Consider the following 68,743-nt stretch of genomic DNA (forward strand, 5'->3'; position numbering starts at 1 on the left):
GCTCCTTGCCCCGGCCTTCCCTCCCTCTTGTCCCTGCACAGGCCTGGTCCGCCGGGCTCGGGCCCCGGCCCCCATCGCGGGAGTCGCTCAGCTCAGGCTTCTGGCCCCGGCCCACCCCGCAGGGAGGCGCATGCGCAGTTCCTTGGCAGACGCGGAAGCGGCCGTGGAGGGGAAGGTGGCGGTTCCCCCTGAGGAGGGTGTTTGTCTTTAAAGCTGACGCTCCCCGTCCCCCTCCCCGCAGGGAAGGCTGAGGGCGCTGCCGGCGCTGAAGTCCTTGTTGGGGTCCCCGCCCCGGAGCCTTTCTCAGCGGTGAGTCCGCGTCCCGGGAGGCTGCGCGGTGCGGGCGCCACGTGCCTTTGGGAGGAAACGGAGGCCCCGGCCCGTGGTCTCTCCGCCTGTGGCTGTGGCCACCGCCTGCCGCGCCGTTTTCCTGCTGAAAACCGTTCCCGGGGCCGCCGGTCCTCCCCGCGGGGCTGAGAGTCTGGGTCAGGGGGTTCCCGCCCTTTGCGCCCCTCCCCCCGCCCGGCTCTTTCCGCCCAAAGAGCCCGGATGGCTTCCGGCCTGGGGGTCTGCACCCCCCTCCTAGGCCCACCCCCATTTAATAAGGGGTCTGCCTGCCCGGGGAGCACAGTGTCCATGGGGGAGCTCAGGGGGGAGGACGCGGTGTCCCCTGAAGAGGTGACCTGCCCGCAGGGAGGGGCTTTGTGGGCGCGGTGACTGCGGGGGGCGGGGGCCCAGGCTGGGGGGTCAGGAGAGGGAGAGAGAGACAGACACGTGGGCGGGAGGAAGGGCAGTGAGGGGTCCACAGAGGGGGCCCATAGGGGGTTTGGGGGGGACTGGACGGCGACGGCAGGAGTGAGGGGGTCACTCGGGAAAGTGGCCTGAGGAGGAAGGAAGTGGAGACACAGGGAGGAGGGGGAGCCCAGAGAGAGGAAGGGGGGCTGAGAGGAAGTGGGTCCTGGGGAGCAGAAGTGGGGGCCGCACAGGAGGAGGCACTTGAGACAGAGACATTGGTTCAGAGGAGAAGAGTTGGGGAGCTAGTGCAGGGACAGAAAGGGGGGCTCAGGGATGAGGGAGCAGAGGGAGCAGCCCTGAGTCAGCAGCTGTGGGAGCGGGACAGACGGGAACAGGCAGCAGAGGGGCCCCGGGTGTGGGGAGGGGAAGACGCAGACGTGTGTGGAGATGGAGCCTCAGAGACCAGGAGAAAGAGCCCTTGAAGGGAAGGAGGTTTCAGGAGTTTCATAGTCCAGGTGTAGGACAGACAGAGAGAAAAGGTGGGGGAAGCAGGGGAGAGGGGGACACAGGAAAGGACCGCAGTGGAGTGAAAGGGAGCAGGAGACAGAGACAGATCCATAGACAGAAATACATGTAGTGGGAGCAGGGGAACTCTGATCTCGGTGAGGGGTGAGCTGATGGGATGTGGATGGTTAAATTTGATATATTGGCTTGTGGCTCTATATGCTTAATTTAATAACTAAATTGTTTAAACAGATTTGAATGAGAATTACAAATCTCCCGTTCATAAGGCTTGCAAGTTGTATAAATCTTAGCTTCCATTTGCAACCTGTATTCACACAGAGGGAGAGACTGATATGTTCCTGATGGGCCCCTTGTTGTTTTCTGGGAAGGATGGTAAGAAGGAGGTGACCTGGGACAAGAACTGACTGAGTCTGCCCCCACATGATGCTTTATCAAGGAATATTAGACGCATCGATCTTTTTTTCTGATTCATTTGTTTGCTTTTTCTATCTCTGATATTTAATTCATGTAACTGGTCATTAACTTCTGAAATCACCATTGGTGACATCTCACACTCAGCTCTTATAATTTTTTTCGTAATATAAGTATTCTCCACCTTTTTCAAGCTTTAAACCTAGAAATAATTACAGTAAGCCCTAACTGTTTTGGCTCAGTTGATAGAGCATCGGCCTGCAGACTCAGGGGTCCCAGGTTCGATTCTGGTCAAGGGCATGTTTCTTGGTTGCAGGCACATACCCAGTGGGGAGTGTGCAGGAGGGAGCTGATCGATGTTTCTCTCTCATTGATGTTTCTTACTATCTCTCTCCCTTCCTCTCTGTAAAGAATCAATAACATATATTTTTTTTAAAAAAGAAATAATTACATTAAAAAGAAACAACCCTATTTGTTTTTGGTTTTCAATATATTGTGTGTAGTTAAGATTCTGAGCTCTGCATCCTTTCTACGTCTATCATACTTTGAGGCATCCATTGGCACTTAGTAACATGAGGCGATTTCAGTGTGCACTTGGTAAGGATGTCAGTGATCTTTTAAAAAAAATATGTATTTTTATTGATTTCAGAAAGAAGAAGGGATAGGGAGAGAGAGGTTGAAACCTCAATGATAAGAGAGAATCACTGATTACCTGCCTCCTGCACGCCCCCTACTAGGAATGGATCTGGAAACCCTTGCATGTGCCCTTGACCAGAATTGAACCTGAGACCCTTCACTCTGAAGGCCTACAATCTCGCCTTTGAGTGAAACCTGATAGAGCATAATATCAATGATCTCAACAGTCAGAAGCTAGTTCTGTGAGTTGGTTCAATGTTCAGCACCTCTTTCCTTCCCTTCATGTGATTTGTTGAATTAGTGTCTGTGAGCCACAAAGGAACTGTTCCCCTAAGTCCCTCTTGTCCATTCTCTGAAACTATTGAAGGATGGACTGGATTGAACTGGAACTTGGTTCCCACAGAGCCCATCTATTCATGGTGAAGTCATTTGCTGAGCATATTTCAATAGCTAACTTTCCCCAAAGGCTTTAGCATGAAGATCTATTCTCCATAATTTCCTGGGACAAGAGGAAGGAAATCTACCTGGGGAACCTGCAGGTGTACAACTTCCCGCTTCACCCCCTCCCACTACCCAGAGGTCTCAGGGGTGCTGGGTGTGATGTCTGGTACCCAGCGCTACTGAAAACAGCTCTGGGGGAGCCTTGCATGGGCCCCAGTGCAGGTTTTTACAGGGGAGGTAAGGGGTATTGTGTTGCGTTTGGGCGTGGAGCCGAGCAGTACATGCTCTCATTGCTGTAGGAGTTTGTGGAATTCTTTGGAAGGACAGATACATGAAGATGGAAAAAAAAAACACCTCACAGAGTGGTCTCCATGTAGGAGCTCATTGTTCCTCACTCTCTCCTGTGACAAAGGACAAGAGGGGTGGCCTTTTCCTCATTTTCAGGTCCTTCTGACTGTGAGTGTGAGCTGAGCTGATTAAGAGGCTGTGCTATCTCCTTTGAAGGCACATTCTGTGACTCCTCAACATACTGTCACCTGAGGAAACAACCCAGACTCCCGATCAGGACCAGGATCAAATGGCTGCTTCTCAGGTAAAAGAATGGTCCTGTCTCAGAGGCTATGTTTCCTTTTCCTTGAACATCTGTTGATATATTTCTCTTTCCCTTCCGACGCCTGTGTCCCATCTGCCCCTGTTACACTCTGTCCTGTTACCCACAGCTGGATGACTCAGTGCTGCTTCTCCTTCTGCTCCATCATCCCTAAACCCCCTTTCTGTGCCTGCACGCGCTCTTCCCACTTCTTCTCTGAACCAGTCTCCCCTTCTTTTGCCCCCACTTCTGTTCACCAGAACCCCTCTTCCACTCAGCTCCCCTTCATCTCTCTAGGGCTCTTTCCTCTCCTCCACATTTCTCTACTTCTGATGTTCTTGTTTTTCCAGGTCGTTTTTCTTATTTCTTTCCTTTTTTCTTATGATAGTCAGTGTCAGCAGTTTCTATATTTCCCTCTTTCTTTTTAAAAATATGTTTTATTGATTTCAGAATGGAAAGGAGAGGGAGAGACAGATAAAAACATCAGTGATCAGAGAGAATCATTGATCAGCTGCCTCCTGCACACCACCCACTGGGGATCCAGTATGAAACCTGGAGTGTGACATTATGAACTGTTCTTGTGACCTCTTGGTAAATATCTCTTTTCTTTCAGGGACCGCTGACCTTCAGGGATGTGGCCATAGATTTCTCTCAGGAGGAGTGGGAATGCCTGGACCCAGCTCAGCGGATATTGTACCTGGGTGTGATGTTGGAGAACTATAGCAACCTGGTCTCCGTGGGTGAGGATGACTTCCTTCCTGAGTTCCTACTTCATCCACAGGGTTTCGTTTCCTTTATTATTTAACATCTCTGATGGGGCTTCTGCTTTCTATGGTAGGTTCTTGCTTTCAAGGGACAAATTAGGCACTAGCTGATTTGGCTCATATGATAGATTACTAGCCTGCAGACTGAAAGGTCCCCGTTTAATTCTGGTCAAGGCCAATACCTTGGGTTGTTGGCTCACTCCATTTTTATTTTTTAAGATTTAGTTGATTTCTGGGAGGAAGGGAGAGTGAGAGAGACATAAAAACTTCAGCTGGGCATTGACTGATTTTTGTGTGTGTGCCCTGACCATATGGGTGGGTATAACTTCTTGAATTCGTGTTCTCTGTATAAATCGTCAGATATGGAATCATTGTGTTACCTGGTACTTGTTTGTAAATATTGGAAAACCGTCCATTGTGTTTTGTTAGTGGCTGCACCAGTGTTTTTATAATCTTGCTGACAGTGTATGAATGTTCTCATTTTTCCACTTCATTGGTAATACTTGTTGTTTTTTGATTTATGGATGATTGGCATCCTGTTAGGTATTTGGTGGTATTTCATGGTGGTGTCCATTTGCATTTCTCTGATGATGAATGAGCTGAACATAATTTAATAAGTCTATTGCGCATTTTTATGTCCTGTTTGGGAAATGTATATTGAGGTCCCCTGCCCATGTTTTTTAATACGTTTTATTGAGTTTTTACAGAGATGAAGGGAGTGGGATAGTTAGAAACATTTATGGGAGGGAAACATCAATCAGCTGTCTCCTGCACATCTCCTACTGGGGATGTGCCCACAACCAAAGTATATGCCCTTGACTAGAATCGAACCAGGGACCTTTCAGTCTGCAGGCCAGCGCTCCATCCTGTGAGCCAAACCAGTTAGGGCCCCCTGCCCATTTTTCTTTCTTTTTTTTTTTTTTAATGTATTTTATTGATTTTTTACAGAGAGAAAGGGAGGGAGATAGAGAGTCAGAAACATCGATGAGAGAGAAACATCGATCAGCCGCCTCCTGCACATCTCCTACTGGGGATGTGCCCGCAACCCAGGTACATGCCCTTGACCGGAATCGAACCTGGAACCTTTCAGTCCGCAGGCCGACGCTCTATCCACTGAGCCAAACCAGTTTCGGCCCATTTTTCAATCATACTGTCTTGTTGATGTTAAGTTGGTGTGAGTGCCTTATATATATGGGGTCTTTAGTTTTTGAGGGTGTAACATTGCTGGGCTTTTGTTGCTGTTGTTGTTACTTGGTGTTTTCTTTGGTATGCCAAACTTATTTTTCTGTAGTCTCATTTCCTTATTTTTTAGCTTCTTTGTTATGCCTAGGAAGATACATCCAAACCAGTATTTTTAAGAGTGATGTCAGGCAAGGTTCATTGACTCTGCTTTCTTCTGTGTTTTCATGGTGTCAGATCTTCTATTTTATTTTATTTTATTTTTTCAGATCTTCTATTTTTATTGTTAATTCATGCTGAGTTCATTTTGGTTCATGGCCTATGAACAGGGTCTAGTTTTAGTATTTTTCCATATATCTGTCCCAGTTTTCTCTCACTACTTGTTGAAGAGTCTGTCTTTACCTATTGTGTATTCTTGCCTTATGTCTTATAGATTAGTTAACCATATTGCTTTGGACATTTTGAAAATTGTGTTACTTCTTTTTCATGTTGACTTGCAGAAGGTCTCTATATATTATAGATATTAAGTACTTATTAGATCATATGCTTTGCAGACAGTTTTTCTCATTTCACAGCTTGTATTTTGAATGCATTGAAAATTTGCTTTATTGTGAAGTTATTTTCATATGGGATGTAATGCCTTTTTACTATTTTCTTTTGTTTTCCTTTCCATTTAGTGCTATAATAAAAAATTAAATATCATAAAAACTTTTCTCTATGACCTAGCCCTATTGGCTCAGTGGATAGAGCAGTGATTCCTATAGTGGGCAGTACTGCCCCTGGTGGGTGCTGCAGCCATCCAGGGGGGCAGTGATGGCCACAGGTGCATTTGTTTTAACTTTTTTGTATTACCTTTCTATTCTGAGTTCAATAAATAGTTTCATAATTTCAAACTTCAATGTTTCTAATTTATGCCTTTCTTTACTATATTTTATGAAAAAGCTGCCAAAACCGGTTTGGCTCAGTGGATAGAGCGTCGGCCTGCGGACTGAAAGGTCCCAGGTTCGATTCCGGTCAAGGGCATGTACCTGGGTTGCGGGCACATCCCCCGTGGGAGATGTGCAGGAGGCAGCTGGTCGATGTTTCTCTCCCATCGATGTTTCTGGCTATCTATCTCTCTCCCTTCCTCTCTGTAAAAAATCAATAAAATATATTTAAAAAAAAAAAAAAAAGAAAGAAAAAGGTAGAAACATTAATACATATATCTTTCTGTTTAATTGCTATTAAAATTTTTTAAAAATTAATTTCCAGGGGGTGCTGAGTAATATTTTTTCTGGAAAGGGAGCGGTAGGACAAATAAGTTTGGGAACCACTGGGATAGAGTGTCAACCTGTGGACTGAAGAGTCCTGGGTTCAATTCCAATCAAGGTTGCATGAGCAGGTTGCAGGCTCCTTCCCAGTAGGGGCCATGCAGGAGACAGCCAATCAATGAATCTCTTAATGTTTCTCTCTCTCTCTCTCTCTCTCTCTCCTCCCTTCCTCTCTGAAATCAATAAAAATGTATTTTAGCCATAACCGTTTTGGCTCAGTGGATAGAGCGTTGGCCTGTGGACTGAAGGGTCCCAGGTTCAATTCTGGTCAAGGGCATGTACTTTGGTTTGCGGGCACATCCCCAGTAGGGGGCGTGCAGGAGGCAGCTGATCGATGTTTCTGTCTCATTGATGTTTCTAACTCTCTATCCCTCTCCCTTCCTCTCTGAAAAAAATCAATAAAATAGATATTTTTAAAAATGTATTTTAAGCCCTGACTGGTTTGGCTCAGTGGATAGAGCGTCGGCCTGTGGACTGAAAGGTCCCAGGTTCGATTCTGGTCAAGGGCATGTACCTTGGTTGTGGGCACATCTCCAGTAGGGGGTGTGCTGGAGGCAGCTGATCGATGTTTCTCTCTCATCGATGATTCTAACTCTCTATTCCTCTCCCTTCCTCTCTGTAATAAATCAATAAAATATATTTTTCAAAAATGTATTTTAAAACAAAAACAAAAACTTTTCTATAACTCCTCTTTTAATAGATTGAACTTTATTAGCTTTATGTTTCAATTATTCATTTAGGTTTAATATTTGTGTATGGTGTTTAATAACAGTCCAGCTTCACTCATTCCTTTACATGTAGACATCTATGTATCTCAATACTGTTTGTATATGTGAGAATATCCTTTACTTCTTTGGTGGTATTGTTATATTGTAAATCAGCGATCTAGACAGAAGATGCCTTAATCAATTAGTGAGCCAAATTTTGGAGCCTTCATTACACTAGCGGTGTCAGAGGAGTAACCTCCCGAATATGAGCAAAAACGTGGAGGAAAGTTTCCCTTTTTATATCTTTCCAGCCCTTTGTTTCCCAAATATGGGTTTTTCCTGACCTTCTGTAGGCTTTACAAAGAGCTCTATGTAAGTTATTTTTTCAAGCAGCTTGTAACTTTGAGCACAGTACATTTCAGAAAACTAACACACACATGGCAGAAGCGGCAACAGAGCAGCTTGCAAGGTCATATAGTTGAACTTATTTTCCCTATTACTCAAGCAAGCAAGCGTTTACAGAAGCCAAAATAGTGCAGTTAAAATTTCAAATAGCAGTTTTTACAGAATAGAGATATGGTAGCAAGATGGAGTGCCTATGTGTTATTACCCACTGGTTTTATGTTCATGAGTACATCATTGACTCTTGTGGGTCATTGTTGGGGAGGGGGCTTGATAATATTAATTCTTTGTTGAATGAAGTTAGTAAACCAGTTTATAAGATAGGGGCCCAGAATGAGGGCAAGGAGTAATAACGTTAAAAGTTCTATAGCGCCGGAAAGGAGTTTAGTTGGCCAAGGGGACCAACTGATATGTCTGTGGTTAGGAGTATACCTCCCCAGTCGGGTTCAGTAAGGATTTCCCTAGTGATACTATTCCTGAGTTCCCAAATCCACCTTTGAGATGGCTTATGGGGATTGTTAACCCGTTTAGCTAGAAAATTATTTTTTCCTTTTGCTAGTCCTATAAAGAGAATTGTAAGCAGAACACACGTGAAAGTTTTATCTTTAGAGTGTCCAAAGAGGCCTGGACTCTCTATTTTGCCTGTGCTGCTTTAAGCCAGGTGTGATGAAGCCACGTTGGGATCACGTCGACCTTGACTGCCCTGAGGGTGGTCAGGATGGCAGTGGTAAGGCCCTTTCCCGATAGGAGTCAGTTCTTGGGTGGTAAATTTCTTTACCTAAACTGAGTCACCAGGTTGGAAGGGATGGACCGGATCAGAAGTTTGTACAGGCAGAGCATCTCGGACATGCTTCTGAACTGCTTTCTGGGTGGACTGTAAAGCCTGTAAGGACTTGAGTAAAGATTGGTTATGGATTTCAGCTTTTATTTCTTTCCGAAGTCTTAGGAGTATTGGAGGGGGTCTCCCAAACATAATTTCATATGGGGAGAACCCCACTTGGTATGGGGTGCACCTTGCCCTGAGTAGGGCAAAGAGAAGGTGGCTCAATTTTCACCGGTTTCTGAGGTAAATTTGGTGAGGACCTCTTTTAAGGTCCTATTCATGTGCACTACCTGCCAAGAGCTTTGGGGCCAGTAGGCGCAATGTAGTTTCCAATTAATATTTAATGTCTTTGCTATGTATTGTGAAATTTTGGCTATGAAAGCGGGTCCATGGTCCGATCCTAAAGTTACAGGTAAGCCAAGCCAAACCTGGGGACTATTTCCAAGAGTAACTTTTGAGGTATAATGGTGGTAGTTTCTGTCCTAGTCGGGTAAGCTTCAACCTATCCTGAGAAGGTGTTTATGAAAACTAGGAGATATTTATACCCTGCCAGAGTGGGCCTGACTTCTGTGCAGTCTATTTCCCAGTGTTCCCCCGGGGGCTTTCCCCGAGCTCGGATTCCCGTTGGGGGTTTCTTTTTTTTTTTTTTTTTTTTAATTAAATCTTTATTGTTCAGATTATTACATTAGTTACTCTTTTTTCCCACCATAACTCTCCTCCACCCAGTTCCAACCCCACCCTCTGCCCTCACTCCCCACCCACTGTCCTCATCCATAGGTGCACGATTGTTGTCTAATCTCTTCACTCACCCCCACACCTCTTTCTACCCCCCCCCCAAGAATAGTCAGTCCATTCCCTTTCTATGTCCCTGATTCTATTACAATCACCAGTTCATCAGATTATTTATTCACTTGATTTTTAGTTTCACTTGTTGATAGATGTGTATTTGTTGTTCATAATTTGTATCTTTACCTTTTTCTTCTTCTTCCTCTTCTTACAGGATACCTTTCAGCATTTCATATAATACTGGTTTGGTGGTGATGAACTCCTTTAGCTTTTTCTTATCTGTGAAGCTCTTTATCTGGCCTTCACTTCTGAATGATAGCTTTGCTGGATAAAGTAGTCTTGGTTGTAGGTTCTTGGTATTCATCACTTTCAATATTTCTTGCCATTCCCTTCTGGCCTGCAAAGTTTCTGTTGAGAAATCAGCTGACAGTCGTATGGGTACTCCCTTGTAGGTAACTGATTTTCTTTCTCTTGCTGCTTTTAGGATTCTCTCTTTGTCTTTTGCTCTTGGCATTTTAATTATGATGTGTCTTGGTGTGGTCCTCTTTGGATTCCTTTTGTTTGGGGTTCTCTGCGCTTCCTGGACTTGGAAGTCTAGGTAGGGGAAGTTTTCTGTCATTATTTCTTCAAATAGGTTTTCAATATCTTGCTCTCTCTCATCTTCTGGCACCCCTATAATTCGGATGTTGGTACGCTTGAAGCTGTCCCAGAGGCTCCTTACACTATCTTCATATTTTTGGATTCTTTTTTCATTTTGCTTTTCCGGTTGGGTGTTTTTTGCTTCTTCGTATTTCAAATCTTTGACTTGATCCTTGCGACCCTCTGGTCTGCTGTTGGGAGTCTGTATAATATTCTTTATTTCAGTCAGTGTATGCTTAATTTCTAGTTGGTCCTTTATCACAACATCGAGGGTCTCATTAGATTTCTTGAGGATCTCACTACATTTATCGGCGGTCTTACCAGTCTTTTCGAGGGCTTCTAAACAGTTCTTTAAAGACCTTAAAAGTGTGGTTTTGAACTCTATATCCAACAGTTTGCTTTCCTCCAATTCTGTCGTTTGTGTCCTGTTTCTTTGTCTCGGCATTTTTTTATGCTTCGCTGTGTCGATAGAGTGCCTTTCTGTGCTAAGTGTCCCAATTACCTAAGGTAGACACTCTTGGTGCACCCCCTTGTGGGCTTTGTGCACAGTCTTGTTGTGGTTAAGCCTTGATTGTTGTAGTTATCACTGTGAGGAATTGACCTCCAGGTCACTTGGCTGTGAGAATCAGCTGTGTCTGCGGTGGGAGAACTTCTGTGCTGGAGACACCCCTCTGGGGCTAGACTTGCTTCGATGGGGCTTTGGTGCTCACTGAGTCTGCCTCCTGAGTGTGTCTTTTATGGTTCCAAGGAGCTTAAAGCTGGATGGTCCCACTCTGACCTCTGGGCTTCCTGGCTCCTGGATCTCTAGGGAGGTGCTAATCTAGCCTTTGCCTGAGGCTATCCAGCAAAAGCCTCCCTGCAGGGCTTGGGCGGGGCGGGTCCCACGGGATCAACAGGGCGGGGTTAGCAATTATGGCTGCTCTCAGTCTTGCCCTCAGAGGCTCTGCTTCTTAGTGTCCCAGTAGTCGCTGCAAGCCCCAAGGAGAGAAAGCTGCCCTAGGGTTCTGAGCGATGCCAGACAGTCCCGCTTCTCCCGTATGAGTCTGGGTCCTTAGAGACTCGCCCGGAACTGGAGCTCAGAGCCTGAGACTCCCTCCCGACTGAAAACAACCGCGCCCTCAGCCTCCAGCCCGCTCCACATGCACTCCGAACCTTAGTATTTTACTTCAGCACTGCGCCTCCTCTGAGCCTCGGTATGCTTTTCTCTTTCCTCCTAGTTATAGAACATCCACTCAGCCAGCTTTCCTGTGGTTCTGGATGATGTCCGTTCCGTCTTTTAGTTGTATTTTTGAAGTGGTTGTTCGAGGCAGCAAACTCCCGTGTTTACCTATGCCGCCATCTTGGTTTCTCCCCGTTGGGGGTTTCTTACCTTGTTTGGCATTCACTTGAGCGCAAGTGATGCATCGGGACACAATGCTGTCTATTATACTATTGAGGCTGGGTATATAGTATCTATCCCTTAAAACTTCAGTAAGCTTCGTATGGCCTAGGTGGGTGGACTCGTGTAAATGATTAACTATTGTCTGTCCTAGAGCCTCAGGAACCAAAAGTCGGCTGTCCGGTAAAGTCTACTATCCTTCCAGGCTCCTGGAGGCCTGCCTCTGTATGGTTAGTTTCTCCTCCTTCTCCGTATAGGCTGGTGAGGTGGGTAGGTCAGGGTTTGGAAGAGTCACTAGAATCTGTAAAGTTCCCACTGGTTTTAGGCAGCCTCCCAGTCCGCTTCGTCCACAGCCTGGTTCCCTCTTGCTTCTCTGGGGTCCCCTTTCCGGTGCTCCTTACAGTGAACTAATGCTACCACCTTGGGTAGCCAGATGGCTTCTAGTAGAGCTAAAATCTCTTCCTTATATTTTATGTCCTTCCCGGCTGAAGTTCAAAGTCCCCTTTCCTTGTAAATAGCACTGTGTATATGAGCCATTGCAGATGGGTACCTGCTATCAATATAAATCGTTACTGAATTTTCTTTTGGCCACCAGAGAGCCTGAATAGGCCAATTAACTTGGCCTTCTGTGTCGCCGTCCCTCGAGTGAGTGCCTGATACCAGACGGTTTGGTCTAAAGCAGTGTTTCTCAACCTGTGTGTTCCGACCCCTTTGGGGGTCAAACGACCCTTTCACAGGGTCGCCTAAGACCATCGGAAAACACATATGTAATTACATATTGTTTTTGTGCTTAATCACTATGCTTTTAATTATGTTCAATTTGTAACAATGAAAACACTTCCTGCATATCAGATATTTACATGACGATTCATAACAGTAGCAAAATTACAGAGATGAAGTAGCAACGAAAATAATTTTATGGTTGGGGGTCACCACAACATGAGGAACTGTATTAAAGGGTCACGGCATTAGGAAGATTGAGAACCACTGGTCTAAAGTAACCACCACCGCCCCCGCATTCCTGATTCCTTCCTGGACAAAACTGTTCCTGTCCGTGAACAATACCTCGTCCGGCTATGCCAGTGGGGTGTCATTGAGGTCTGGGCAGGCTGCCTGTACCAAGTCGATGACCTCTAAACAGTCATGTAGAGGTTCTTCAGGGTCATCGTCCGGGAGTAGGCTGGTAAGGTTGATGGCAAGAATCTTGTGGAACCTGATGCAGGGTGGTCGAGTAGAAGAGCCTGAAACTGGGTGACTCGAGCATTTGCTATCCAGTGCTCCGGCGTGCTCCAGAATAAGCCGCAACCGCATGTGGAGTGGTTAGGATCAGTTCCTGCCCTAGGGTTAACTTGTCTGCTTCTTTAACAAGTATAGCTGTGGCTGCTACTGGTCTTTTCCAAGGCCCAAGACTTTGGGTGAGGACCCCTTTCGCTATGCCCCTTGTCTCACATACGTAGAGGTGGAAGGGCTTAGTTACATCTGGCAGTGCTAAAGCAGGAGCTGATGTTAGGGCAGTTTTTAATGTTTCAAAGGCTTGCTGCTCTGTCTTAGACTACTCCAATGGTTGAGTTGCCCCTGTGCTGGAGTATAAAGGCTTAGCGATCTCTGCAAACCCTGGGATCTATAGGCGGCAGTATCCAACTGTTCCTAGGAACTCGCGTCACTGTCTCTTAATCTTGGGGGTGGGGATTCGTAGGATTGCCTCAACCCGACTGAGAGAAAGAGTCCGCTTGCCTTGACAGATGTTGTACCCCTGCTATGTAACTTTGGGGGTGCGGAGTTGGGCCTTCTTGGCCGATACTCTGTGTCCCAGAGTTTGTAATGTGTTCAGGAGACTTTCAGTGGCCATTTTACACTCAACTTCAGTGTTTGTAGGAAGGAGGATGTCATCTACATATTGTAGTAAGGTACACTCGGGATTTGTATGCTGAAAGGTGAGCAGATCTGAGCTTAAGGCTTCATCAAATAAATTGGGGGAGTTCTTGAACCCTTGCGGTAGGTCTAGGTTAATTGTCCAGAAAATCCTGCCTCAGGGTCTGTCCATTCAAATGCAAAAATGGGTTGGCTTGCCAGGAGCTAGAGGGATGCTAAAGAAGGCGTCCTCTAGGTCTAAGACAGTTGTCCCAAATAGCTTCTATTTCTTATATATTTAAGGCCCGTCACCTATGTCAAGGTGCAGGGGGTTCCCATATAGGTGCTGCTCCTAAGCGGGACATGCACAGGTGCTCTGGACCATCCGCTTGAGGCTTGTGCCAATACCTTCTGGTCAGACACTTTCACAGAGACAGCACCGAGAGCTGAGCCGAGCCGGAGAAATTACACACAGACAAACAGGTTAGATGCAAGCACACAGGGGGTTTATTTACCAGTTTCTGATGGGTCCCAGACGCTGGGAAGGATCCAACCGGCAATACTTGCTGATACACACAAAGGGGTAGACGGCGCCGTTGGCTGCTGGCTCTTTCGTCGAACGACAGTTAATTGGGCAGAGTTTCGTGCTGGGAACCAAGACGTGAGCACACACAGGTCCTCACGCTCTGGCGACAAAAGAGCTGTGTGTTGCTGCGTCCATCAGACTGTCTGGTTATATAACCCTCTGTAGACGTGGTCTTCGTTGCAGCGGCTGCCATGTGTGGATTCACCCTGGGTCTGTTAATCTATGGGTGTGTACAGGCTTTGGGCATTCCCATCAGATAGGTTGTTTACCAGTACTAGTTGGGTTACAAGGGTGCATTCTTGGGTCTCACACAGTATTCCTATATCTAACATTAGGTACTATAATAACTACTATAACAGTCCACACAGGGTTACATGCTTTAAGTCTTACATTCTAAGGTCCTAACATTAAGTACCATAATGATTACTATAACAAAAGTGTAAAATTTACGCTCCAGCGGGAGGAGGCTCAGGAGAGTTTAAGGGTTAGGGACTGTCAGGTGTATGGTCTCAACTCACTTGTTTACTTCCCTTAGGTCCTACACATAGGCCGGTAGTCTTTTGTCCCTGCTTTTAGGACTGGGAGTAAGGGGGTGTTTGAACTACGACTGGGGTTTAGTGACTTGCCAGTCCTGGAGGGTTGCTCTCTGCCCATACGGTGGGGAAAAGCTGCTGAAGTCTTTTCAGGTATGCAGAGGGCTCACTGGTGGGTAAAGCTTCTGGAGGCAGTTCTTCCTGTAAAAGATACTCATCTGACAGAGGGCAGGTGAGTAGGATTCTGGTAGGAAAAGAACCTTGGGCTGGAGGGTCCACAGTAAGGTGGGCCTCGTCCTCTTCGAACGAGATGGTGGCTTGTAGCTTTTGTAGGAGATCTCTTCCTAATAAGGGGTAGGGACAGTCTGGCATGACTAGGAATGAATGGGTTACAATGCTTTTCCCAAGATCTACTGTCCTGTTTTTGAAGTCCATGGGCAGAGAGTTGACTTTCCTGTGGCCCACTGAATGCAAGTTTTCTTGGTCGTTACTGGTCCTAGTAAGGGTCCTCAAACTACGGCCCGCGGGCCACATGCAAATACAAATATTGTATTTGTTCCCGTTCCGTTTTTTTACTTCAAAATAAGATATGTGCAGTGGCATAGGAATTTGTTCATAGTTCTTTTTCAGGAGAATGTCTATGTAGGCCCTTTTTTTTTAAATTAATTAAATCGTTATTGTTCACATTATTACATTTGTTCCTCTTTTTTTCCGCCCATATCTCCCCTCCACCCAGTTCCCACCCCACCCTCCTCCCTTACTCCCCATCCACTGTCCTCTTCCATAGGTGCACAATTTTTGCCCCAGTCTCTTCCCGCATCTCCCTCACCCCTTTCCCCCCCAAGAATAGCCAGTCCATTCCCTTTCTATGCCCCTGATTCTATTATAATCACCAGTTCATTCTGTTAATCAGATTATTCACTTGATTTTCAGATTCACTTGTTGATAGATGTGTATTTGTTGTTCATAATTTGTATCTTTACCTTTTTCTTCTTCCTCTTCTTAAAGGATACCTTTCAGCATTTCATATAATACTGGTTTGGTGGTGATGAACTCCTTTAGCTTTTTCTTATCTGTGAAGCTCTTTATCTGACCTTCAGTTCTGAATGATAGCTTTGCTGGATAAAGTCATCTTGGTTGTAGGTTCTTGGTATTCATCACTTTGAATATTTCTTGCCACTCCCTTCTGGCCTGCAAAGTTTCTGTTGAGAAATCAGCTGACAGACGTATGGGTGCTCCCTTGTAGGTAACTGAGTTTCTTTCTCTTGCTGCTTTTAAGATTCTCTCTTTGTCTTTTGCTCTTGGCATTTTAATTATGATGTGTCTTGGTGTGGTCCTCTTTGGATTCCTTTTGTTTGGGGTTCTCTGCCCTTCCTGGACTTGTAAGTCTATTTCTTTCACCAGGTAGGGGAAGTTTTCTGTCATTATTTCTTCAAATAGGTTTTCAATATCTTGCTCTCTCATCTTCTGGCACTCCTATAATTCGGATGGTGGTACGCTTGAAGCTGTCCCAGAGGCTCCTTATACTATCTTTATATTTTTGTATTCTTTTTTCATTTTGCTTTTCTGGTTGGGTGTTTTTTGCTTCTTCGTATTTCAAATCGTTGACTTGATTCTTGCGATCCTCTGTTCTGCTGTTGGGAGTCTCTATAATATTCTTTATTTCAGTAAGTGTATGCTTAATTTCTAGTTGGTCCTTTATCACAACGCCTAGGGTCTTGCTAGGGTCTCATTAGATTTCTTGTAGATCTTAATTTATAACAATGTGCCGAAACCGGTTTGCTCAGTGGATAGAGCGTCCGCCTGCGGACTGAAAGGTCCCAGGTTCGATTCCAGTCAAGGGCATGTACCTTGGTTGCAGGCACATCCCCAGTAGGTGGTGTGCAGGAGGCAGCTGATCGATGTTTCTCTCTCATCGATGTTTCTAACTCTCTATCTCTCTCTCTTCCTCTCTGTAAAAAATCAATAAAATATATTTTTAAAAAAATTATAACAATGTACCTTAATCCATAGTCTCAATTTCATACAAAATCTCTGCTGGTTGCCATTTTTACCCATGAACCCACATAAGTTGATAGGACATTATCTTTAATGTTGTTTGTCTAAGAGAAGCGATTTAAGATTTTATCCCTTTTATTTTTTAAAAATGCTTTTTTAAAAAATATATCATTGATTGACCGCCTCCTGTACACCCCATGTGGGGAAGGAGCCCACAATATAGGCATGTGCCCTGACCAGAAATCAACCTGTGTCCTCCTGGTTCATAGATAAACGCTTAACTACCGAGCCACTCAGGTCGGACAGTTCCTTTTAATTTCTGAAGTTCCAGTAGAAATCAAAGTGATATGTGTTTCTTTAATAGAACACCACAAATTTTCATATTTCTGTACATTTTCACATACATGGTATCTTTATATGTTCATATGTTAGTGTTGTGTATCATTTTAAAATTACCTCCAGAAGTATATTTCTAAAAGACTTGTTATAGGGCAGGTCTAATAATGAGATGGTCTAATGAGAAAGTTTTGGAGCTGGAAACGTTTTTTCCTCTCCATTGTTTACCATCTGTTCTCTCAATATTCTTTTTTTGTTTGTTTAATATATTTTATTGATTTTTTACAGAGAAGAAGGGAGAGAGATACAGAGCTAGAAACATCGATCAGCCGCAACCCAAGTACATGCCCTTGACCGGAATCGAACCTGGGACCTTTCAGTCCGCAGGCCGACGCTCTATCCACTGAGCCAAACCGGTTTCGGCTCAATATTCTTTTTTAAAAAAATATATTTTTTATTGTTTTTTTACGGAGAGGAAGGGAGAGAGATAGAGATCCAGAAACATCGATGAGAGAGAAACATCGATCAGCTGCCTCCTGCACAGCTCCCACTGGGGATGTTCCTCAACCAAGGTACATGCCCTTGACCGGAATCGAAACTGGGACCCTTCAGTCCTCAGGCCGACGCTCTATCCACTAAGCCAAACTGCTTAGGGCTCAATATTCTTGTTGGATGGTTTATGTTCATTTATCAGTTCCAAGTTTTATATCATGCTCTATTTCCCCACAATATTTTTTGGCTTAGAAACCCCCTAATGATCTTAGAGAAGCTGTCTTTTCCATGAGGAATTATTTTTTATGTTTTTAGATATTATTCTGGGATCCTTAATATTTTCATTGTTTTTTATTTGTTCTCATGTTTATGTTCATTCCACATAGAATTCACTGAGCTGCTTGCATTTGTATGTCGCCTTCTCTAATTGTCAGGATCTTAATTAATTTTTTATATACGCTACCTTCTCCTTTTTACTATTCTGTCTCTATGGGGTCCCCTTGGTGGTCTATTTCTTAGTATCTTAGGAGTTCCTTAAATTCTCTTCACATTTCCACGTGTTTGTTTGCTTCTCTGAGTCAAAATGTTAGTGAATTAAAATTTTAATGATTTATGTACAAATTCTTTGATTATTTAATTACTATTTTTCAGATTTAATAAAATTATTTTATTGCATTATCAAAGACATTCTTTTTTCCCCTTTTTTTAAATTAGATCTTTATTGTTCAGATTATTACATTTGTTCCTCTTTTTCCTCCCATAACTCCCCTCCTCCCAGTTCCCACCCCACCCTCTGCCCTCACTCCCCTCCCAATGTCCTCATCCATAGGTGCTCGATTTTTGTCCAGTCTCTTCCCGCCTCTCCCACTCCCTTTTCCCCCCCAAGAATAGTCAGTCCATTCCCTTTCTATGTCCCTGATTCTATTATAATCATCAGTTCATTCTGTACATCAGATTATTTATTCACTTGATTCTTAGATTCACTTGTTGATAGATGCATGTTTGTTGTTCATAATTTGTATCTTTACCTTTTTCTTCTTCTTCCTCTTCTTAAAGGATACCTTTCAGCATTTCATATAATACTGGTTTGGTGGTGATGAACTCCTTTAGCTTTTCCTTATCTGTGAAGCTCTTTATCTGATCTTCAATTCTGAATGATAGCTTTGCTGGATAAAGTCATCTTGGTTGTAGGTTCTTGGTATTCATCACTTTGAATATTTCTTCCACTCCCTTCTGGCCTGCAAAGTTTCTGTTGAGAAATCAGCTGACAGACGTATGGGTGCTCCCTTGTAGGTAACTGAGTTTCTTTCTCTTGCTGCTTTTAAGATTCTCTCTTTGTCTTTTGCTCTTGGCATTTTAATTATGATGTGTCTTGGTGTGGTCCTCTTGGGATTCCTTTTATTTGGGGTTCTCTGCGCTTCTTGGACCTGTAAGTCTATTTCTTTCACCAGCTGGGGGAAGGTTTCTGTCATAATTTCTTCAAATAGGTTTTCAATATCTTGCTCTCTCATCTTCTGGCACCCCTATAATTCTGATGTTGGTATGTTTGAAGCTGTCCCAGAGGCTCCTTACACTATCTTAAAGCCTTGATTGCTGTCCGCAAATTCTTTGATTATTTAATTACTATTTTTAAAATGTATCTTTATTGATTTCAGAGAGGAAAGGAGAGGGGGAGAGGGAGAGAGAGAGAGAGAGAGAGAGAGAGAAACATCAGTGAAGAGAGAGAATCATCGATCGGCTGCTTCCTGTATGATGGGGGATCGAGCCTTCAACTCAGGCCTGTGCCCTGATGTGGAACCAGACCATGACCTCCTAGTTCATAGATTGAAGCTCAACGCTAAGCCACCACTGCCAGGGAAATTCTTTGATGTTCTGAGTTTATCACGTCTTTCATTCATGATTCTAGTATATTTTTTAATTCAGGTATTATGTATTTCAATTTCCCCTTTTGGTGTGGTATTTATAAACTATTTTCTCATTATATATATATTTTTTTATTACATACTATTTTGGTGATTTTTCCATTCTTTTTGAGGTAATTAATATATTTCCATTAATGTAGTACCAGTTTGATTACATTTATTTTGATTTTTGGATGGTACACTTTTTCTGTTTTTTTCTTTTCTTTTCATGACTGATATCTTTTGTTGAGATTCCTGAATTGTAAAGTAGCAGGCTTTTGAACATGCTTTCTATAAGAGAAAACTACCAGCCATCTGTGGAACATATTCTACTTTCAGTCAATACTGTTTTCAAGATCTCTGTTCTTGGTTCGGCTGTTTAATTTCCCAGTTGGAAATGTTGTCTGTTTCTTTCTCAGACCCACTGTATCTGTCATGCCTGATATACATCTTCAGTATCACAGTCTTTGTGGTGCTCGAACAATTTCTCATTTGTAGCTGCCACTATAGGGCACTCACCTTGTACCTCCATTCTATTCGCACTCTGTATCATGCACAACAGCCACTTGTTATTCAAGATGCTTCAGAACATGGAGATCATTGAACACACACTCCCCTCATCTCTCTCCAGCAAAGAAACTGTGAATTGGGAGTGTTTTTATAATATTGCCATTGTGTTTTATGGGGTTGGAGCAGGTATGATCAGCAAATGTAAGTAACACTTTGCCCCTCTTTGATGTTTGTTTTCCTCATTGTACCTATCTTGAGCTTTCCTTGAATCGTTCACTGGCTCTTGGAATATTCAAAAATGTCGTTTGGTCAATACTTGCTGGTAACTTCAAAGTGCACTCACCTAATTGTCAAACTGAAAATTTGTTTTCTTTCAGCTATGTCATCTGAAGATGACCAGGCCTTTATGCCAAATACCGGAATACAAGATTTATTCTCTGAAATCATATTGGTAAGATATGAAAGGTGTCACTTTGATGATCTACACTTAATGAAAGTCTTGGTATTTGAGGAAGAAAGTGACAAGAACAGAAGTTATTAATACAAACAGAACTAATCTGTAACAGTTATAATAAAATTGTTGTTACCTAAAGAGGTCAAGTATATTATGCATTTGGGAAACTTTCCATTTTAAAGTCAGTTCCATTGGCAGATCAGTGTGTTTCTGCACGTGAATATTCAAAACTCCTTTTAATGTGATGCAGTGTAGGAATTCACATAGTCTGCAGTGTAAATAATCATTTGAATTTTGTAAGATGTAGGGTGAGATTAAACTTTCATGAAATCATTTCTTAAATGTAGAGATTTCTAACGTACCTATAAAATTTAAATATGCTCAATTGGGCAATCATTCTTATTATTATTATCACTTTTAAATATATTTTCATTGAATCCAAAGAGGAAGGGAGAGGGAGAGAGATGGTAACATCAATGATGAGTATCATTGATTGCATGCCTCCTACATGCCCCTCAAGAAGGATGGCGTCCGTAACCTGAGCCTATGCCCTTGACTGGAATCAAACCCAGGTTCCTTCAGTCTACTTGCCAAAGCTCTATCCACTGAGCCAATTCAGCTAGTGCTTTCATTATTATTTTTATTCATTATATTTTTTTTAATTCAGCGAGGCAGGGAGATGAAGAGAGAGAGGCAAACATCAGTGATGAGAGAGAATCATTGACTGGCTGCCTCCTGCATTCCTCACACTGGAGACTGATTGTGAGCCTGGGGCTTGTGCCCTGATGGGGCATGGAACCGTCCTTCTGGTTCAAACTTTGAGACTCAGCCATTGAACCATGCTTGCTGGCCAATTTGACAATCTTTTTTGTTGTTGTTAATTTATTTTATTGATTTTTTTTTCAGAGAGAAAGGGAGAGGGATAGAGAGTTAGAAACATCGATGAGAGGGAAACATCAATCAGCTGCCTATTGCACACCCCCTACTGAGGTTGTGCCCACAATCAAGGTACATGCTCTTGACCGGAATTGAACCTGGGACCCGACAGTCCGCAGGCCGACACTCTATCCACTGTGCCAAACTGGTTAGGGCTGGCAATCTTTTAAAAAAGGATTCATTCTTCTTCATCTGATAATTATTATTTTGTATTTAATTTTGTGTATTATTTTAATAAATTAGGAGAGCTTTTGTTATACAACCATCTTGGTTTAGTGAGTATCATGAAATGATTCTTATGGAACAGTGTACATGTTTAATGAAATTAAAACTGTCAGTAAAAGCCTATCTATCTCTCATTACTACCAGAGTACACATAATGGAGACAGAAGTTATCAATGGAATGAACATTGGAAAAGTTTTAAGCGAGAGTCATATCTTAATCATTGGAGAAGTGAACTTGCAGAGGACCATTATGAAAGTGGAAGAGTCTGTGACCCAAAGTCCAATCACAAAATACATGAGGTTATTCCTATTGTGGAGAAGACACACAAAGGAAGTCAATTTGTCCTGTCTTTTTATCAGTCATCAAATTACACTGAAGAAGAGAATATTCATACTAGGAAGGAAGCTTACAAATGGAATCATTGCGGTATAATCTCCAGTCAAATAGTCAATACAAATAAAGTGGAAAAAATCCATAGTGGAAAAAAACCTTATAGATGTAAAGATTCTAGTAAAACATCTAATTGCCCTTCAGGTTGTATGGTACATCAGAAAATTCATACTGGACTGAAGCCTTACAAATGTAAAGCATGTGGCAAAGCGGTTAGATGTCATTCATCTCTTATTGTACATAAGGGAAGAATTCATACTATTGCAAAATTTTACAAACTCAGGGAAAATGGAAAAGCCGTTAGTCAGTCCTCAGGACATACTCAACATCATAGAAATCACATGGGAGAAAAGTTTTATAAATGTTCAGAATGTGACAAAACTTTTAGCTGGCCCTCAAAACTTAGTATTCATCAGAGAGTTCATAGTGGAGAGAAGCCGTATAAATGTAGAGAATGTGGCAAAGCCTTCACTGCTTTATCAACACTTACTAACCATCAGAGAGTTCACACAGGAGAGAAGCCGTATAAATGTGGAGAATGTGGCAAAGCCTTTAGCTATTCCTCCGCTTTTAATAGACATCGGAGAATTCATACAGGAGAGAAGCCTTATAAATGTAGAGAATGTGGCAAAGCCTTTAGACTGTTCTCACAGCTTACTACACATCAGAGCGTTCATAGTGAAGAGAAGCCTTATAATTGTGGAGAATGTAGCAAAGCCTTTAGCGATCCCTCTGCTCTGAATAGACATCAGAGAATTCATACAAGAGAGAAGCGTTATAAATGTAGAGAATGTGGCAAAGCCTTCACTGATTTATCAAACCTTACTAACCATCAGAGAGTTCACACAGGAGAGAAGCCGTATAAATGTAGAGAATGTGGCAAAGCCTTCAGCGAAACTTCATCCTGTACTAAGCATCAGAGAGTTCATACTGGAGAGAAGCCGTATAAATGTAGAGAATGTGGCAAAGCCTTCAGCGAAACTTCATCCCGTACTAAGCATCAGAGAGTTCATACTGGAGAGAAGCCTTACAAATGTAGAGAATGTGGCAAAGCCTTTAGACAGCGCTCACACCTTACTAGGCATCAGAGAGTTCATACTGGAGAGAAGCCTTATAAATGTAGAGAATGTGGCAAAGCCTTTAGACAGATCTCAAACCTTACTACGCATCAGAGAGTTCATAGTGAAGAGAAGCCTTAGAAATGTAGAGAATGTGGCATAGCCTTTGGACGGATCTCACACCTTACTACTCATCAGAGAGTTCATACTGGAGAAAAGCCTTATAATTGTGGAGAATCTGGCAAAGCCTTTAAGCGATTCCTCCGCTCTTAATAGACATCAGAGAGTTCATACTGGAGAGAACCCTTATAAATGTAGAGAATGTGGCAAAGCCTTTAGCGAGTCTGGATCCCTTAATCAACATCAGATAGTTCTTACTGGTGATAAGTCTTTCAAATGTAGAGAATGTGACAAAGGATTCAGTTTGGCTTTATCCCTTAGTCACCATCAGAGAATTCATACTGGAGAAAAGCCTTATAAATGTCATGAATGTGGCAAAGCCTTTACCCATTACTCATCCCTTAATCGTCATCACAGTATTCATACTGGAGAGAAGCCTTATAAGTGTACAGAATATGTCAAAGCCTTTAGACCAGCCGGGGGGTAACTACGGCCTGCGGGCCGAATCCGGCCCTTTGAAATGAATAAAACCAAAAAAAAAAAAAAAAAAGACCGTACCCTTTTATGTAATGATGTTTACTTTGAATTTATATTAGTTCACACAAACACTCCATCCATGCTTTTGTTCCGGCCCTCCGGTCCAGTTTAAGAACCCATTGGGGCCCTCGAGTCAAAAAATTTGCCCACCCCTGCTTTAGACGGTTCTCACACCTCACTACACATCAGAGAACTCATACTGGCGAGAAGCCTTATAAGTGTAATGAATGTGGCAAAGACGTTCGTGATATCTCATACTTTGCTAAGCATCAGAGAATTCATACTGGACAGAAGCCTTATAAATGTAATGAATGTGGCAAAGCTTTTACCTATTACTCATCTCTTAAGCGTCATCAGAGAATTCATACTGGTGAGAAGACTTACATATGCAGAGACTGGAAAATCCTTTGGCACCTCTTCTTCCCTTGCTTCTCATCAGAGAGTTCACACTGGAGAGAAGCCTCATAAATGTAAAGAATGTGGCAAATCCTTTGGAAGCTCCTCAGAACTTACTAAGCATCAGAGTTCACAGTGGAGAGAAGCCTTATACATGTAGACAATGTGGCAAATCCTTCACTACCTCATCAAAACTGACTTACCACCAGAGAGTTCATACTGGAGAGAAGCCTTATAAATGTAACGAATGTGGCAAAGCCTTTAGGCAGTCCTCATCCTTTAATTTTCATCAGAGTGTTCACCAAAGAGTGTAGCTTTATAAATGTTGAGAATGTAACAGCATTTTCTCAGGGTTCCTGCCTTATTGTACAGCAGAGATCATACATGATAGAAGTCTTACAGATGTGTGGAGTGTTATAAGTCCTTGACCAGCTGTGAGAACTTACTGAACATCACAGAATGGATACTGGGACAAAGCCTTATGAATGTAAAAAATGTAGACCAAAACTTTAAAAGGCATTCATCTCTTATTGTACCTGAGAGACTTTATACTAAAGAAAGTCATTGCAAATGTATACTTTGGGCTGCAGCCTTTACTCACTGCTAAAAATTTACTGAACATCAGAGATTTTACAATGGTGGAAAGCCTTATACTATTGAAAATGTGAGAAAGCCTTTAACCTGTGGTCTAACCTACTCAACATTTTATGAATCATTCTAAAGAAACACAGCAGTAATTTAAGTTTTCATTTAAGGATCTAGGCTTCAATGGTTGAAGCTACATTGAGAATGATAAAACAAGGTCTTACAAATTATCAGGCATATCTCAAAGTGTATATCCTCATTTATATCTCATACAACATATCATTATTACTGGATTGAAGTCCAGCAGATATAAAGAATGTGACAAAGCTTCCTCACTGTGCAAACCTTACCTGACATGAGAATTCATACTTGGGAGAAACAATACAAATTTAAACAGTGTCCTAAAGTCTTTCATCAGCATCTGTAGCTTATTCCTCACATTGGTATTTATTCTAGGGGGAAACTTTAAAACTAAAGAATGTGGGAAATCATATAGTTGGACCTACAGCCCCAGTCTTTTTTTTTTTTAAATATATTTTATTGATTTTTCACAGAGAGGAAGGGAGAGAGATAGAGAGTTAGAAACATCGACCAGCTGCCTCCTGCACATCCCCCACCGGGGATATGCCCGCAACCAAGGTACATGCCCTTGACCGGAATCGAACTTGGGACCTTTCAGTTCGCAGGCTGACGCTCTATCCACTGAGCCAAACCGGTTTTGGCGTACAGCCCCAGTCTTATCAGGGATTGCAATTGGGTAGAAATTCTACATTCATGATATAGGAGGAAGGACTTTTGTTTAAAATGTACAGTTTATAAAACTCCAAGTAACTTATGCCTTAACAGATTTTAAATATATAAAAACGTTACCCAAGTATGTAATTGATTATGAATTTTAAAGCATCAATGAATTCACACTGGATAGGTAGCCAAAATGCCTTTCAGGAATTGCTCTAAATTAGTACACCCAGTGTATTTTAAACTTTAAATGTAGTTAGTAAATATTGGTATACTTGAATATATCAAAGGAATTGATGTTTCCATATTACAGTTACTTAGAGTGTTATTTATATTGAAATCATTTGAAGTATTTTGAAAAGGAAATATTGTGATTCTGTTCCCATATCACTCGGTGCTGCTGTGTTTTATTCCTGGTGTATGTGTGAAATTATGGGGTTGATTGTTTCTGCCTTAAAGATCTGTGAGCTGTTGTATACTATATGGACTTTACTTGTGTACTTTCTCATGGAATATTGTGTACATGGTAAGGGACACTATTTTCTTCTATTAGAGAATAATCCTATTGAATAAATCTTTTAAAATAGTTCTCGAGTTTTGTAAATTATGTCTTCAAAGTTACTTCCTTTTCTGTGCCACTGTGTTGAGCTGAAAACTTTTTGAGAGCATGTCAATTTGTGGTTGTGACATTTAGGTGGCCAGACCTACCTTCAGGACAGTGCTGTCTGTGTAATAGATTTTCCATAATTAAGAGGTATATTGCAATACCAGTGACGTTGTTGTACCCAGGATGCAGAATCAGCATGAACTCTGAACCTGGAGAGAGGACACCTTTCTCAGGCTGCATTGCTAACTGAACTCAGAAAAATTAATTCTATTTCTTTCATTTCTCATTCCCAGTTCCTCTGGTTTTTCACTTTGTCTTCTAAGCTGCCATTCCTTTGGCAGTGGTGGAACTACAGCATGTAAAGCTTCCTGTCCCTCATCAGCCTTTCAAGTCTCTGTACCTTCCACTCAGTAGTTTGGAATTTACAATGCAGTGACTGACATCAGAATGTGGCGAATATTTTGCTTGATATTCATGAAGTAGATAGCCCATGTTTGGGGTTCTCATGCTGACACCTATAGTTTTTAATATGAATATGAAGTTTTGGAATACCACAAATTGGCATCTGTGTACTTTGTAATTGGAATGATTTTTCTTGTCCTGATTTTCATTGGAAACCTTAAGAATTTCTCATTGTTATCTCGTTAACTTTTTTTTAAATATATTTTATTGATTTTTTACAGAGAGGAAGGGAGAGAGATAGTTAGAAACATCTATGAGAGAGAAACATCGATCAGCTGCCTCCTGCACACCTCCTACAGGGGATGTGCCCACAACCCAGGTACATGCCTTGACCGGAATCGAACCTGGGACCTTTCAGGCCCCAGGCTGACGCTCTATCCACTGAGCCAAACCAGTTTCAGCCCATTAACTTCTTTATTGGGGTAATTAACCCATGTTATACTGGTTTTATTCTCACTTTTTTAAATATGTTTTTTAATTATTTTAGAGAGAAAGGGAGAGGGAGCGAGATAGAAACATAAATGATGAGAGAATCTATTCTCTCTTGAATGTAGCCTAATGTTTGTCATTTCTAGAGGAACCACAGATACCATGGATGCTTTGCAGTTCAAACCTTTTGTTATTTTGGATGCAAAGTTGTTTTTTTTAATATTCACAGCCTGACCAGAGGTATGTCCATTGGCTTTATCTGTCCCTAGAGTTTTTGAAGCCATCACTATACATTCCAGGGATAGCAGGTAAGCAGAGATTGAAATGAAAGCTGCACAGTTACTGTCCAGTGTCCAGGGCTGAATTTACAAGGTGGTAAACATCAGTTCCATTTGTGAGTATAAACAAGTCATCTTTTCAAAGAACAGTTTCGACAGCTGCCATTTTGTAAAGCGTGACTTGGCAGCTGCCAGCTGGCCACGTGGCTTGCAGCTCCCCTGGGCGCTGCCATCTTGAAACAGCAAAGGCCAACCTCTCCCTTTGAATTAGCCAGTCTCGAAAGACTGTGCCTGAGCTCCAATCAAGAGCAAAGGACAGGTCACCTGCGTCAGGGATTATACAGTTGAGCACACCACCTGTTTGGTTTGCATCTGCTTCCAGACGATGTGTGTGCACCTTCTATGTAGAAGTAAAGATGTTTGCCTTGCTGCCTGGCTCCCGAGTATGTTTTGTGTTCTTCCAGGACCCCTGAATTTGTGGGCTCACCTTATTTCTAACTCTATGCATGTGCCCACCTAAAGGACAAAGTCATTGCAGAAACAAGATGTTCAATATTCTTCTACTATACTTTCTGACATACCCATGGAGCATTCGTAAGGATATGTATGTGATGATATTTTATGACTAAGATTCATCTGAACCAGGGGCTTTATGAATTTGTTCCGTTACAGGACATACTAATTGTACCAGTTAATGTGGATTTTGTAATCAAAGAAAACACGACAATTTCAAGAGAAATAGCAGAAGTGCTTTACTCAAGGTAATGTCCATTGTGAGCTACTGATTTTCCCCATCTTTCAGGGAATTTGGGGATACCATACCAATAGAACTTTCCTTGTTTTGAGGCAAACCATTCAGAGACTCAATTTTCCACTTTGTACGTTTTGAAGTGCTGCTCAGAAAGTGCATGTGCCATCTATCAGAAAAGTGGTAATCTGAAAGAGCAAGGTCTAGTTCAGGGGTGGGCAACCCCTGGCACGTGTGCCAAATATGGCATGCCAGTAACTTTTGCTGGCTTGCGATACCCTCTCTTATAATCTTTCCTTTACAATTTTTTTGAACATTTGAATGACTTAAATGTTAAATTACAAGGAACTGACAAGACACTTGATATTATGTTTGGTTACATAAAGGCTTTTGAAAAGAAACTGGAAGTCTTTAAGAGGGATGGGGATGGTGAGCGATTTAGTTATTTCCCAAACCTCAAGAGGCACATCAAAGACCTCCCAAAAGATGACAGAACAGACTGTCAAAGCCTTCAAAAGCTGTTTTTAACCCTTTTCGGTCCAACATGGAGGCTGACTCGCCAGACCAGGTGCTAGGAGCAGGTCCAACCTCAAGCTGAGGTCAAGTGAGACAGTTAACTTCAACATTGAATCCCGTCAATTAATTTGGACCAGACTGTTTGAATTCCAAAACTAAAATTGGACCGCAAAGGGTTAAACATCATCGAGTCAACTATCGAGCAGCTCTCTAGATTTGCGTAATTCAGAGAACTGGAAGAGCCAGCAAAGCTCATGAGATTTCCGGACAGCATGAAACTGGAGGAACTAAACTTAGAAATGTTTTCATGGATAGACATGGCTGACTTTGAAATGCAGTTGATTGTGTTTCAGAGTAGCTCAATTTGGAAGCAGAAATTTATTGACCTTAGAGTTGACTTGGAAATCATTAAAAAAAAGCAATTAGAGACAGGAGTACCAGAGAGAAGTGTTTACGAACTATTCAGGACTTGGAATGCCATTCCAGAAAATTTTCTCTTTAAAAAACTTTGCAACAGCGTTACTCTCCATGTTTTCATCCACATACTCTTGTGAATCTTTGTTCTCAGTGATGAATTTTGTTAAGACTCGTAATAGGAGTAGCCTGACGGATGAAAGTAGTAGCTTTTACATACCTCTGAAGGTCCCACTAATTATATCAAACAGAGTCATAAAGTTTTCTCTCGGACTATCAGTGTACATGTATACATTAAAAAATAAATGTATTTTGCCCTAACCAGTTTGGCTCAGTGGATAGAGCGTCGGCCTGTGGACTGAAAGGTCCCAGGTTCGATTCCGGTCAAGGGCATGTACCTTGGTTGCGGGCACATCTCCAGTAGGAGGTGTGCAGGAGGCAGCTGATCGATGTTTCTAACTCTCTATCCCTCTCCCTTCCTCTCTGTAAAAAATCAATAAAATATATATTAAAAAAATGTATTTTTCATCATCATATACTGTGTTTTTGTCGCTCGAATAAATTTTATTATTTCCTCAAGGTTCTTCACATACATACACTTTAAGAGATATCAAATAGGCATAACATGTTCTCAAAAAATTAGGTTTGGCACACAAAAGAATTTTGAGTCAGAGATTTTGCTGGTTTTCACACACACTCACAAAAATTTTGCCCACCCCTGGTCTAGTGTATACAGCAGGTGGTTCAATATTTCCCAGGCAAGATCTTTTTTTTTTTTTAGGTTAGTGTTGTAGCAACTGTATTTCAAAGTTCACCAAACCTATATTCTGGTTTATTTCATATCCTGGTTAAAGGTTGACATCCCATGCTAGGCCACAGCTTCCTGACTGGCCCACTTTTATTTGCCTCCACTGATGTCACTGTCGCTGTCAATGCTGCTGTCACAGGCCGGCAAGTGTCCCAGGGCTTCCTTTTGCTCCTGGCTGAGTGCAAAGTCAGCCATCACTCTCTGTGTGAGGCCCTCACAAACAGGCAAGCTGAAGGCACTCGCCCGCTTCACTATCTCAATGGCCTGGGCAGGACTCTTGGATGCTTTTGCACTGTCCATAAACTCATTCAGCAGCTGGCTTCGAGGGATCTTATTCTTCCTGAACAGCCCCAGCATTTTCCTGACAAGTTTCACAGTTAGTCTGAATGTTGCTGGAGAGAACTGCTGCGGTGTGTCTCTAGGCAGCTAGAAGACAGGGTGCACTAGCGTGTGACCTCGTTCCTCTCTAGGCAAGATCTTTTAACTCATTGAGTACCCCATAGAAATCTCTAAGACAGACAGAAACCAAGACATCATCCAGAACCACAGGAAGGCTGGCTGAGTGGAAATTCTACAACTAGAAGGAGAGAAAAGCATACAGAGACTCAGAGGAGGTGCGGTGCTGAAATAAAATACAAAGGTGCGGAGGTGCATGTGGAGAGGGCTGGTGGCTGAGGACACGGTTGTCTTTTTCAATCAGGAGGGAGTCTCAAGCTCTGTGCTCCAGTTCCGGGTGAGTCTCTGGGGACCCAGATTCATACAGGAAAAACGGGACTCTCTGGCATTGGTTGGAACTCGAGGGCAGCTTTCTCTCGGAGTTGCTCCCAGCAATTGCCGGGACACTGAGAAGTGGGGCCTCTGAGAGCAGGACTGAGAGCAGCCATAACTGCTCGCTCCTTCCTGTTGATCCCCTGGGACCCCGCCCAAGCCATGCACTGAGGCTTTTGCATATGAAAGGCCTGGCCCTTTATAATCTGAAAATTACTTAACAAACTGCAGCTGGCCTAAGGCACCAGGGCAACTTGTATTGCTTCACAACTGGCTTCTGCTGAGTAGCCTCAGGCAGAGGCTAGATTAGCACCTCCTTAGAGATCCAGGAGCCAGTTCTCCCACTGCAGAAACAGCTGATTCTCACAGCCAATTGGCCTGGAGGTCAATTCCCCCCAGTTTTACCTACAACAATCAAGGCTTAACTACAAGAAGACTGTGCACAAAGCCCACAAGGGGTTGCACCAAGAGTGTCTACCTCAGGTAATTGGGGAGGCTGAGCCACTGGGCCCTATAGGACACTTAGCACAGAAAGCCACTCTATCGACACAGCGAAGCATAAAAAATGCCGAGACAAAGAAAAAGGATACAAATGACAGAAATGGAGGAAAGCAAACTACTGGATATAGAGTTCAAAACCACACTTTTAAGGTTTTTCAAGAATTTTCTAGAAAGTGCCAAACTTAATGAGACCCTCAAGAAATCTATTAAGACCCTCGGCGTTGTGATAAAGGACCAACTAGAAATTAAGCATACACTTACTGAAATAAAGAATATTATAGAGACTCCCAACAGCAGAACAGAGGATCGCAAGAATCAAGTCAAAGATTTGAAATACAAAGAAGCAAAAAAACACCCAACCGGAAAAGCAAGATGAAAAAGAATCCAAAAATACGAAGATAATGTAAGGAGCCTCTGGGTCAGCTTCAAGTGTACCAACATCCACCTATGAATGAGGACAGTGGGGGGGTGGGGGGGTGGTTTGAGGGCGGAGAGTGGAAGGGGAACCAGGTAGAGGGGAGCCATGGGGGAAAAAGAGGAACAACTGTAATAATCTGAACAGTAAAGATTTAATTTTTTAAAAAAAGAAAAGCAAAAAACAAAAAAGTAATCTCTAAGACATACGCCAGGGACCGCATTAATTAAACAATTAAAGTTCCTAGTACTTTTTTAACGAATGGTACTGCGTAAAACATTTTCCTCTATGAAGAGGGACCAAACAAAATTTACATAAGTGTCTAGATTCGCTCCTTTTTCCATGGGCAGCACAAACTCTGCATGCTCTCATAGGAAATTTTTTCTTTCCACTCACTAGAATACACGTAGGTTCATGCTGCTTCATATCACCTGACAACCTTTTGGGTGGATCTTTACGAGGTGCTCTCCTTGGACCCCCAGGGGAAGGGCTGGACAGATTTGTCTCTAGTTCTGGAGAGCCTTCATTATTGTCATCCGTTATCCAGTCTCTCGCCACCGATAGCAGAAACTGTTTATACTTCATTTTTGCTTGTGGATTGAGGACGTTGTACACTCTAAATGCATTGAAAAGTCCACAGTTTATAAGGTACAGCACTGTGGACTGTGCCATGCCAGCACGGCCAAGGGTGTCTCTGAGTGGGGGGCGGGGTGTGAAAGGATTAAGGAAAGACACACAAGAGAATGAAAGCTGGGTCTCGGGGGGACGCTGCTCCCTGAAGAGGAGACAAGGCCAGCTCCCACAAGCTGTGTCTTTATTTTATAGCAGATGGCACGAGGCAAAGTAGGGGCGTGATCACTTTGTTTACAGCATTCTCGTGAGTTTCAGCCTCACTCAACTACATGTACCCGAACTCTATCACCAGGCACGTGATAGAGTTCAAATAGTGATTTGATATGTATGATACCATACATATGTATGATACCATACATATCAAATCGCATATATATCAACATATGTGTAACTCCGTCTATTGAAAAAATTTGCATTATTAACCGGTACACCTAGTACTATGAAATCTAGATCATTCAAAGAATTCAATCCTGTCTAGACAGTAGTTTCATATTCTCATACTTTAGTGAGCAATGTTGAGGAGGTTTATTGATACAAAATACACATAAGATTTTTTTTTTCTTCAGATGGCCATTAGGAAAATAGATGAAGCAGACCCTGTCCCTTGGGTTAGATGGCATTCTGTCTTCATTTTGTTCAGAATGCATATTCTGCTTTGGAGTGGAAAGTTCTAAATCTGAGATTTCAATCTTTTTATCTCAGGGCACACATGAACTAGTTACTGAAATTCAGTGGTCCATCAAAGTATGTATTTTACCAATCTACAGAAAAAAGTCTGATTTTGATCCATGCACACCACACAGCTATTATTGTGTTGGCTGTTGTCACCTATTTTATTCAGCAATCTTTGGGTAATGTAGTCTGTGCTGTTGACTAAGCAGCCAGGTGTTGCTTGTTCTAAAAATTCTTGCAGCACACCAGTTTGCCCGTGTGACACTCCGGTTGATAATCTCTGCGGTAAACATAGCAAATCCTGGGGCGGGTGAGGAGAGGTTAAGGGGGAAATGGGAGACATAATATAATACTTGAAACAATAACGAATTTGAATTTTTTAAAAAGGCATGTAAAATTCATCTTGTCTAATGATTCATTTAAGATCACTTTTTTCTTACTGATTTATTTGTCTGGGAAATCTATCCCTTAATGTCAATGGGAAGTTAAAGTTCCCTCCTATGATTGAATTAATTTGAAAATGCCAATAACTACCTATCAATAATGACGTACAATATAAATGATTTAACTGCTTCAACCAGAAGACACAGGGTAGCTGAATGGATAGGAGAACAAGACCCTTAACATATGCTGTTTACATAAGGCCAAGGCTGTTTCTTCTATCAGCATTTTCCCTCCATAGGTTCCTGTGTATTTGTGCACATTAATATATCACTACATATGTAATCTCTTATTTCCTGGTTTCTGTAGAGCTGCCATGGCATCCATCCAGTTGGGACACCTAAGCAATTTTTAGTGACCAACCTGGATGATAGTCCAGAGCAGGCATCCTCAAATTACGGTCCGCGGGCCACATGCAGCCCGCCGAAAACATTTTCCGGCCCGCCGGGTGCTTTTGCTTCCACAGTGTGCATAGGAATTTGTTCATAGTTTTATTTTTTAACTATAGTCCGGCCCTCCAATGGTCTGAGGGACAGTGAACTGGCCCCATGTTTAAAAAGTTTGAGGAACTCAGGTGCAGAGCCTACTTGCAGGCTCCAGTCCATGTGTGAATAGACACCCCTCAAAGTGATCACCTCACCAAAGCCTGTGGCTGAGTTCCATGTTACTGCCTCATGGAGAGACGTGTAGTAAGTATGTTCATTTCATTATGTGAACATAAAAGCAAACAGTAAAACTAGCTTTCAAATGTTTACTAGCATAATTTAAACCCTTGAAATAAAATAGAATTTAAAACTTAAAATATACAAGTTAATATTCATTATTCTGTTGAGTGTGAAAATTCTGAAGATGGAGCTGGTAGATTTTGCATCAACCAGATCTCATCTGTATGTTCCACAGCCATTTGTAAAAGCTTATTTCAAATACAAGTCCTCCTGGTTTTCTCAGAAATAATTTGAGTTTTGAAAAATTTAAAGTATTTTTATTTTACTATGTTACAGTTTTATTATTTTTATATATTTTTTTAATTTTTAAAAATTTTTTATTGAATGCAGAGAGGAAGGGAAAGGAAGAGACAGAAACATCAATGATGAGAGTGAATCATGGATCTCCTGCCTTCTGCATACCTCAAACTGGGCATAGAGCCCTCAACTGGGGCATATTCCCTGACCAGGAATGGAACCCTGACTTCCTGGTTCATAGTTCTATGCTCTACCACTGAGCCATGCCATCTGGCATAAATAAATGGTTATGCTGAGATGAATTGAATATTTTGGAGATACATTGCTATAGGACAAAAAAACCACACAAACAAAACAAAAAAAGCAAAGCTCCCAGGACTCAGCTTACTCCCACTCATATCTATTCACTACACAGAGAATGGCCTGCTGTTTGTCTATAGGTGAAATCTTTCTCACTGAAACATACTTCATACTGGATGTTCACTAACATATTGTGGTGAAAATTATTGTGGGTATAGAGGGAGATGTAATTATTGGATATTTGATCAAGTTTTACTCCTTTATGGGGTTACATTACAGAGAATGTACCACCACACAAAATGATCCCTTGTTTATTTTTGAGCCCTGGATGTGCCACAACATGGGCTCAAACTCAGAATCCTGGCACATTGAGAGGGCACTCCAACCAGCAAAGTTACTCCTTGGCTAGGACAAAATTAATGAATCTTTTTGTTGTGAATCCTCACCTGAAGCTATTTTTCCATTGAATTTTAGAGAAAGTGAAAGGAAGGGGGACAGACACAGAGATTAACGTCAGTGTGAGAGAGACACCTCTATTGGTAGCCTCCTATATGGACCAGGGGTCCAGCCTGCAAGGTAGGTACATCCCCTTTACCGGAATCAAAGCCAGGACCCTCTGTCCAAGAGCCAATGATGTATCCACTGAGTGACACCAGCTAGGGCCAGGATTAATGATTTGTGAGCTAAAAATATATTCCAATATCCTTTTCAGTGTATATATTTGACAAGTTTGTTATCCATACGTGACAGATACTTGAGAAATAGAAAACAAAAAATTGGGGGTAGGGGGGTCAACAAAATAGGTTATAATTGTAAAAAGTAAACTATCTGGCCTGTCCAGTGTTATTTAGAGGATGAGCATTGACCTATGAACCAGGAGGTCTGATTACATTCCTGGTCAGGGCACATGCCCAGGTTTCCCCTTCAATCCTCAATAGGAGGCATGCAGGAGTAGGTGCAACATTGATTCTCTCTCATCATTGATGTTTCTTTCTCTCTCCCTTCCTCTCTGAAATCAATACAATACCCGAAAAAGTGAATGTAGGTTCTCTTTAAAATCCTTATCCAAGCATATTATTACCATTGATCTTAGAGAGAGTGGGAGGGACAGTGGGTAGAGAGAGAGAAACATTGATATGAGAGAGACACATCAATTGGTTGCCTTCCTCAGGCACACAGGGCAGGCTGGAGACCAAACCTTCCACCCAGGTTCCAGACCTGACTGGGAATCAAATCTGTGACCTTCTAATGGGAGGGACGACACTCTAACCATTGAGAAACACCTGCTGAGCTGTAGATTCTCTTTGAAGGGACATATGATAAATTTGAAATTATATTGTATGAGATATGACTGACAAATATATCACCATGTAAGGAAGTTTATCTTGAAGGTCTTTCTAACCCTGTCCCATTTGGCTCATTTGTTTGCCTGTAGTGCCCTCCACCAAAAGGTTGCGGGTTTGATTCCTGGACTTGCAAATGTCGGATTGTGGATGCGATCCCAGAGCTGTTCAGAGCGCTTTTGGAAGTAACCAATGGATGTTTGTCTTGCACATGGATGTTTCTCTCCATCTCTCCCTTCCTCTCTAAATTTAATTTTTTAAAAAAACTTTAGCCCTAACCGGTTTGGCTCAGCGGATAGAGCGTCAGCCTGCGGACTCAAGGGTCCCAGGTTCAATTCCGGTCAAGGGCATGTACCTTGGTTGCGGGCACATCCCCAGTAGGAGATATGCAGGAGGCAGCTGATCGATGTTTCTCTCTCATCGATGTTTCTAACTCTCTATCTCTCTCCCTTCCTCTCTGTAAAAAATCAATAAAATATATATATTTTTAAAGTGCTTACATGAATTCCAATTGCACTCATGTTCCTGGGTTCAAGCCCCTCCCCACCTCCAGCCCTTCCCTGAGATCCCATTTCCTACAGAGTTGCTTCAGCCTCACTATCAACATCTGCACGCATGGCCCAGGGGAAGGTTGGGGCAAATTAGCTCCTGACATAACCCTCTGCAACTGTTATTTTCCAACACACCTGGAAATCTTTCTGAATGCTCTTATAATATACTAGATGCCCTGTGCACAATTCGTACTCAGGTGGGGTCCGTGGCCTGGCGGTGATCGGGACTGATCAGGGCCATCTTGCCCAGGCAGGGGGAGGGACTGCAGGAGGCTGGCTGTGGGAACACACTGACCACCAGGGGGCAGATTCTGCATTGAGTGTCTGGCCCATGGTGGTCAGTTCACATCATGGTGACTGTTCCTTAGGTCAACCAGTCATAATGGTCACTTAGGCTTTTATATATATAGATTTGAAGCGAAATTTGTGAGTCACTGACTTCCAAACTTTATCATTGGGAATGGAGAGGGATGTTGACAAGCAGACATCACTGCCAGAGAGTGTTTCATTCCATGTTAAATTTTAAGGAGGAAATCCACAGGAATGTGTGAAATTTGGAGATCACTTTTTTAACAGATCATTTCTGGAGGTTGTATTTGTTCCTGTGGATTGTATACTCTCTCACAGAGAAGGTTCCTGTTTGATGCAGGGAAGGCTTCATCAGGGTTTCTGTCAGGGCATTCCCCTCCGTTCCATTGATGTATGGATCTGTTTTAAAACAGGATCACACCCACTTGGTTACTCTTGCTTTGTAAAATGTTTTTCAGGGTAAAATGAATCTTCCAACTTTTCTATATTTGAAGTGTTTTGGCTGTCTCACATCTCTTTGGCTGTCTGCAGCCAGCATTGCCTTGGAAATTTGATAGGTAATCTATTTATTCTGTAGAACACAGAATATTAAGGAATGTCTCAATTTATTTGTATCTGCTTTCTTTAGCATAGTGTCATTTCAGTGTAGAAGCCTTTCACTGTTTTTGTAGAATGGGTTGGTCTTTAGGTATTCGTCTCTTAGTTATATGTGGTGTGTTTTCTGGCTTTGGGTGGCAATACTGAGGGTTGATATTTGATTGGCCTAAAGTGATTTAATACTTATATAGGTTAAACATAATCCTCTGGTGTGATTACTGTAAATTACAGGTTTCTACACAGGTCATGTCTTGAAAGTAAATAAAGTTTCAAAAATCTCTAGGGAATATCTATATTCATGAAAATACTGTAAAATAATCAAAATTAAAAAATGGTGATGAGACTAAATAAAGTGATAACAGTTATTATTGTTATAACATTTTTTAATATATTTTATTGATTTTTTACAGAGAGGAAGGGAGAGAGACAGAGAGTCAGAAACATCCATGAGAGAGAAACATCGATCAGCTGCCTCCTGCACATTTCCCACTGGGGATGTGCCCACAACCCAGGTACATGCCCTTGACCAGAATCGAACCTGGGACCTTTCAGTCCGCAGGCCAACGCTCTATCCACTGAGCCAAACCGGTTTTGGCTGTTATAACTTTTAAATATTGATTTTGAAATTATTTTGTATCCCAAATATAAGGAATACTAACAGGAGACATTGTACATTATGGTCAATAGCCCATTATCTAGATTATAGGGACTACTAAATTAAAGGCATTCATTTCAAAATTCACTCTCAGAACACACACAATTGAAAGACTATAACTTACAAACAGAAAATTTTTATCCCTTGAAAAAATACCAGATAATATCTCCTCCACTGTGTTAGATGGGATCTTATATCATCAGGGGCCTAACCATGAATGGATCTAGGTCTGTCTCTGACACCCGATCCACCTGCTTCTCTAACTCAAGCTGCCTCTCCCTTCAGATGGGGAGACAGGGAGGGGCTGAGAGAGCAGGCTGCCCCCCCTCCCCCCTCCTCACTGAGGGTTTAAGGATCCAGGCAAATCGGAGGCAGAAAGTTGCTGATTTCAAACAAAATCTGCCCGCCTTTTGAGTTCTCTGTAACTTCACAGTAAGAATGTGTTCCCGGCTTGTGAAGATCCTGGGAAAGACCCCGCCCTGGGACACCTGCAGCTGAAGGGCAGACCAGCCATAGCTCTAAGCACAGCCTCTGGGAGCTGGGAAACTTCTGTGTGAATTCCAGGTTCCTGCTCCCCTCTTAATGCTTTTGCCACAGCTGCCATTTACTCGCTAGCACCGTAATAAAGGAACAGCCCCTCTATCTGGGGTGCCTTGTGCCATCAGAGGGCACCTGGCCCTTTCCTCCCTTTAAAGAAGTAAAATAAACGCCCTCCCTCTGCTCCTGTCTCTTCTCTCCCTTGTGAATCCTTTCGCATCCGCGTCACCAGCCAAAACCCTGACAATGACGTGGGAAACTCCCCCAGGAAGGGCTGTCCCTGTGGGAGGAGGTGCGGGGACCCGGGCTGCCCCCTCACTCCTGCCCCGCCCTCCCTCCCTCTGGCCCTGCACAGGCCTGGCCCCCGGGCTCGGCCCCGCCCCCATCGCGGAGTCGCTCAGCTCAGGCTCTGGCCCCGCCCACCCCGCAGGGAGGCGCATGCGCAGTTCCTTGCAGACGCCGAAGCGGCTGTGGAGGGGAAGGTGGCGGTTCCCCCTGAGGAGGGTGTTTGTCTTTAAAGCTGACGCTCCCCGTGCCCCTCCCCGCAGGGAAGGCTGAGGGCGCTGCCGGCGCTGAAGTCCTTGTTGGGGTCCCCGCCCCGGAGCCTCTCTCAGCGGTGAGTCCGCGACCCGGGAGGCTGCGCGGTGCGGGCGCCACGTTCCTTTGGGAGGAAACGGAGGCCCCGGCCCGGGGTCTCTCCGCCTGTGGCTGTGGCCACCGCCTGCCGCGCGGTTTTCCCGCTGAAAACCGTTCCCGGGGCCGCCGGTCCTCCCCGCGGGGCTGAGAGTCTGGGTCAGGGGGTTCCCGCCCTTTGCGCCCCTCCCCCCGCCCGGCGCTTTCCGCCCAAAGAGCCCGGATGGCTCCCGGCCTGGGGGTCTGCATCCCCCTCCTAGGCCCACCCCCATTTAATAAGGGGTCTGCCTGCCCGGGGAGCACAGTGTCCATGGGGGGCTCAGGGGGGAGGACGCGGTGTCCCCTGAAGAGGTGACCTGCCCGCAGGGAGGGGCTTTGTGGGCGCGGTGACTGCGGGGGGCGGGACCCAGGCTGGGGGGTCAGGAGAGGGAGTGAGAGACAGACACGTGGGCGGGAGGAAGGGCAGCGAGGGGTCCACAGAGGGGCCCATAGGGGTGTGGGGGGGACTGGACGGCGACGGTAGGAGTGAGGGGGTCACTCGGGAAAGTGGCCTGAGGAGGAAGGAAGTGGAGACACAGGGAGGAGGGGGAGCCCAGAGAGAGGAAGGGGTGCTGAGAGGGAGCGGGTCCTGGGGAGCAGAAGTGGGGGCCGCTCAGGAGGAGGCACTTGAGACAGAGACACGGGTTCAGAGGAGAAGAGTTGGGGAGCGAGTGCAGGGACAGAAAGGGGGGCCCAGGGATGAGGGAGCAGAGGGAGCAGCCCTGAGTCAGCAGCTGTGGGAGCGGGACAGACGGGTTCAGGCAGCAGAGGGGCGGCGGGCGTGGGGAGGGGAAGACGCAGACGTGTGTGGAGATGGAGCCTCAGAGACCAGGAGAAAGAGCCCCTGAAGGGAAGGAGGTTTCAGGAGTTTCATGGTCCAGGTGTAGGACAGACAGAGAGAAAAGGGGGGGGGGGGGAAGCAGAGGAGGGGGGGACACAGGAAAGGACCACAGTGGAGGGAAAGGGAACAGGAGACAGAGACAGATCCACAGACCGAAATACATGTAGTGGGAGGAGGGGAACCCTGATCTGGGTGAGGGGTGAGCTGCTGGGGTGTGGATGGTTAATTTTGATATATTGGCTTGTGGCTGTGTGTGTGTGTGTGTGTGTGTGTTTCTGTTGATATCTGATAGGCAAGGAGAGGGAGAGAGATAGAAACATCAATGACTAGAGAAGGTCATTGATCAGCTGCCTCCTGTACGCCCTTCACTGGGGATCAAACCTGCAACCTGACCATACACCTTGACTAGGAATCTAACCGTGACCTCCTGGTTCACAGGTCCAAGCTCAACCACTGAGTCTTGCCGCCTAGGTTTTTTCCCAGTCCCCGCATACTCCCTTCCTCCTGAGAATTTTCAGTCCACTCCCTTTCTATGCCTCTGATTCTATTCTATTCACTAGTTTATTATGTTCGTCAGATTTTTTATTCACTTGATTTTTAGATCACTTGTTGATATGTATTTGTTGTCACTTTCTTGTTCATAATTTTTATCTTTACCATTTTATTCTTCCTCTTCTTAAAGAATACCCTTCAGCATTTCATATTATACTGGTTTTGCGGTGCTGAACTTCTTTAGCTTTTCCTTATCTGTGAAGCTCTTTATCTGACCTTTAATTCTGAATGATAGCTTTGCTGGGTAGATTAATCTTGGTTATACTTTCTTGCTATTCATCATTTTGAATATTTCTTGCCACTCCCTTGTGGCCTGCATAGTTTCCTGTTGAGAAATCAGCTGACAGACATATGAGAACTCCCTTGTAGGTAACTAACTTTTTTTTCTCTTACTGCTTTTAAGATTTTCTCTTTGTCTTTTGCCCTTGGCATTTTAAAATATATTTTATTGTTTTTTTACAGAGAGGAAGGGAGAGGGAGAGTTAGAAACATCAGTGAGAGAGAAGCATCGATCAGCTGCCTCCTGCACACCCCCTACTGGGAATGTGCCCTCAACCAAGGTACATGCCCTTGACCGGAATTGAACCCGGGACCCTTGAGTCTATAGGCCGACGTTCTATCCACTGAGCCAAACTGGTTTCAGCTGCTCTTGGCATTTTAATTATGATGTGTCTTGGTGTGGTCCTCTTTGGATTCCTTTTGTTTGGGGTTCTCTGGGCTTCCTGGACTTATAAGTCTATTTCTTTCACCAGGTAGGGGAAGTTTTCTGTCATTATTTCTTCAAATAGGTTTTCAATATCTTCCTCTCTCTCTAATGGCACCCCCATAATTCGGATGTTGGTACACTTATCTCCATATTTTTGTATTCTTTTTTCCAGGTTGGGTGTTTTTTGCTTCTTCGTATTTCAAATCTTTGCTTGATTTTTGGGATACACTAGTCGGATCTCTGTATATTATTCTTTATTTCAGTCAGTGTATGCTTAATTTCCAGTTGTTGCTTTTCATATCCTTGAGTGTCTCACTATATTTCTCGGAGGTTTCTAGAGGATTCTTGAGTAACCTTATAACTGTGGTTTTGAACTCTGTATCCAGCAGTTTGCTTTCCTCCATTTCTTTTATTTGTGAACTGTTTCTTTGTCTCCGCATTTTGGCTGCTTCCGGGTGTTGATAGAGTGGCTTTGCGTGCTAGGTGTCCTATAGGGCCCAGTGGCTCAGCCTCCCCAATTACCTGAGGTGGACATTCTTGTTGCACCCCTTTGTGGGTTGTATGCACAGTCTTGTTGTCGTTAATCCTTGATTGTTGTTGGTATCACTGGGAAGAATTGACCTCCAGGCCACGTGGCTGTAAGGACCACCTGTGCCTTCAATGGGAGAACTGCTGTGCTGGAGAACCCCTTATGTGGCAGGACTTCCTTCATTGGCGCTTTGCCGCTCACTGAGTCTGACTCCTGAGTGTGTTTCTTATGGATCTGAGGAGTTGTTATCTAGATGGTCTCACTCTGACCACTGGGTACAATGGCTCTTGGATCTCCAGGGAGATGCAAAGTCAGCCACCAAGCAGGAGCTATAGAGAGATCTGCAGATTCCTCTTCTTTGTTTGGGGTTTGGAGGTGCCCAGATGAGGCGCAGCTGTGATGCAATTGCAGTCTGTTGACTAGCCTTAGGCCTTCTTTTGGAAGGTCTGGGGTTCCCTGACCCAGCTGCAGTTTGACAGGTTTTTAGGCAGAGAAAGGCCAGGCCATTCCTATGCAAAAGCCTCTGCACACAGCTTGGGTGGGATTGCAAATTGGGTGGGTGTGGTCTTGGAATCACGGAGCAGAGCAAACCACAATGGCTGCCAGTCAGCTCTGCCCTGGAGTGGTCCCTCGGTCTCTGTGTCCCATGGCCCTGTGCAGGAACAATGATCCCTGCAAGCACTCTGAGCGAAAGCCGCCCTCACGTTCTGGCCCGATGCCAGACAGTCCAGTTTTTCTCCATATGAGCCTGGGACCCCAGATTCTCTCATGGACCTGGAGTTCAAAGCAGCTGGGAGCTTGTATCTCCCTCCCGATTGAAAAAGATAACAGCGTACCCAGCTGCCAGCCGCTTTTGCGCATGCCTCTGTACCTCCACACTTCCACACCTCTGCACCTCCTACTGGACTCAGTGCGCTTTTCTCTTTCCTTCTAGTTGTAGAATTTCCACTCAGCCAGCCTTCCCATGGTTCTGGATGATATTCGTTTTGTCTTTTAGTTGTAGTTGTAATGTGGTTGTGCGTGGCAGCAAGTTCAGGTGTTTACCTATGCCGCCATCTTGGTTGTCTCTAGGTTTATCTTTTATTTTTCTAAGTTTTTATTTATTGAATTTAATAGCTGGGTTGTTTTTGTTATACTGATTTGAAGGAGACTTATACATCTCCAGTTTATAAGGCTTGGGAATTTTATAATAATTTGCTTCCAATTTCAAACCTTATTCACTCAGAGGGTAGAAACTTGTCTGTTGGTCGTGGGTCCCTTGTCATTTCCTGGGTTGGAAACGAGGAGGTGACCGACTTCTATCACTACCTGATGCTTTTTAAGGAATATTAGAAGCCTTACCTTTGTTACTGTGGTGTTTTGTGTGTGTGTGTGTCTGTGTGTGCGCATTTATTCCATGGATTTATTTTTTCTATGTCTGTCAATTTATTTTTTTAAACATCTTGAGATAAATCCTCTGGGTCTTCTCAGATTCCTTGAGGAGCTTTAAGAAATACCCTCATGTGTGCTTTCTTCCATAGAGGTGGACAGCTGCTCTGGGTGGGGCATCATTGGTTACTGAGAGTCTCCAGGTTATTGGAAGGTGAGGACAGGGATAGCAAGAGGGATGCAGGATGCCTTTGTGGGCATGGGGAGCAGGCTTTTTTCAGGGGAATAAGGGGGTGCTCTGTTTGGTTTGGGGCATCAGGACAGTAGGTCACCTCATTTTCGTAGGATTTCATGGAAGTCTTTGGGAGGAGAGACACATGAATACACACTCAAAAACTCACAGTGTGGTCTCCATTTAGGAGCTCATTGTTCCTGACTCTCTCCTGTGACCAAGGACAGGAGGGGTGGCCTTTTTCTCATTTTCAGGTCCTTCTGACTGTGAGTGTGAGGTGAGCTGATTAACAGGCTGTGCTGACATCTTTGAAGGCACATTCTGTGACTCCTCAACATATTGTCACCTGAGAAAACAATCCAGACCCTGATCAGGACCAGGAACAAATGGCTGCTTCTCAGGTAAAAGATGTGTCCTGTGTCACAGGCTATGTTTGCTTTTTCTCTAACATCTGGTGATTTATTTCTCTACTGCTGATGTTCTTGCCTTTGCAGATTGTTTTTCATTCCTTATTTCATTCCTTTTTTCATCATAGTCAATGTCAGCAGTTTCTATATTTCTCTTTTCTTTTGTATTTTCTTTTTTCCCTCTCTTCAAAATATATTTTTATTGGTTTCAGAATGGAAAGGAGAGGGAGAGAAAGATGGAGACATCAATAAGGAGAGAGAATCATTGATTAGCTGCCTCCTGCACCCCCCCACTGGGGATTGAGTCTGAAATCTGGAGTGTGCCCTGACCAGGAATGGATCCCTGCCCTCCTGGTTCCGAGGTCAGCCCTCTACCTTTCAGCCACACGGGCCGGGCTATAATTCCCTCCTTTGCCTCAGAGCCTTCTCTGCATTCATTTTATGCAGCCTCCCCAGGTCAGGAATCATTCCCACCTTTAATTAATGACTTTCAACTACTCAGAACATCCCTTTTGTGACAGATCCACCTGGGAAGGCAGCCATGTCTAACATCCCTATTGGGATGGGGTCAACAGGCTGGGGTATCAGTGAAGAAGGCAAATGCAGGTTTTAGATTCCAGTGGCTGCCGTGTCAGTTCTAGATTATGGGTAAGAAGATGCACATTTTACTGCTCAGAAAGCTCAGAAAGTTCTGAAAGGAAGAGTAAATGGAAGAGACTTGCTCACTAGATTACTACGAAAGACTTGGTATTTAAAAGTACTATTAGCTTATAAAACATGAGAGTTACATGTGGATTGACACTTGCAAAAATTAATCTGTATTTGTGATCATTTTACCATAACTTTTTCTCTTCTTTTTTTGAATCATATATGAGCGTTTATTCCAGTAATGCTGTCAGTATGGGAGAGCAGCAGATCACCACAGAAATCTGCTCCGCATCTCACCATAAGCCAGTTGCTTATATAGTAAAAGTACAAAGGAAAAGTAGGCAAAAGGGCAGTTTACAGATATGCAAAGGAACTAGGGGTCTTCAAAGGGCTTAGTGATATGCAGGGGTTGGAATTACATGGGGAAATAGCCAAAAGGAGTGCCAAATGGGCAGTTAACAGGTAAGCAGGCTGGAGGTCTGCAAAAAGGGCTGGGGATTTTCAAAGGGCTGGAAATTCTGGTTTTGGTAACAAATCTTTGTGAATCTTTCCATGATAATAGGCAGCTCTGAATGGGAAGGAAGGGCTGCATCTCCAGGTCAGCTCCAGCCAGGGTGTAGAATGTACCTTCATTAGCTTCCACACTCCCAAAGCTTCAAGGGCCCTTCCTTTATCTCTATAACTTGTTTCCTAATGAAACGGGAAATTTGGTTTGGAAATGTGTGGTGTTCTCCTGGGCAGGATGGTTCCCTGGCTATTGTCCGGTGGAGTCAAAGAATGAAACCAGGGTCAAAAGGTGGAAATTTATTGAGAAACAAGCACAGACTCCCTCGTGGGGAGGGATAAAGAGTCCCCCATAATTATTTCTTTATTGATGTATTTTTGGCAGTAATGTCTGCAGTGGTGACCTGACATTCCGAGTGTGTGCCTCAGTCACCTGATGCCCATTGTCTTCAAGGGCACAGGTGGCACAGGTGCTTCCCTCACTATACTGTTAATAGTCTCTCTTTCTCAGTAACAAGGGTGTAGAAGAGATTTAATGAAAGTTGTGCAAAGACCATCACTTCACATATGAAAATGTCCCTCTTCTTAGTTTGTGTTTGCTTTGGGAAATTAAGGAGTTACTTTTATTTCCTACTAGACGCCCGGTGCACGAAAGTCGTGCACGCATAGTGTCCCTTGGCCTGGCAGGTGATCAGGGCTAATCGGGGCCTTCCTTACCTTGCTGCAGGCTGCCGGCTGGGGCCTTCTTTCCTCCCGTGCCGCCCCGTTCAGCCCACATAGTGAGCAGTTGAACTCTCGGTCGGTCAAACTCCTATTCAGTTGAACTTCTGAGGGGGAAATGTGCATATCAGACTTTTATTATATAGGACTAAAGGCCTGGTGCATGAAAATCGTGCTCCAGGAGGTGGTCTCCCTCCGTCCCATCGGGGGTTGTCCACCTAACCAGCAGTCAGAAATCCCTCTCACAATCCGGGACCACTGGCTCCTACCACTCGCCTGCCTGCCTGATTGCCCCTAACTGCCTCTGCCTGCCGGCCTGATCGCCCCCCAATTGCCCTCCCCTGCTGGCCTGATCGCCCCCTAACTGTTTGTTCATCCACGCCGGCCTGATCCCCTCTAATTGTTTGCTCCCCCACGCCGGCCTGATCTTGCCCCTAACTGCTTGCTTCCCTGCCATCCTGATGGCCCCTAAGTCCTTGCTTCCCTGCCAGCCTGATTGCCCCTAACCACCTTTGCCTCGGCTCCCGCCATCATGGCTTTGTCTGGAAGGAATTTCGATGTCCGGAAAATGTCCGGTCGATCCTGTCTAACTAGCATATTACCCTTTTATTAGTATAGACTAGGGCCCAGTGCAGGAATTCATGCACCTTGAAAGGAACTATGGGCTGTGAAGCTGCAGTGGGCACAGAGGTGAGTCTTGGCCCATCCACCGCGCCCCCACTTGGCCCCTCCCACCACTGCCCCCAGTCCCCTGTGTGCCAGGAGCCCCATTCCTGCTGCTGCCACTCCCATGCACTGATGCCGCCGGCACAGGAGAACATCACACCTGCTGCCAGTGCAGAGCAACTGGGGCCAACGTCAACAGCGGTGGGAGCAGGGCCGTTGCCATCAGTGGGTGCAAGGGCAGCTGCTGCCCCAATTGCCCTTCAGGAGCAGGGGTAGGTGGAGAAGCCCTCAGGGCTGATAGGGGCTGGGTGGGACCACAGTACGCAGAAGCAAAGAATTTTCAATAACCACTAGAGAATTAACCCGATGACAGTGACCAGCGCCCTACCTTGGTCTGGCTCACCCGTTCACCTGCTCCACCATCCCACCATGGCCAATGCCCACCATGTTCTGCGCACGCCCCCTGGTGGTCAGCACCCATCATAGTGAGCGGTTGTTTGGTTGTTCTGCAGGTTGGTCTATTTATATATTAGCCTTTTATTGTATAGGATAGTCCATTGGCTTTATCATGGGAGCTTTAACCAATCAGGTCTTGATTATTTAAAATTTCATTATATTCTACACAAATGTCACAGACATACCCTACATTATCAACTTGTATTTTCTAGAAAGTATACAAGAATGGTATTCTTAGTGTATGTTAAATTCATTACATTTCTACAATATAGCTCTCCACTAGTGATACCTAAAATTTTGAAAAATGTACTAGTAAGAAAAATTAGTTCCCCCAGTGTGGTGTGGATCGGTGGTGGAGGGTTTGATTCCTGGTCCAGGGCAAGTAGTTCCTGGGTACCTTTGGTAGACAACCAATCTGTCTGTCTCTTTCACATTGACCTCTCTTTCTCTCTCTCTCTCTTTCTCTTCCCATCTCCCCTTCCCTCTGCTTCTCCTTCTCTTTTCTTTTCATGCCTCTACCTCCCTGCCTTCCACTTTCAAAAAGTCAATAGGAAAAATCTTCCCAGGTGAGGATTTACAACCACAAAAGTGAAACAATAGGTCTAACTTGTTTTGTATCGTTATGTTTCTCTCCTTATTGTGTTTATAAAACACAAAGGGGATCATACACAAATGGATTCATGAGATTTACAGAATCACTAACCATCTTTTTTTAAAATATATTTTTATTGATTTCAGAGAGGAAGGGAGAGAGAGAGGGGGATAGAAACATCAATGATGAGAGAAAACCATTGATCGGTTGCCTCCTGTATGCCCCCCACAGGGGAACAAGCCCGCAACCTGGGCATGTGCCCTGACCGGAATTGAACCCGGGACCCTTCAGTCCGCAGGCCAACACTCCATTCACTAAGCCAAACCAGCTAGGGCCACTAAACCATCTTGATTTCATAGTTGTAAAATGTGTGACTCTGATCCGAAACTGTTAACATTATTTCAGCTATTTTTTCTTTTATTTTTTCAACTATATTTTTATTGATTTCAAAGAGGAAAGGTGAGGTAGAGAGAGCTAGCAACATCAGTGATGAGAGAGAAATCATTGATAGGCTGCCTCCTGCACACCCCACATGGGATTGCGCCCGCAAATTGGTTGTGTGTCCAGACTAGATATCAAACCAGTGACCTATTGGTGCATGGGCCATCGCTCACCACTGAGCAACACCGGCTGGTCTGGACAGAATCATCTTGTTCTAAGATTACTCATAGTAAATTTTCAAAGAGGATTGTGGTTCCTATGTATCCTATTCCATGAGAACTGTAAGTTCCATTAATAACTTGAAAGTTCTGTATGAATTTTTTCCTCTGTTGTCTTCTGTGTATTCAGAAGAGTGGCACATGCACCAGAAACATTAACATCACAAGTAAAAAGTAAGCTTGTTATACATGTGGAAACACAGGCCCCATCTCAGAACAAGGATCAGAATCTGTATTTTTACAGGAGTTCATTTCCTTGTGGTCTGTTTTACACTTGAGAAGAAGTCCATATATTTCCAACCCAGCCTGCCATTTCCAGCTGAAACCATACACACTGACCCCGAACGATGCAAATGCAGCACTCAAGAGATCCATATACCTGTGTCTATGCCTTAATTTTAAAGTTTATTTTCCTGAAAAATAAAATCTGTACCATGGGTTTGTGGACATGTGACATCCTCATTTTTCAGTGTTTGAAATCACATCAGAGAATGTTACTGGGGCAAAGTGATCTATCTTATTGGGCTTGATCTTTTTGGGCACATTATGAACTCTTCTAGTGGCCTCTTGGCAAATGTGTCTTTTCTTTCAGGGACCATTGACCTTCTGGGATGTGGCCATACATTTTTCTCCGGAGGAGTGGGAATGCCTGGACCCTGCTAAGCGGAAATTGTACATGGATGTGATGTTGGAGAACTACAGCAACCTGGCCTCTGTGGGTGAGGGTGACTTCCTTCTTGAATTCCTACTCCACCTGCAGGGTTTTTTTCCTTTTTTGTTTTAACGTTTCTAGGAGGCATCTGCTTTCTATGGTAGATTCTTCCTCTCATGGAACAAATTATGGGTTCTTCGGTGTAGAGAAGAAAAGCCTTTTAATGTTTGTGAATTAGGAAGTCAGTGTTTGCACACTTTACATGTTGTCTACAATAATTGACTTACTGATTTCAGGACAAAGGGAGAGGGAGAGAGAGATAGAAACATCAGTTATTAGAGTGAATCATTGATCATCCGTCACACACCGTTCTTGGGATTGAGCGCGCAACCCGGGATTGTTTCCTGATCAGGAATCAAACCATGACTTCCTGGTTCATAGGTGAACGCTCAACTGCTGAGCCATGCCAGCTGGGCCATATTGACTTTTAGAAACATATGTTCTCTGCCTGTAGCTTCTCCTTTTTTTGTTGTTGACGATGCCTTATTTATTGTTTTTTCTTTATCTTTCAGTTGATACATTGGGAGTTTTTATTTGAATACAATGGATTGAAATACAAACTTGGTTACGTATTTGCTTTTCAAAAATATGAATTGTATAAAATTAATGTAGTATTTTTATTCCATAACATGGAAGTTATTTTTGCAGCTATTGTATCATTTCTGGAATAAACATATAGTGAGTCACGTCTTGAAGGAGATGAGTTGAGCTATAAATTTTGTGTCCTTACATGTCAAGTGAAATGAAGTCTTTTATTTTAAATGGTAGAGCATCATTATAAAAATAGTCCTTTTTTTCCAGTCCAATATCTTCACTATTGTAAGTAGTGCTGCAGTGGATATATGGGTAGGTATATCTTTTTGAATTCATGTTCTCTGTATAAATTACCAGAAATGGAATCACTGTGTTAACTGGTACTTGTTTGTAAATATTGGAAAATCCTCCATCGTGTTTTGATAGTGGCTACACCAGTGTGTTTATAATCTTGCTGACAGAGCATCAATGTTATCATTTCTCCACTTCATTGGTAATACTTGTCATTTTTTGATTTATGGATGATTGGCATCCTGTTAGGTGTTTGGTAGTATTTCATGTTGGTGTCCATTTGCATTTCTCTGATGATGGATGAGTTGAACATCATTTTTTTTTAAAAATATATTTTATTGATTTTTTACAGAGAGGAAGGGAGAGAGATAGATAGTTAGAAACATCGATGGGAGAGAAACATCGACCAGCTGCCTCCTGCACATCTCCCACGAGGGATGTGCCCGCAACCCAGGTACATGCCCTTGACCGGAATCGAACCCGGGACCTTTCAGTCCACAGGCCGACGCTCTATCCACTGAGCCAAACCGGTTTTGGCAAGTTGAACATCATTTAATATGTCTATTGCGCATCTTTATGTCCTCTTCACAAATGTCTATTCAGGTCCTCTGCCCAGTTTCTTTTTTTTTTTTTTTTTTCAATGAAGAAAACGTTTATTTTCATTATAAGAATTACACAGACCATATACCGTACATACCAATGGAAGTTTAAAAAAAGTACATTATGCATCTTCTGCAAATTCACAATACAAAAGATACTGCCTTTAAATATCCTATATAATAAAGTGCTAATATGCTAATTAGACCAGACAGCAGAATGTCCTTCCTGAACAACCAGTGGGCTGGGGGTGGGGCCGCGAGGCAGCCAGTGCTGGGAGAACCGAGGTAGCTGGGCCTGGGAAGGCCTACCCTTGCACAAATTTCGTGCATTGGGCCTCTATTGTACTATAAAAAAAAAACAAGAAAAAAATAATATGAAAATAATTGGTATCATTATAGAAGACTCTGGAACCCTCTGGCAGCTTCTGAAAACCATAGGGTAACCCATCTTGTGGAGATTCTGATTTTGTGGGGGGGGGGTGATCTGTAACTGCATTTTGTTGCAAGGAGCTCAGAACATCAATAGAAGAAAACAGGGTGGCCTAGGTGGTAATAAAAACCTCTATTAAAGAAGAGTACAGCTGTGTGATGGGGGAACGGCTCTGCCCATTTTTCAATCATATTGTTTGTCTTTAGGTGTTAAGTTGTGTGAGTTCCATGTATATTTTCGATCTTTAGCTTTTGAGGATGTATAATTGCTGGGTTTTTTTTTTTGTTGTTGTTGTTGCTATTTTGTGGGGTTTTTTGGTATGCCAAACTTATTCTTTTATAGTATCATTTTTTTATTTTTTAGCTCTTTGTTATGCCTAGGAAGATATAGTCTAACCAGTATTTTTAAGAGTGATGGTAAAGTTCATCTACTATGCTTTCTTCCAGTGTTTTCTTGGTTTCAAGTCTTATATTTTAGTTGTTGATCCATGCTGAGTTCATTTTGGTTCGTGGCCTATGAACGAGGTCTTATTCAGTATGTGCCCTTTAACGGGAATCACATCTGCAACCCTTAAGTGCACAGGATGATGCTCTGGCCCTGTGCCACACTGGCCAGAGCCTACCATTCTCCTTTATTTACCTCTGTCTTAATGTGAAGATTAATCTTTCTGATAATACCAATTTTGAAATATTTTTTTAAATCTGGAAGCATGATGCCTTTAAGGTCATACTGTCTCTCCCATGTTTGTTTTGGTTCCCTGGTGTCCTGTGTCATTTCATATCAATTTCAGGATGAGATATGCTAATTTTGTGAAAAGTGTCATTGGGACGTGGATAGTGATGGCTTGGAATGTTTGTCAACCTTGAGTACTTGTGAGAGCTATACTGTTAGCATTCCAATTTAAGGTCATTGCATGTTTAGTTCATTTATTGAGTTCGTATTTAATGACAGCGAGCACTACTTTATACAGTAGATGTTGGGTTACGTCGGAGATCCGTTTCTACGGCATGATGTAACGAGATTTTCGCCATAAGTCGGAACCCACCTACATAAGAACCTCCATCACTCACATGCCGCACATACACAGCAGTAATGAAGTGAAATAGTAAAAAAATTAAAAGAAAGATAACGATTCCTGACCATTACTTGTGGTAAATAAATAATAAAAAACAGCCCTAGCTGGTTTGCTCAGTGGATAGAGCATCGGCCTGTGGACTGAAGGGTGCCTGGTTCGATTCCAGCCAAGGGCACATACCTGGGTTGCAGGCTCAATCCCCAGTAGGGGTCATGCTGAAGGCAGACGATCAATGATTCTCTGTCATCATTGATGTTTCTATCTCTCTCCCTCTCCCTTCCTCTCTGAAATCAATAAAGAAATATATTAAAAATAATAATAATAAACATAAAGCACATATGTACATACATCGAAATGACAGAAGTTTTTTTTTTTTTTATAAACTACTGGCTCGATGCACAAAATTTGTGCACATTAAAAGGGAATTAATTAAAGGAAATACTGTAATATTGTAATTTGCCCTTTCTCTATAATAGAAATGTCAGAGATGAAAGAAAATTAATAAAATGTATATGAAAATCATCCCCCTGTCAGAGTCTGGGGCGCGCCACAGGAGCCAGAGTCAAGTCCCCGCCCACCCTCATGTGCCCCCAAATCAAGCAAGACCCAGACCCGGTCAGCCCCACCTGCAGCAAGCCCTGCCACATGGGGGTTGCTGCCACAGGGCCCCCGTCAAGCCCTGACAGGCCGGGGGCTCAGCCTGAGTTCCCCCAGCCTGGGGCCAGGGCAGAGAGCACACTTTAAGGTCCCCTGTCAAGCCCCACCTGGTGGGGCACGCGGCCTGAGGTGCCCAGCCTGGTGCCGGGGCAAGTGGGCACAGCCTGAGGTCTGCTGTCAAGCCCCGCTGGGCAGGGGGCGCAGCCTGAAGTCCCTGGCCTGGGGCGGGGTATGTGTTTTGAGGTCCCCTGTTAAGCCCCGCCAGGTGGGGCACTGCCTCAGGTCCCCCGCCCCAGCCTGGCACCACAACATGGGGTTTCCTGGATGGTCCATTTGTTAGTGTCTTAGGAGTTCCTTAAAATCTCTTCACATTTCCACATGTATGTTGGCTTCTCTGAATCAAAATTTTAATGAATTAAATTTTAATGATGTATGTACAAATTCTTTGATTATTTAATTTTTATTTTTTAAATGTATCTTTATTTCAGAGAGGAAAGGACAGGGAGAGTGAGATAGAAAGATCAATGAAGAGAGAGAAGCTGCCTCCTGTACATTCAGGGTTTGAGCCTTTAACCCATGCCTGTGCCTTCCGTGGAAGCAAGCCGTGATCTCCTGGTTCATAGGTGGAAGCTCAACCACTGAACCACCACTGCCGGGCAAATTATTTGATGTTTTGAGTTGGTTGTGTCTTTCATTCATGATTCTACTGTATTTTTCTATTTCAATGAGAGATAACTCTTTTTTTAAAAAAATATATTTTTTGTTGATTTGAGAGAGGAAGGGAGAGAGAAATAAAAACATCTATGGTAAGAGAGAATCACAGATTGGTTGCCCCCTGCATGCCGCCTACTGGGGATTGAGCCCACAGCCCGGGCATATGCCCTTGACTGGAAATGAACCCGGGGCCCTTCAGTCCGCAGACCGCTGCTCTATCCACTGACCCAAACCGTTTAGGACTCTTTTTTTCCCCCAAATATATTTTTATTGATTTCAGAGAGGAAGGGAGAGAGAGACAGAAACATCAATGATGAGAGAGAATGATTGATTGGTTGCCTCCTGTATGCCCCCTTCTGGGGATCTAGTCCACAACCCAGGCATGTGCCCTTGACCAGAATTGACCCTGGGGTCCTTCAGTCTGCAGGCCAACACTCTATCCACTGAATCAAACCATCTATGGCTCTACTGTATTTTTTTTTTTAATTTATTGATTTCAGAGAGGAAGATAGAGGGAGAGACAGATAGAAACATCAATGATGAGAGAAAATCATTGATCGGCTGCCTCCGGCACGCCCCCTGCTGGGGATAGATCCCGCAAACTGTGCATGTGCCCTTTGGCCAGAATCGAATCTGGGACCCTTTAGTTCGTAGGCTCTATCCACTGAGCCAAACTGACTAAGGCTCTACTGTATTTTTTAATTCTGGTATTATGTTTTTCAATTTCCCCTTTTGGTGTGGTGTTTATAAAGTACTTTCTCATTGTATTTTTATTTTGGTTATATAATATTTTGGTGATATTATATAATTGTCTTTTTATTTTCCTACTTTTTGTCTTTTTCTTAAAAAATATATTTTATTGATTTTTTACAGAGAGGAAGGGAGAGAGATAGAGAGTTAGAAACATCGATGAGAGAGAAACATCTACCAGCTGCCTCCTGCACATCCCCCACTGGGGATGTGCCCGCAACCCAGGTACGTGCCCTTGACCGGAATCGAACCTGGGACCCTTCAGTCCGCAGGCCGACGCTCTATCCACTGAACCAAACCGGCTTCGGCACTTTTGGTCTTTAAGATAATTAATTTTCCATTCTTTTTGAGGTAATTAATATATTTCCATTAATGTGGTGCCAATTTGATTATATTTATTTTGTTCCCCTGATGGTACACTTTTTCTGTTTCTCTGCATAACTTAGTATCTTTTATTGAGATTCCGGAATTGTAAGCAAACAGGCTTCTGAACATGTTTTTCTGTAGTTTTGGTCAACATTGTTTTCAGTATCTATATTCTTGGTTCGGCTGTCTGTTTAATTTCTCAGTTGAAATGTTCTCTGTTTCTTTCTCAGACCCACGGTATCTTTTCAGGCTTCATATACATCTTCAGTACCCCAGTCTTTGTGGTGCTCGAACACTTTCTCATTGTTTCTTTGTAGCAGCCACTACAGTGCACTCACCGAGTACCACTGTTCTGTTCGTATTCTGTCATGCACAACAGACACATGTTCTTCAAGATGCCTCAAAACAGGGAGATCAGCCCTGACTGGTTTGGCTCAGTGGCTGAAGAGTCGGCCTGAGGACTGAAGGGTCCTGGGTTTGATGCCAGTCATGGGCACATGCCCGTGTTGTGAGTTTGGTCCCCAGTGGGGGACGTGAAGAAGGCAGCCGATCGATGTTTCTCTCTCATCATTGACGTTTCTATCTTTCTCCCTCTTCCTTCCTCTCTGAAACCAATAAAAATATATTAAAAAACAAACAAACTGCCGAAACCGGTTTGGCTCAGTGGATAGAGCGTCGGCCTGCGGATTCCGGTCAAGGGCATGTACCTTGGTTGCGGGCATATACCCTGTGGGAGATGTGCAGGAGGCAGCTGATCAATGTTTCTCTCATCGATGTTTCTAACTCTCTATCTCTCTCCCTTCCTCTCTGTGAAAAATCAATAAAATATTTTTTAAAAAACAAACAAACAGGGAGATCATTGAACATGGACTTCCTTCATCTCTCTCTCCCTCTCTCCAGTGGACAAAATGGGAGGTGGGAGTGTTTTTATAATATTGCCATAGTGTGACAGGGCATTTGAGCAGATACCATTGGCAAATGTAAGCAACTCTTTCTCCCTCTTTGATGTGAGTTTTCCTCATTTTACCTATCTTGAGCTTTGAACATGTTTTCAATCCTTCACTGGGTCTTGGAATACTCAAAAATAACATTTGGACTACAGTTACTGGTCACTTCAAAATGCACTCACCTGATTGTGCAAACTGAAAATTTGTTTTCTTCCAGCTATGTCATTTGAAGATGACCAGGCCCTTATGCCAAAGTTCGGAATACAAGATTTATTCACTGAAATAATACTGGTAAGATACAAAAGGTATCACTTTGATAATGTACACTCAATGCAAGCCTTGTAATGAGAAGAAGAGTGTGATGAGAACAGAGGATCTTAATATAAACAGAGCTAATCTGGAACAGTTATCATAATAAGCTTATTGTTACTTAAAGAGGTCAGGTATATTATTATTCATTTGGGAAACCTCTCACTTTAAAGTCAGTTACATTGTCAGATTAGTGTATTTCTGCAGGTGAATGTTGAAAACAACTTTTTACTGTTATGCATTCTTAGAAAAGAAATCTGGATAAACTAGGAATTTACATAGTCTGTAGTGCACATACTTGGAATTGTTTAAAATGTACTGTGGGATTAAACTTACATGCAATCATTTCTAAAATGTAGAGAGTTATGTGATAATAGAGGAATATGCAAATTAGCCAGCACGCCATAACGTTACGGCTGATCTACAAACAGCAGAGAGCTATAGGAGGGCAGGGCAGCATGCTAAAAGTGGTGGAGAGCCACAGGAGGGTGGGGCAGCGAACTGTGGGTGGGGAGAGGTACAGGAGGGCAGGTCAGTGAACTACAAGTGGGGGAGAGCTACAGGAGAGTGGGGCAGTGAGATACCAGCGGCAGAGAGCTACCAGCAGCAGTGGGTGGGGTGGCCTGCTGAGGCAAGCTGCTGCGAGCTACTCCATGCACGGATTCATGTGCAGGGTTACTAACATACCTATAAAATTAAAGTGTTCTCAATTAAGCAATACTAGTATTATTATAACATTTAAATATATTTTTATTGAATTCAGAGGGGAAAGGAGAGGGAGAGAGATGAAAACTTCAATGATGAGGGAGAATCATTGATTGGATGTCTCCTACATGCCCCCCACTGAGGATCGAGCCAGCAACCTGAGTATGTGCCCTTGACTGGAATGAAATCCAGGTCCATTCAGTCCACATGCCAATGCTCTGTCCACTGAGCCAATCCAGCTAGTGCTTTTATTATTATTTTTATTCAAAATACATTTTATTGACTTTAGAGAGGCAGGGATATGAAGAGAAAGAGGCAAACATTAGTGATGAGAGAGAATCATTGACTGGCTGCCTCCTGCATTCCTCACACTGGAGACTGATCCCAAACCTGGACTTGTGCCCTCATGAGGAATGGAACCAACCTTCTTGTTCAATCTTTGAAGCTCCACCATGAAGCCATGCTGGCTGGGCAATTTGGCAATCTTTTAAACAAGGATTCATTTTTTTTTTTTGACAATGTTTTGTAGTTATTTTTTGTGTATAATTTTAATAAATTAGGAAAGCTTTTACTATACAACCATCTTGGTTTAATGAGTATCACAGAATGGTTCTTATGGAATAAGTGTGCATGTTTAATGAAATTATAACTGTCACTAAAGTCTTTCTATCTCCCATTATCACCAGAGTACATATAACGGAAAGAACAGTTATCAATGGATTAAACATTGCAAAAGCTTTAAGCAAGAGTCATATCTTAACCATTGGAGAAGCAAGCTTGCAGAGGACAATTATAAAAGTGGAAAAGTCTTTGACCAAATTTCCAATCACAGTACAGGTCAGGTTATTCCAATTGTGGAGAAGACACAAAAAGGAAGTCAATGTGTCCAGATTTTTCAGCAGTCTTCAAATTACAATGAACAAGATAATATTCATACTGGGGAAGAGTCTTACAAATGGAATCCTTGTGCTAGAATCTCTAGTCAGATATTCAATACAAATAAAATGAAAAAAGTCCATAGTGGAAAAAAATCTTATACATGTAAAGATTCTGGTAAAAGATCGAATTGGCCTTCGGGTTGTATGCTAAATCAAAAAATTCATACTGGAGAGAAGCCTTACAAATGTAAAGCATGTGGCAAAGCCTTTAAATGTCATTCTTCTCTTATTGTTCATAAGGGAAGAATTCATTATAAAGCAAAATTTTATACACTCAAGGAAAAGGGGACAGGCTTTAGTCAATCCTCAAGACATACTCAACATTATAGAAATCATAGGGAAGAAATGACTTATAAATGTTCAGAATGTGGGAAAACCTTTAGCCTACTGTCAACACTTTGTATTCATCAGAGAATTCACACTGGAGAGAAACTTGACAAATGTAGAGAACTTGGCAAAGCCTTTAAGTGTTCCTCCTCCCTTAAACTACATCAGGGAGTTCATACTGGAGAGAAGCCTTATAAATGTAGAGAATGTGGCAAAGCCTTCGGCCACTCTAAATCCCTTAATCAACATCACAGAGTTCATACTGGTGAGAAGCCTTTCAAATGTAAAGAATGTGGCAAGGCATTCAGTTTGGCATCATCCCTTTATCATCATCAGAGAGTTCATACTGGAGAGAAGCCTTATAAATGTAGAGAATGTGGCAAAGCCTTCAGCCAGTCCTCACACCTTACTTCTCATCTGAGAGTTCACCGTGGAGAAAAGCCTTATAAATGTAGAGAATGTGCCAAATCCTTTGGCAACTCCTCAGACCTTACTAAGCATCAGAGAGTTCATTCTGGAGAGAAGCCTTATAAATGCAGAGAATGTGGCAAAGCCTTTAGTCAGTCCTCACACCTTATATATCATCAGAGAGTTCACCATGGAGAGAAGCCTTATAAATGTAGAGAATGTGCCAAATCCTTTGGCAACTCCTCAGACCTTACTATGCATCAGAGAGTACATTCTGGAGAGAAGCCTCATAAATGTAATGAATGTGGCAAAGCCTTTACCAAGTCCTCATCTCTTAATTATCACCAGAGGGTTCACACCGGAGAGAAGCCTTATACATGTAGAGAATGTGGCAAAGCCTTCACTGGGTCATCAAACCTTACCAACCACCAGAGAATTCATACTGGAGAGAAGCCGTATAAATGTAATGAATGTGGCAAAGCCTTTAGCCAGTCCTCATCCCTTTCTTATCATCAGAGAGTTCATTCTGGAGAGAAGCCTTATAAATGTAGAGAATGCAGCAAGTCCTTTGGCAGCTCCTCAGATCTTACAAAGCATCACAGAGTTCATTCTGAAGAGAAGCCTTATAAATGTAGAAAATGAAACAAAACCATTCATCAGTGTTCTGTGTTACTGTACAGCTGAGAGTTCATTATTGAGAGAAGTCTTACAGATGTGAGGAGTGTGGTAAGTCCTTGACCGTCTGTGAGAACTTACTGAATATCAGTTCATAGTGGAAGAAGCCTTATGAATGTGAAAAATGTGAAAAGCCAATGTATTACTGTACTTGATCAACCTCAGAACAAAAAGAGACCTTACAGATGTAGAGAATTGGGCTAGAGCGTTTACCCATAGCTTAAAATTTACATCAGAGATTTTATAGTGGAGTGAAGCCTTATATTGTAAAAAATGTGAGAAAGCCATTACACTTTGGTCAAATTTACTGAATATTTTAGGAATCATTCTGAAGGGAAATAGCAGCAATATAAAGTTTTCATCCAAAGATTTAACCATGGTTGAATCGTCATTGAAAATGATAAAATTGAGCCTTAAAAATTATGAGGCATATGTCAAAGTGTATATCCTTATTTGTGTCTCATACAACATCTGGTAATTACTACTGGATCGAAGCCCAGCAGATATAAAGAATGTGACAAAGCTTACTTAGTATGCAAACCTTACACGACATCAGAATTCATACTGGGGAGAAACAATACAAATTTAAACAGTGTCCTACAGACTTTAATCAGCATCTGTAGCTTATTCCTCACATTGCAATTCACTCTAGAGGGAAACCTTAAATGTGAAGAACGTGGGAAATCGTATAGTTGGACCTACAGCCTCTGTCAATACCAGGGATTGTAATTGGGTAGAAGTTCAATATTTATGATATAGGAGGAAGGACTGTTTAAAAATATATATAGTTTACAAAAATCCAAGGAGTTTATACCTTAAAATGACTTTAGGATGTAAAAACTTTATCCAACTATGTAATTGCTTATGAATTTTAATGTATCACTGAATTCACACTAGATAGGTAGCCAAAATGCCTTTCAGTATTGCTTTACATCAGAATGTTTACTACAGTATACTCCCAACTTTAAATGTAGTTAGGTAATGTTTTCTATACTTGAATATATCAAAAGAATTAATGTTTCCATATGTACAATTACTTAGAGTGTTATCTCATTTAAATTGAAAACGTATGAAGTATTTTCAAGAGAAATTTGATCCTACTCCCATCTCACTTGATGTTGCTATATTTTATTCCTGATGTGTGTGTGAAATCATGGAGTTGGTTGTTTCTGCCTTAAAGATCTGTGAGCTGGCCCTGGCTGGTTTGGCTCAGTGGATAGAGTGTTGGCCTGCAGACTGAAAGGTCCCTGGTTTGATTCCAGTCAGAGACACATGCCTGGGTTGTGAGCTTGATCCCCGGTAGGGGGCGTGCAGGAGGTGGCCGATCAGTGATTCTCTCATCAATGTGTTTATCTCCTTCCCTCTTTGAAATCAATAAAAATATCTTTTAAAAAAGATCTGTGAGCTTTTGTGTATTATATGGACTTCACTTATGTACACTTTATTATGGTATATTGGATACATTGTAAGGCACACATTTTTTGATCTATTAGAGAATTATACTATTGATTGAATCTTTTAAAATAGTTCTGATGTTTTTAAATGATATTATCAAAGTTAATTCCCTTCCTGTGCCATCATTTTGGGATGAAAACTTTATGAGGGCATTTCAATTTGTGGTTGTGACGTTTAGGTGAAGGGAAGTACACTCTGGACTGTGCTGTTAGTCTAATAGGTTTTCCATAACTAACATATATTACAGTACCAGTGATGTGGTTGTACCAGTGATGTAGTACCAATAATGTAGCCAGGATGCAGAATTGGCATGAACTCTGCATGTAGAGAGAGGACACCTTTCCCAGGCTGCACTGCTAACTGATCTCAAAAAAATTAATTCTGTTTCTTTCATGTCACATTTCATGTTCATTTATGTCTTTTTCAGTTTATCTTCTAGGCTGCCGTTTATTTTGCAGTGCTAAAATCACAGCATGTAAAGCTCTTCCTGTCCCACATCAGCCCCTCATTCCCATGTAACTCAGTAGTTTGCAATTTTACTATGCAATTTGCCTGACGTCAGAATTTGGCAAATATTTAGCTCTATATTCATGACGTAGGTAGACTACCACTCATGTTTTTTGCTAACACCTATCTATGTCCTATATTTCCTATATAATAAAGTGGTAATATGCAAATTGATCCTCACGCCCTCACACAAGATGGCTGCCCCCATGTGGTCAAAGATGCCTGGCAGGGGAGGTTAGTTGTGGATAATCAGGCCAGCAGGGGAGGACAGTTAGGTGGCAATCAGGCAGGCAGGCAGGTAAGTGGCTAGGGTTTTTGGCTCTTTTTATGTTGGTTCTTTTGTCCATGTTGAGTTTGAAGTCTTTGTGTGTTTTGCACAATTTTCCTGTACATGTTGACTTTTTTATTAATATACTAGAGGCCCCACCTCATGACGCCTTACACACACTCTGGGGATGCTGCTGGTGCCCCATCCTGCAACACCTCGCACGCTCCGTGGATGCTGCGGGCACCCTGCGATGATCCGGGGACACTGCCAACACACTGTGATTCTCCATAGATGCTGCCTGCGCCTTGGGTGATGTGGGTGGAGCGAGGGCTCGAGTGGTGCTGTGGCACCTCCTGCTGATTGGTCGTTATAGCATGAGGGCTTGATGACCATTTACATAATAGCCTTTTATTATTGAGATATATACTAGAGCAGTGATGGCAAACTTTTTTTTTTCCCCCAATGGCAAACCCTTTGAGCTAGGCATGTCAGCATTTTGAAAAACCCTAACTTAACTCTGGTGTCATATCACATATAGAAATTTTTTATATTTGCAACCATAGTAAAACAAAGACATATATATTTTTTATTTTTTAATTAAATCTTTATTGTTCAGATTATTACATTTGTTCTTCTTTTTTACCCCCCTTAACTCCCCTCCACCCAGTTCCCACCCCACCCTCTGCCCTCACTCCCCACCCATTGTCCTCATCCATAGGTGCACAATTTTTGTCCAGTCTCTTCCCATATCCTCCGCACCCCTCCCCCCCCCGCAAGAATACTCAGTCCATTCCCTTTCTATGCCCCTCATTCTATTATAATCACCAGTTCATTCTGTTCATCAGATTATTTATTCACTTTGTTTTTAGACTCATTTGTTGATAGATGTGTATTTGTTGTTCATAATTTGTATCTTTACCTTTTTCTTCTTCCTCCTCTTCTTTAAAAGATACCTTTCAGTATTTCATATAATGCTGATTTGGTGGTGATGAACTCCTTTAGCTTTTTCTTATCTGTGAAGCTCTTTATCTGACCTTCAATTCTGAATGATAGCTTTTCTGGATAAAGTCATCTTGGTTGTAGGTTCTTGGTATTCATCACTTTGAATATTTCTTGCCACTCCCTTCTGGCCTGCAAAGTTTCTGTTGAGAAATCAGCTGACGGTCGTATGGGTACTCCCTTGTAGGTAACTGACTGTCTTTCTCTTGCTGCTTTTAAAGTTCTCTCTTTGTCTTTTGCTCTTGGCATTTTAATTATGATGTGTCTTGGTGTGGTCCTCTTTGGATTCCTTTTGTTTGGGGTTCTCTGCCCTTCCTGGACTTGTAAGTCTATTTCTTTGACCATATCAAAAGAAGTGATGTTTCCATATGTACAGTTTCTTAGAGTGTTGCCTATTTTATATTGAAATCAATTGAAGTATTTTGAAAAGGAAATAATGTGATTCCACTCCCATATCACTTGATGCTGTTATGTTTTATTCCTGGTGGTTGTGTGTGAAATCATGGCGTTGATTTTTTCAGCCTTAAAGATCTGTGAGCTGTTGAATATTATATGGACTTCACTTGTGTATACTTTCCCATGTAATATTGGATACATTGTAAGGCACACTATTTTCTTCTTTTAGAGAACTAGAGGCCCAGTGCACTTGCACAGGTAGGGTCTTTATGCCTGGCAGATGATCACGGCCGATCAAGTTCCCCCGCCTCCCCACTTCCCCACCTCCCCACCTCCCCACCTCTTTTTTTCCTCCCCACCTGCGTCCACTGCCACTGGTCGCCTGCCATGTTCCGTGCTACCCCCTCGTAGTAAGCGCACGTCATAGCAAGCGATCTGCTGGATCTCGCGGAGGAGCTACTGAGAGAGAGTTAGCAATGAAAATTTAGAATAAGGATAACAAAATTACAAGAATTATTGAAAACTTCTCTAGGTAGTAAATGAGATAATCGAAGTAAATTCTTTAATGTCTCAGTGTAATCACTTGTGATGTTTTAAGACGTACAGTAGCAGGTCACCTCACATAGGGAGTGACACAAGAACACTGACAGCGCGGTCTGTGTAATAGATTTTCCATAATTAAGAGGAATATTGCAATAGCAGTGACATCGTTGTACCCAGGATGCCGAATTGGCAAGAACTCTGCATGTCGAGAGAGGACCCCTTTCCCAGTCTGTACTGCTAGCTGAACTCAGAAAAATTAATTCTATTTCTTTCCTTTCCTATTTCCTCTTCCTCTCTGGGTTTTCACTTTGTCTTCTAGGCTGCCATTCTTTTTTCAATGCTGTAACCACTGCATGGAAAGCTCTTCCTGTCCCACATCAGCCTTTCTAGCCCTTATACCTTCCACTCAATAGTTTGGAATTTATAATGCAAGGACTGACATCAGAATTTAGTGAATATTTTGCTTTATTTTCATGACGTAGGTAGCCCACCATTTGGGTTGTTGTTGATGTTCTTTGTGAATGGTGACGCTGAGATGAGCTCGGCGTGGAGGATTAAGTTTAGAGAAGCAGAGGGCTACCACTCGCTCAGGCGAGTAGCAAAAGCCCCCAAAGCCCTCGTGGCTTTTATTTGGGGAGTACAGCAAATAACAATGGAATACAGCAAGTGACAATGATTAACAGGTATGCTTTTGAGATCATCTGAGCTAAGTTATACATTATACTATTAATTTCCTATGTTATGCAAAGACCCTTTGCACCTGCAGCAGCGTACCATCCCTTGAACTTTTCCATGCCCTCATGGACTATTTATCACCTCAAGGAAATTTCTGCCTCTGAACAATAAGTCTTGCGTGCAAGACTTTGTTCTGACGTGGTCCGCTTGCAGGTTCCCACCTTTTCCTGGCAGAACGTCCTCTTCTAGGTAACTTCATTCTGCTTGAGCGCTACATTTTCCCCCTTTTTAGTTTTGCTGCAGGTTTGAATAATGACAGAAGATAGCAAACCTATTTCATTATAAAGTACAGGGGTGACACAGAAATCAGTATGGTTCCAATCACACTTTAACTGTAATCGCTTTTGCAAACTAACAATTTGTTCCCCCAATAAAACTACTGATTGTTCAAGATGGGCTAATTGTTCATTGATTTTACTATCAATATGTTATTGAGAATTCCATAACTGTTCTGAATCTTTACGCCAGTCTTGAACAAAAATAGCAGTTTGGACTGATCGCTGTAATGCTACCCCAGCTGCTGCAGCTGTCAATGTTATAGCAATTAATCCAAGAACTTTCCTGCCATCGTCGATCTATCTGTACAGGAAACCATATTCCTGTTTTGGCTCGCAATAGATACAAACTCTCTCTACTGTGATTAAAAGGTACAGAGTTATTTACACAAGTTGATAAGGTACAATTAAAATAAGATGTTTCCCTAGTAGTTTGATTCCATTGGACTGGTCCTTTCAAGGATTAGTGGTGTTTGTTTTTTTAAAAATATATTTTATTGATTTTTCACAGAGAGGAAGGGAGAGAGATAGAGAGTTAGAAACATCGATGAGAGAGAAACATCGATCAGCTGCCTCCTGCACATCTCCCACTGGGGATGTACCCGCAACCCAGGTACATGCCCTTGACCGGAATCGAACCTGGGACCCTCCAGTCCGCAGGCCGACGCTCTATCCACTGAGCCAAACCCCTTTCGGCAGGATTAGTGGTGTTTTTAGCCACACTCAACCAGGCTTGATTACCCATATGCAAACAAGGATCACCCAGACCCAGGCAAACAGGCATTCTGAAAACTCCTGTCGAATAGTTGTTCATTCTTGTTCCTTCTTCATCTGGTATCATAGGCCCACGCTCTTCAAAAAGTCTAGGCATCCAATTAGAGTCATTAGTTTCAGGGCCTTCCATGGGCAGTCACAAGATACTCCCCTTCCTGGCATAGGCGCTTCACCTGTCCCCATGTAGGTGGAGGGGTGTTTCGGGTGCAAGGGAACAGCACGCGAATTGTTTGTCCTCCCTGAATGGTTAGCTGCGCAAACCGGTCTTCCAGTCCCGCTTCATCACACTTCCTCTTGCACGCCATGCCTTGATTTGATTCTTTTATCAGGAATCCAGAACTTCTTAGTTCCTGTGGAAACATAAGCATAGCCTCGACCCCACCCTAAAACGGTAGCTGGGCACCATTGATTAGTAGTAACATCTTGGTACAAGACAGGTTGTTGTACCGGGACCTCCTTTTTATGTCCCCATTGTATCTCAGCAGCTGACACTGCATCTGTATTCAAATTTAAAAAATTTAAAGTAAATAGAGCTCTTAATAATCTTCGTTGGGGAGTCTGGCCTGATACCAGCTCCTCTCCCCCTTTTTGTTTTTGCAGCATTTCCTTAAGGGTGCGGTTCTGCCGTTCAATAATTGCTTGACCTGTACTGTTTCTAGGAATTCCTGTAATATGTTTAATATCAAACTGTTGAAAAAAATGTTGACATTTACCTTTTAAATTAAATCTTTACTGTTCAAAAAAAAAAATAAATAAATCTTTACTGTTCAGATTATTACATTTGTTCCTCTTTTTCCCCACCATAATTCCCCTCCACCCATTTCCCACTCCACCCTAACTGTCCCAGAGGCTCCTTACACTATCTTTGTATTTTTGGATTCTGTTTTCATTTTGCTTTTCTGATTGGGTCTTTTTTGCTTCTTTGTATTTCAAATCTTTGACTTGATTCTTGCGATCCTCTGGTCTGCTGTTGGGAGTCTGTATAATATTCTTTATTTCAGTCAGTGGATGCTTAATTTCTAGTTGGTTCTTTATCACAACATCGAGGGTCTCACTAGATTTCTTAAGGATCTCACTATATTTATCGGCGGTCTCACCAGTCTTTTCGAGGGTCTTACTAAATTTATCGGCGGCTTCTAGACAGTTCTTTAAAGACCTTAAAAGTGTGGTTTTGAACTCTATATCCAGCAGTTTGCTTTTCTCTATTTCTGTCATTTGTGTCCTGTTTCTTTTTGTCAGCATTTTTTATGCTTCACTGTTTCGATGGAGTGGCTTTCTGTGCTATGTTTACCAATTACCTGAGGTAGACACTCTTGGTGCACTCCCTTGTGGGCTTTGTGGACAGTCTTGTTGTAGTTAAGCCTTGATTGTTGTAGGTAAAACTGGGAGGATTTGCCCTCCAGGCCAGATGGCTGTGAGAATTAGCTATGTCTACGGTGGGAGAACTTCTGTGCTGAAGACACCCTTATGGGGCAACACTTGCTTCAGTGGGGCTTTGGTGCTCACTAAGTCTGCCCCCTGAGTGTGTCCCTTATGGATCTGAGTTGTAATTGGAAAGTCCCACTCTGACCCCTGTGTACACTGGCTCTTGGATCTAAGGAGGTGCTAATCTAGCCTCTGACTGCAGTTATCCAGCTGTAAAGCAATACAAGTTGCCCTGGAGCCTTGGGGCAGCTGCAGTTATTTTCAGATTACAAAGGGCCGGGCCTTTCACATGCAAAAGCCTCCTTGCTCAGCTTGGGCGGGGCGGGGTCTCAGGGGATCAACAGGGATGGCTGAGCATGACAGCAGTATGGCTGCTCTCAGTCCTGCCTTCAAAGGTCCTGACTATCCCTGCGAGTGCCTCCGAGAGAAAGCTGCCCTCGAGGACCGACCGATGCCAGACAGTCCCGTTTCTCCCATATGAGCCTGGGTCCCCAAAGACTCGCCCAGAACTGGAGCTCAGAGCCTGAGACTTCCTCCCAATTGAAAAAGACAATCGTGTCCTCAGTCGCCAGCCCTCTCCGCATGCATCACCGCACCTTTGTATTTACTTGAGCACCGAACCTCCTCTGAGTCTCAGTATGCTTTTCTCTTTCCTTCTAGTTGTAGAAATTCCACTCAGCCATCCTTCCTGTGGTTCTGGATAATGTCCATTATGTCTTTTAGTTGTATTTTTGAAGTGGTTGTGCAAGGCAGCAATCTCCGGTGTTTACCTATGCCGCCATCTTGGTTTCCTCCCATTGTCAGTTTTAATGGCTCGGGGTTTTCCTATTACAGCAATGGCTTTAATGCTGGATTTGGAATTCCAGGCTGTAAAGGTCCCATAGGCTTAATAATCTCATTAATCTGTCTTAAATTAGTAAGTATCCTCCATTTACCTGATTTTTTCTTTACAACAAAGTCAGGGGAATTCCATGGACTAGAGCTAGTTTGAATATGTCCTAGTTGTATCTGTTCTTTAATAATAATTTGAAGTGCTTCTAACTTCTCTCTTGTTAGGGTCTATTGCTCTACCCATACTGGTTTAGTTGTTTTCCATTTTAATGGTAGGGCGAAGTGCTTTAGAGTCCCCCCCCCTTTATAAATTTTGATCCTGAATATTGGTGCCAGCACCAGCTTGAAAAATCATTTGTGTATGGTCTTTTTGTATTTTTGTAGAGAAGGTATAGTAATTGTAGCCCTCCATTGTTGTAAAAGATCTCTTCCCCATAAAGATAGTGCAATGGAGGCAACATTTTGCCCTTTTGTCCTTCTGGCCCCTGACATTTAAGTACATTAGAGCTTTGTAAAATTTCAGTGAGGTTTACAACCTGTAAAGGTTGTATTCACCTGTGCACTGGCCAAGATTGAGGCTAGTGCAAAGTAAAAATTATAGTTACATCATCCCCAGAATCCACTGGGCTGATAATTTTTATTCCCTCTGGGAACAAACTGTAAAAATTGAGGTCTTTGTCCTCCTAAAATTGTATGCTAAAAAACCGTTTATCCTATGCTACTAAATCCCCCAGTTTGCTTAACTGGTGCTGTATGCCCTATTTGTTTATAGGGAAGTAATAATAACTGTGCCATTTTTCTCCTGCTTTTATATTTATAATACTAGAAGCAGATATCATAACTAATATTTCTTCTTTATAATTTGCATTAATAACTCTGGGAGCATGTTTAGCTTTCCCTTGTGGGACCCTTGCCTTCTGACAATCCCTTTTTTATATGTCCCACTTTCCCACATCCATAGCATTTAACAGGATGGGAATTGTAGTTTTTAATGTATCAGCAGGAAGATTATTATTATTAATTATTTATATGATTTTAATAAGATTATTATTATTATTATTATTACATTATTATTATTTGTATAACTTTAGAAAATGATTGGGCCGGAGTGCTAGCATCCTCCATTTTTTACCAAGTCTTTAAGCAACAAGCTTTAATCTGTGCCATAACAGCATCCTCTAACAGCACCTGTTGCTGTATGCTAATATGTGTCCTAGTTCCTGTTAACTGGTCAAAATTAGATCCATGTGGATTTATTTGGGCGTTCCTTAATCATCGCCACTCTCCTGGCTTCTTCCCACCACCAGGATTTAAATTGCAGATATTGCTGAAACCGGTTTGGCTCAGTGGATAGAGCGTCAGCCTGCAGACTGAAAGGTCCCAGGTTTGATTCTGGTCAAGGGCATGTACCTTGGTTACTGCCACATCTCCAGTAGGAGGTGTGCAGCAGGCAGCTGATAGATGTTTCTCTCTCACCGATGTTTCTAATTCAAGATCCCGTTCCCTTGCTATCTGTAAAAAATCAATAAAATATATTTTTGAAAAAAGAATGTGTTATGGACTTCTGAAGATCCTGGGAAAGACCCCTCCCTGGGACACCTGCAGCTGAAGGGCAGACCAGCCAGTAGCTCTAAGCACAGCCTCTGGGATCTGAGACACTTCTGTGTGAATTCCAGGTTCCTCCCCTTTATGCTTTTGCCACAGCTGCCATTCACTCGCTGGCACCCTAATAAAGGAACAGCCCCTCTATCTGGGGTGCCTTGTGCCATCAGGGGGCACCTGGCCCTTTTCTCCCTTTATTTTTTTTTTAATATATTTTTTTGCAGAGAGGAAGGGAGAGAGTTAGAAACATTGATGAGAGAGAAACATCAATCAGCTGCCTCCTGCACATCTCCCACTGGGGATTGTGCCTGCTACCCAGGTACATGCCCTTGACCGCAATGGAACCTGGGACCTTTCAGTCCGTAGGCCAACGCTCTATCCACTGAGCCAAACCGGTTTCGGCGCTTTCCTCCCTTTAAAGAAGTAAAATAAACGCCCTCTCTCTGGTCCTGTCTCTTCTCTCCCTTGTGAATCCTTTTGCAGCCGCGTCACCAGCCAAAACCCTGACAATGACGTGGGAAACTCCCCCAGGAAGGGCTGTCCCTGTGGGAGGAGGTGCGGGGACCTGGGGCTGCCCCCTCGCTGCTGCCCCGCCCTCCCTCCCTCTGTCCCTGCACAGGCCTGGCCGCCGGGCTCGGCCCCGCCCCCATCGCGGAGCCGCTCAGCTCAGGCTCTGGCCCCGCCCACCCCGCAGGGAGGCGCATGCGCAGTTCCTTCCAGACCCGGAAGCGCCTGTGGCGGGGAAAGTGGCGGTTCCCCCTGAGGAGGGTGTTTGTCTTTAAAGCTGACGCTCCCCGTCCCCCTCCCCGCAGGGAAGGCTGAGGGCGCTGCCGGCGCTGAAGTCCTTGTTGGGGTCCCCGCCCCGGAGCCTCTCTCAGCGGTGAGTCCGCGTCCGGGAGGCTGCGCGGTGCGGGCGCCACGTTCCTTTGTGAGGAAACGGAGGCCCCGGGCCCGGGGACTCTCCGCCTGTGGCTGTGGCCACCGCCTGCCGCGCGGTTTTCCTGCTGAAATCGTTCCCGGGGCCGC

General features: G+C 43.1%; 2 protein-coding genes and 1 pseudogene across 2 annotated transcripts; all 3 read left to right on the forward strand.

Moving 5' to 3' along the window:
* Positions 1-21,762: 21,762 nt before the first annotated feature.
* LOC111828439 (zinc finger protein 836-like) lies at positions 21,763-24,122 on the forward strand. Its single transcript, XM_023764981.1, is given in 5 exon segments — positions 21,763-22,848; positions 22,850-23,199; positions 23,415-23,642; positions 23,644-23,775; positions 23,777-24,122. Coding segments are annotated over 5 exon segments (1,866 nt in total). The 5' UTR covers positions 21,763-21,879; the 3' UTR covers positions 23,964-24,122.
* Positions 24,123-38,385: 14,263 nt separating this feature from the next.
* LOC102424029 (zinc finger protein 883-like) lies at positions 38,386-58,002 on the forward strand. Its single transcript, XM_014466870.2, has 5 exons — positions 38,386-38,534; positions 43,073-43,219; positions 48,063-48,189; positions 54,763-54,836; positions 56,246-58,002. The coding sequence occupies exons 2-5, from the start codon at positions 43,205-43,207 to the stop codon at positions 57,872-57,874; spliced, it is 1,845 nt and encodes a 614-aa protein (XP_014322356.1). The 5' UTR covers positions 38,386-38,534; positions 43,073-43,204; the 3' UTR covers positions 57,875-58,002.
* A 10,457-nt stretch (positions 58,003-68,459) lies between these two features.
* Positions 68,460-68,743, forward strand: part of LOC106694405 — a 24,827-nt pseudogene continuing 24,543 nt past the window's right edge.

This window comes from Myotis lucifugus, unplaced genomic scaffold (assembly GCF_000147115.1).
Source record: "Myotis lucifugus unplaced genomic scaffold, Myoluc2.0 scaffold_365, whole genome shotgun sequence".
In the NCBI taxonomy this organism is placed as follows: Eukaryota; Metazoa; Chordata; class Mammalia; order Chiroptera; family Vespertilionidae; genus Myotis; species Myotis lucifugus.

Excerpts from the sequence above, each read along its gene's own strand:
- LOC102424029 (XM_014466870.2), top strand. Across the intron at positions 48,190-54,762 it reads CAGCAACCTGGCCTCTGTGG|CTATGTCATTTGAAGATGAC; the intron begins GTGAGGGTGACT and ends GTTTTCTTCCAG. Across the intron at positions 54,837-56,245 it reads TATTCACTGAAATAATACTG|AGTACATATAACGGAAAGAA; the intron begins GTAAGATACAAA and ends CATTATCACCAG.